General features: G+C 42.0%; 1 protein-coding gene across 3 annotated transcripts; it reads right to left on the bottom strand.

Moving 5' to 3' along the window:
• Window positions 1-11,963: 11,963 nt before the first annotated feature.
• Window positions 11,964-70,834, bottom strand: KANK1 (KN motif and ankyrin repeat domains 1). Of its 3 annotated transcripts, none has more exons than XM_063080536.1 (11): window positions 70,793-70,834; window positions 40,872-43,544; window positions 26,112-26,309; window positions 25,230-25,338; window positions 23,828-24,067; window positions 22,440-22,527; window positions 19,209-19,428; window positions 16,715-16,857; window positions 15,848-16,048; window positions 13,639-13,737; window positions 11,964-13,055 (listed from the first exon to the last, which is right to left on the bottom strand). In XM_063080536.1, the coding sequence occupies exons 1-11, from the start codon at window positions 70,827-70,829 to the stop codon at window positions 12,993-12,995; spliced, it is 4,071 nt and encodes a 1,356-aa protein (XP_062936606.1). In that variant the 5' UTR covers window positions 70,830-70,834; the 3' UTR covers window positions 11,964-12,992. The 3 variants fall into 3 exon arrangements, with proteins under 3 accessions (XP_062936606.1, XP_062936608.1, XP_062936607.1); XM_063080538.1 differs by lacking the exon at window positions 70,793-70,834 and adding an exon at window positions 45,564-45,648; XM_063080537.1 differs by lacking the exon at window positions 23,828-24,067 and having other exon boundaries at window positions 70,793-70,832.
• Between the last annotated feature and the right edge of the window lie 1,255 nt (window positions 70,835-72,089).

Below are 72,089 nucleotides of genomic sequence, written 5' to 3'. Positions count from 1 at the left end.
AGGGTCTTCAGATTACTATCAGGGTGCTATAGCCTACAGGTTTTACTGGTTTTCTGCTTGTATGGTTCTTTGTTGCACTAGCTCTGGATAGGGTCCCAAGCTTCATTAGAACTCAAGGGTGTCCATCTGCAAAAACTTCTGGGCAAGAGAAGTGTGACGGGTAATTTATGTGTCAACTTGACTGGGCTAAGTGATGCCCAGATAGCTGGTAAAACATTATTTCTGGGTACGTCTGTGAGGGTGTTTCTGGAAGAGATTAGCATTTGAATTGGCAGACTGAGAAACGAAGATCACCCTTACCACCATGGGTGGGCATCCTCCAATCAGCAGTGGGCCTAAATAGAACAAAAAGGCATAGGAAGGGCGAATTTGCTCTTGGCTTGAGCTGGGATCTCCATCTTCTCCTGCCCTCCAACATTGGCTCCCCTGGTTCTCAGGCCTTTGAGTTTGAACTGGCACTACCCCATCGGTTTTCCTGGGCTTCCAGCTTACAGACAGCAGATCACAGGACTTCTTGGCCTCAATAATCATGTAAGCCAATCCCTCATAATACATTGCTTTCTATATGTGTCTGTACATCTAATCGGTCCTGTTTCTCTGGGGAACCTTAATACAAGGGGGTATCACAGGAGTTATATACAGCGCTGAGGTTGGAAGATGTTTTATTGAGCACCAGAGAACGGTTCTGAACAGTAGTCTGCAGTCTGTGGCAGGGGAAAGAGTTCACTCTCCTTGACCACCCCCTCCCCCGCAACACACCCTGTGCCAGGTATCACCCTGGTTTCTGTGGTACCCTACTTCTGATGGAGGAGATGTTGGTTAATACTGCTGGGTAAGTTTGAAGAGAAACTTTTTAAATGGCTGGACTCACAAATCAGCAGTGCATTGGGCCCTGTCTTGCTATTTTAGCCATTTGAGGCTTCCCCAAAGGAAACAGCAGAAGCAAGCAAGCTGGTCGCCTTGGAAAGGCACCTTGAGGGAGTCTTATCAAAGCTGCAGCCTGATGTGCTGTGGTAGGTAAATAAGTTCTGTTCTTGTTGACCGATCAGCTGAAGTCCTTAGACTTGCTGGCTAAAACCACAACCCAGACAACTCAGATAGCCACACTGCAAAGACACAGAGTCCCTTGGAGCTCAGACTTTCTGATAATATATATTCTCCACACTGCCTGGAAATTAAGTGTCCCTGTTTGCTTTACTGGGGACAGCAGGCTTCCCTCCTATTTTATCCTCCTTAGAGTGGGAGTGATATCCTTCTCACTTGCTTTTCCAAGTATGGGGCTTGTGAGTCAGTCAGTCTCCTCTTACCATGATGATCTAGGAACTACAGGGCAAATGAAAGTCCTTTAGGCCCAGAATCAGTTCCCTGACACATTCTAGACACTGCTTAATTACAGACGCAGAAGTCTCATTCTGGGGATGCGCTCACTTCTGAAAGCACAATTACCCAGTGTTTTCCAAGTATAACAGGCTTGGAGAAAGCAGCTGCAGATTCTCTTTGGCTTTCATTCTAGAAGTTTGTCTTCCTAGTCAACGAGTCACATGACCTACATATACCTAGGGCAGGGTTCTTGGGTGCTTGTGTGATTCTTCTGGGATTTGCAGATTACTGGCCAAACCCTAACTTCTAGTAGCTGTGGTAGGTGGGCGTGTGGGACTCAGAGGCATGTGGAACACTGAGTGAAATAAACCAGACACGAAAGGACAACTATTGCACGATTCCGCTCATAGGAGGCATCTAGAATAGGCAAAAGCACAGAGACAGAAAGTTGGACCGAGGCTACCAAGGGCTGGGGGAGGGGGAAATGGACAGTTACTGCTTAATGGTTATGGAGTTTCTTTTTCGGGACATAAAAAGGTTTGGAAATGGACGGTGGTGATGGTTACACAACATTATGAATGTACTTAATGCCACTGAATTGCACATTTAAAATAGTTAAAATGCCAAACTTCATGTTATGCATATTTTTCCACAATAAACAAGTCAAACAATAAAAAGGAGTAGTGGAAAAAAGAGAGAAATAGCTGACTTTGAAAGAGAAAGACACTTGTTGTAAACCTGGAAACTTTTATAAACCTGGAAACTTTTACAGTCCATGAAGCTATAAATATGGGTTGCCAGAAAAAAAACGAGGCGTTGACCACATCAGCCCACCTCCTTTCCAGCTGCAGCCTGCCATGAGGTGAACACCGCTTTCCTCTCGAGCACTTTCATGCCCGTTTCCTTCCTGATATAGCTCGAGACACATCTTCCTAGACCCCCCTGTCCTGTCCCACAGCACTTGTACCCATCCTCGGCTCCACGTGCCTTGTCCTGTCACAGGTGCCTGCTATGCCAGAACTTGAGTTTCTTTACTTGTGTGTGGCTTGTCAACTATGTCGCTAGCCCCTTGATGGGCAGGGACTGTACTGTCTCCTGCTTTTGTGCCTCCTCCCACCGGCAAGTCCCTGATTCAAAATGAGTCAAAATGGGTGCTTGAAGATGATTCCTCCCGGTATTCCCTGCCAGGAGGAGGCGCTGTGGAGGGTCTGCTTGCATCATGTTCTAGACCTGCGTTTTGCAAACATTTTAAATTTCTACCCTACTCACTCTACATAACAAATACATCTTACTTCGTGACCCAGGCCACACACACACATACACCCAGGCACATGCTTATATAAAGTTTCATGAAATGATACTGACCATTATAGTCGTGCCTCAGTATCCCTGGGGGATTGGTTTCAGGACCTCCTACAGACACCAAAATCTGCCGATGCTCAAGTCCCTGATATAAAATGGCTTAGTATTTGCATATAACCTACACACATCCTCCTGTATACTTTAAATCAGCTCTAGACTACTTATAATACCTAATACAATCAATACAACGTGAATAGTTGTTATACTGTATTGTTTAGGGAATAGTGACAAGAAAAAAAGTCTGCACATGTTCAGTATAGTTTTTTTAAAAAGTATTTTTGATCTGTGGTTGGTTAAATCAGTGAATGCAGAACCTGCGGATACAGAGTGCCGACTGTACTGCTTATGATAATCTAAGATTTTAGATTTACTCAGTTTTAAAAAATGCTTGTAGCAAGATTGATTTTGTGATCATTAATCCTCGGAAAACACTGGTGTGAGACTGGCTCATGCTTGGGTGTGTCCACCACTGGCCACTAGGGGGAGCTGGTGAGCCAGGCGGCACTGAGGGGACGGACTTGTGGGCTTGGAGGTGGACGGACAGCTCAGTGCTGCCTGGGACCTCAGGATGCCCACCCAAACTTTCACGCCCCTTAACAAGGCCCCTTCCAGAGGGACCAGTGGTGACACTGTGGAGTTTATTTAGTTGAATGAGCTATTTGGTTGATACAGTTATATAAACTTTTCCTGGCCCATTCCCTCCAGGGGGAGCCCATTCAAATGTGCTGTTGTGTGTTGGATTTTTGAGTCAGTACTCGAACCCTTTCCCTCCTGGAGAAGCACAGACTTCGTCTCTTCCCTTTTTGCACAGCTGCCTTTCAGCTGTGCCACCAACCGCCTTGAGACTTGCCCTGAATATCCTGCAGAATCTACCTCACCAGGCAGGTTCTAAACTTACTCTGTGCCAGGCACCCTCCTCTCAACTTCAGCAAATGAAGCTAGTTCTGCTTGACATTTTGGTTGTGGAGAACGTGGCATCCCTACAAGGGAGTTGAAGACACAACAGAGCCTGGCCCTGGTGATCCTGGAACCCATGCACAGGGAAGAAAACCTCCATGGCACCCAAAGCCAGCTGCAGCACGGACTCCCCTGCCTGCCCTGGGCTCTCTCCCTGAAGCAGATGCAAGAAGTCGTCTGTCTTAGCCCTAGGATCGCTTTGGTGTCTGTCTGCTGTGAGAAGCCACAGGCCATCGGGCTTCAGCCTCCCTCTGTGCACACAGGGAGGGTCAGACCACAGGCTGATTGACCACGTCATCTCCAGTGCTTCCGAAGATGTTTGACAGCTTAAGTAATTCTCACCCTCGTTTCTTCCTGTTAGTTCCACCTGTTCTCCATAAGGCCGTTTCTCATGCTTGACCAAAGTGATGACTGCATCATGCTCCACCTTTCCAGTGGGATCAGGAAATACACGCCTCAGTGTTGTGATTAGATTCAGCATACAGCATTATCCAGAGCAGGCCAGAAGAGTTAAAAAGTCCTTAAGCAATGAGGAATTCCTTTCACTTCATTAGCAAGTAGTAAAACTCTCCTCTCTGCCAATCTCCCCACCCCAATTTCAACATCCACACCCCCCAGCGTGGCACAACCAATGCCGGGCCACCATGTGATGGGTTGGGCTGGGATTAGCTATCAAAGATTAAGACTGATGGCTTTTAGTAACTACCCAGAGAGTGAACCAGACTTACTTGCTAAGACTGTCTCAGAGAAATTTCATGGACAAGAGCTCAGAAATGATTGTGAAACCTTTTCCTGCTGCACAGGAAATAGCCATGGCTCATGGTAAAATAATGCTCACCAGCTACGAGCTTAAGGGACTCCAACATGACTCATGCCAGTCCCCTCTCTGATTCTGTCAGTAGGAAGCCAAAGGCCGTGGAAGCCACATTTCCCTCATGCTAATGATGCAGGCTTCTTAGTGGGAACAGTCTGCAGAGATCCTGTTCTTCCCTCAGTTGCACCTCACCTCCATCTTCCTCAAAATATCATTTGAAACTAGCTCCCAACACTTTATGATAACCCTATTCTCTTACAGCTGTTTTGGGGTTACCACCCTTATAATTTCAACAAGCTCCCATTTTCTGTCCCCCGCCTACGTTTGCAGTCACCAGATGCTCTGCGGCAGGTAACTCTAGCGAGGGGCTCTTGGTAGTGATTGTGGTATGACTGGGAACTTATATAAGGCCTCCACCATGGAAAAGCTCTGAAAATGGCAGTTAATCTTAGGGTGGACCAGATTTACTATCTTTGCCCTTTCCCACAGGTATTTAAGTAGGTCAATAGAAGTATATCTCTTGAGTAACCCCCAAGTCATGGCCAGAACTATTATTGGGGGACACTCCTACTCTGACAGATTTATTGCATTTTATGGCTCCAGATCCTTCACCTCTTTCTATAGTCAAGCACTCTGGCAAGTGGCTTTGCAGTTCCTCTCACTACAGGATTTGTTTCCCAGTCTCCTTGTATCTGGGCTGTCTTGTGACTTGCTGGTGCCAGTGGAGTGCCACGGAAATGACAGAGTGTCAGTTCTGAGCCTAAGCCTCAAGAATCCTTGTCCGCTTGTTTTCTTGCATCTTTATTATGGCCATGAGAACATGATCGGTCTATCCAGCTGGAAGATTAGAGTCATGTGGAACAGAGCTGAATCACCTCAGCTGCTGGGCCACAGTCAGCTTAGCTCAGCTGATAGCTGTGAGTGAGAATGGCTGAGGTCGGCAGAGCCACTTGGCTGACCACCCAGGCATGGGAACAATAAGTGCTGATTCCTGTATGCCACTGAGGCTCTGAGGGTGTTTGTTACACAGCGTTGCTGTGGTCATGGGTAGCTGACACGCCCACCAAGAAATCAGAGAATGATGCACTCCTTGAAGAGTTATTAGAAGCAACTTTCGCCTTCAAATAAAACAGGTCCCTGTAGATTGCTTCTTCGTGTGCATTGCCCCAGGATGAAGATCTTTCACCGGTCTTCTTCCACTCTATAGATTAATATCTTGGTAGAATCCAGAGAATGAGCACAAAGTTCATTTGATGCCTTCTTTCTTAGAAAAGGGGGTAGCAAAGTCAAGAAGAGTGCCGACCTACACTTCCCTAGACTTTGGACAATACCCTACCTACCCAGATGGGGTGGACTGTTTGTAACAGTTAGTAGTCACCATGTGGGCATCTGGAAAAAACTCCTCTACATGTAGAGGTAAGTGTGTGTACAGGTAATGTTGAAAGGTAATCTTGAGAAAACTTAGTGGTAGGTAATGGCAGTGTCTGGTCTTCCTAATTTTAAAATGGATTAGAAGCACAGACAAGAACCTGGCAAAACATTCATGAATTCAAGGTAACTGTGCTCCTCCTCAGCTGGAGTCCCTGACATATAAGGTAAGTAAAAGTACCCTGTTCTACCTTTTAAAATATTATGCAGACCAGAATCTATAGCAGGATGTACAAGATAGACGCCAGGCTTCTGGCTATTTGGTTGTATATGTGGCCATATATCCTGACAATGATTGAAGTATATGGAGTTCTTCATTAATGCTCTTTTGGCCATTCAAGGCCTTCTATCAATCAGTCTCAAGAAGGGTGCTTTCTGAAAGTAAGTCTTGTCTCTCTGAGATTAATTTATAGATAGGAAAAGACATAAACAAGTTGCCTCCAGTTTCCCAGCAAAACACTGATTTCTTCTCTCTCCTTACCCATCTCAACTCAGTCTCTGACTCCAGAGCTGCGGACACACACTATGTGTCTTTAGGCAAGGGGATCCCTGGAGTTGGGACCTGGTCCCATGGGCCCTTCGGGCTTTCCCTCACAGATGCCTCTGTCTCCCAGACCTTGGCGTGGGCATCCAGAATGACCGCTGTCCTGGCTCTGTACAGGAAGACCATTGTGTGCTCCTGCCCAATGGCGGAGTGAGAACATAGGACGTAACTGAGAGGCAGCGGCTGAGGGGACGGCAGTGCAGCCCTGCCTCTGTGCCTCACTGAGGCTTCCCCAGGAGATGAGGAGATGCTGGTTTTAAATGCGTATGCACAAGGGTGTGAACCAACACAAAGAGAGACTCAGCGGCATTAGCACAAAGAGATTTCTTTCTACATGAAATGTGTGGGTCATTTTTTTTCACAAGACGGCAGTGATTCAAGTTAAGTCTCTGGCCAAATTCTAAAACCCGATTCTGGATGAATACAGGATTTATAAACACTTGATATATTAAACAAGCTGTAAAAAGAGAGACTTAACACTAGTTAATGGCATCTTTGGAAAACTTGTTTTGTAAATTGGGGTGCAAAAGTTCCACAGGGAATAGGCTAACTCTAAATCTCAGTCACCTCAATCACTGGACATTGTGGGGGGAAAATGCAAAAAAGCAAACCCCAAAAAGATGAAAGAATACAGACACATAGGAATCCTATACAACTACAGGTACTTGTAGTTAAGGTGAAGGAAGGTCTGCTTTTTCCACCTCCTGCTAGAGCAATGTTTCTCAAAGTGGGGTCTCTGGACCAGCAGCATCAGCAACACCTGGGAACTTGTTAGACATGCTGGTTCTTGGGCATTTCTTCCCAGATCTACTGAAGTGGAAACTCTGGGGGTAGAGCCCAGCAATCTGTGTTGTCACAAGCCCTCCTGGGGATGCTGATGTATACTCAAGTGTGAGAGCCACAAGTTTTTATCTGCCTCCCAAGATACTTAGGAAATGGCATGTCGTTCCCAAAGAGATTCAGTCCTTAGTGCCCTAAGACATGTATTGTAGGTAATGGATTACCTTTTCTGGGTACTATTGGGATTATTAAAACAGTTTTCAGTGTTTTATGTTTGAGCACTCAATGACAGTTTCCTTGTGGTGCATAAATCAGCTACTGAGCTATTTGGTTACAGCAGCACCCAACTTCCAGGAACCAACTTCTACATCAATAAAAACCTCAGTTATGCTATGGTAACAAATCACTCTGAAACTTCCCCAAGTTAACATAATAAAGGTTTATTTCTTGCTCATAATATACCTGTACCACAGGTCAGCAAGTGAACTCTGCTCCACGCTGTCACTCAGAGACTGACGCTGATGGAATGTCCCTTCAACACTTGCTTCCATGATCGCCAGATATGGTGAACTGCACTCTGGCTTTTAAAGCTCCCATCTGGAACTGTCACTTCTGCAGATGTTTCACTGGCAAAGCAAGTCACATGGCCAAGCCTAACGTCAAAAGTGGGCAGGAAGTGCATCCTATTCCATTATGCCCAGAAAAAGACTGAAGTATCTGAGAACAGCCCTGATGACTACTACCCAAGTTTATGAGCCAGCCACAACACCCATCCTGTGCAAAGATGTACAGGACGTTAAAGAAATAGCAGAGCCAAGAGTTGCCAGTTTTTACATTCATAATCTTTTTGTGTCTATTGATCTTCAGATCTACAAAATCTACACCCTCCCCCCAAGATCTTATTTGGTCAAACTTTTCATTTATTTAAACCTTGAAAAATGAAGCTAATGTACATACAGAAAAGCATATAAATTATGAGTAAACAGCAGAATGAACGATCCCAAAGAGAACACAGTGCAACCAACATACAGGCTAAGAAAGGCAGCATTACCAGGCGCTCAGCAGCGCTCTAGAGCTCCCTCCCCCACCTAAGGGTAACTCTCTCCTGACTCTCAACACCATACTTCAATTATTTTTCTACACTTATCCATTCATCTAGTATTTATCAGCCAGGCACTGGAACCTCAGGCCTGGCAGATGGCATTACAAACTCAAGCATGAAAGCGGATACTAGTGAGCTTCCTGTTGGAAGACTGGCTTTTCTCGGGGGGTGAGAGGGTGACATATTTTAGGCAGGGGTGGGGGCATGAGCTCTCTGAACTCTCAGGGACTCTACCTAATTAATGAATATTGTCTTTATTACATGTTTAGTTAAGCACATGCAGTATTTCATAACAGAGCAGATGGGACCACAGCCAGAATCTCTGCTGCTTGACACATGAGAAGTAAGTGGCCCGCCCTGCTGGCACTTGGTCTCCTACAATCAACCTTTACATAGCATCGGGCTACCTGATACTGCTGGCTGCAAAGTAGCAGCTGCCTGTCTGCAGCTCAGGTATTTTCTCTTCCTCTCAATCATACAGCCTCACCCTTCCAGGTGGTTCTGGGCTGAGTGAACTGGTTCCTTCTGGGTTGGGGAATGGAGAACAACTGTAAAACTTATTTTGGCTAAAATACAAGACCGGTTTGGACTTTAGGAGTGTTTCTTATACAGGTTGCGTTATCTCGAAATTAGGGACATATTTCTCATCCTCTCGCTTATTAAATCATCAAAGGGCTTAATGGAGAGGAAGTAGGCAGCTGTTTTCCTAAAATGCCAGCTCCTCCCCAAATGTCCTTGAAATCAGACATTTCTGCATACGCATGTGCCCATAAAAAATATTTTGCTTTCCAGCTTCTCTGCAAAATTCTTGCAGAATTCAGGATAGGCATCTTAAGGATACCATTACCAGTTCTGGCTAACTCCACCTTTCTTACTTAAAGAGCTAATTGTGATGGTCTCATTCCACCCTAGGAACGAGCAGTCCGCGACGTCGCCACCTTTCTTACTTAAAGAGCTAATTGTGATGGTCTCATTCCACCCTAGGAACTAGCAGTCTGCGATGTCGGTGGGGATGGAGGTCCAGCATGTGCAGCTCTGGAGCACTGTGGCTAGCAGCTCAACCACATCCTTTTGCGGTAATAATCTTTAACAAAATGTACTTTAAATATATTTTTATAATCAGCTATCTTCTCAATTACAGCCATGCTGAATAGGAGCAGAGCAAACATATGATTAGTAATTTCCTTACGCAGAAAGTAGAATTAGATAGTTTCTAGCTAAAGCCGAGGGCTTAAAAAACATTCAGCTGTTAATAAGAAAGAAAATGGAAAACTGTCTTTATTCCAAAGCCAGAACAACAGTTCACAGCTTTCTTCCTGAGCAGTAACAGTACAGCTCCGTGTGCAGATGGAGAAGGAAGAGATTTACTTGGAGAGATGCTCCCAGAGCTGTCTGCCTGCTCAGCCCGTCACACACGTACTAAACCGACCCCTCCTCCTGTCCCCAAAAGGGAAGGGAACGCTTACACAAAAGCATCATAAAAATAAAAGTACTTCTACTTTTAGCAGACTCCCCCCCAAAAGAATCCATTAGAATCTAAAGAAAGATTATGGTTAGTTATTATTTCCTTTGAGGGAAAAATAGCACTTCTCTCACTTGATTCTGTCTGCCAGGACTGTCACATACCTGCAGTATTTCAGTATTACAAAAGTGAGGGATAAAATTGTTCTTAGAGTATTGACAGCACACAGGAAAGGGCTCGACATGGGCCGGCACCATGGCTGCTAGGGGTCCATGTTTCTCTGCTTATGGGGATGGGAGGAGGAGTTGGTTCAGCACATGTGTGACAGCAGCTGAGCAGGCAGACAGCTCTGGGAGCATTTTCCCAAGTGAATCTTTTCCTTCACCTCCTCACAGAGCTGGGCTGTTACTGCTTCATTTATTTGGAGGACTAATTCTAGATAGAGTGTTCCAGGTAAGTTTCTCCAGAATCAGCCCGACCCCCACCCCGCCTGCTTCCTGTAGTGAGAGGCTCAGTTGTCAGTTTAGTCATAACAGTGGCAGGACAAGTTGCAGTTTTACTTTCTTAACATTAAAGTCTCGAAGTTCCCGCTGCTCCATTCCTGTTGTCTTGGGGTGGATTCCAGCCTTCAGCTGCTCAATTTCCAGGGCAAGGGTTTCTGGGAAATTGGCTCTCCGTCACCTAAAGTTTTATCCTTCTCTTAAGCAGGAAAATAAAATCAGGAGTCCCCAACCCTATGCTAGCCTCACTTGGGGACTTTGCCCAAGCCTCCTGTCACACATCCCTTTATGGACTTGTGCCTCGATGAATCGCAGCTGTACCAATGAGGATAACCAGGCTTGTTTATACGGTGTGCTGAGATCTCAAGATAAAAAGCGTTCTAAGTGCCCAGTGTTACGAGAGCAAACAAGGCACAAGCCAGTGCACGTTGCCCAGAGGTTAGATACATATTGTATAAGACCTCACTCAAAGATAAAACAAGCACTCGTTTTATTTTTCAAAATTTAGCAGAAGAAATCTGAATGGCAGAACGCAGATGTAGGGATTCACTTTCTCGTGCATTTGCAATATTACACACACACACACACACACACACACACACACACACACACACACACACACACACACACACACACACACACACACACACACACACACACACACACACACACACACACACACACACACACACACACACACACACACAGCCATTTCGAATCTTTGGGAACTTGGGCGTGAATAACCACCGGAACTGAAATTTAGCCTGAATCCCAAGGCTAGCAGATCTGTTCTGGGAGGGAAAGAAAAGCTCCTGACTCCAGGTAGCTGTGACCTCACTTTCACAGTTCGTGGAAGACGACGTCCCTCGTGTCGCAGAGGCCCCTGGCGTGGTACCAGGAGAGCAGTCTGTTACTGTCCGGGTCTGCCTGGTCGCCAGCACTGCTTTCCCAGCTCCCTCACGTGTTTCTCTACAAGATGCAAACCTCCACCCTGTGAAACAGGCACTATGAAGAAACACCTCCAGAAAAAGTCTATCCTCTGGCCTCTTTCCTGAGCTCAGTAATGTTTAATTTTAAAAAGGGAGGGAGGAAGCAATGTTTAAAGAAAAGCCTGGGTGATATTTTTCCAGTGCACCTGGTTCTCACAAATGACCTTGGTTAAAATTCACCACCAGCAACTGTGCCAAAACATCTAGATTTAATTTTGGCTGTCACGCTTCTTCATTTTGATGAGAAAGTCCCAATTCCCTTTACTTTTTAAAAAGCACTTGAAGACAGATGTGTCTGGCCAACAGCACGCTTAAGTAAAAAGCCTGTCTGGCTTCATCTCTCCTTTCTTGTCACTACACATCTCAACCAGTCACCCAGCAGTTGCACCCAAAATCAGAGTCAAGGACTAGCACCTCTGCACCTGAGAATTGATTCAGAAGCTCCCCTTGGAGATTACCTGCCCAATGAGCTGTTTGCCTAATAAGGTCTTAAATTTCAGCCTCCTGAAGTGCAACCTCAGGCATGAGCCAGGCTGTGGAAATGGCAAAGTGCTCTTAGAAGACAGCTCCTCCCTAGTGGAGCCCGAGACCAGCCTAGCGCACACTCTCCCTCGCCGCTCCATCCATCCGTCAGTGTTTGCTGCTGCTGCTGTAAGTCAACAGGACAGGGCAGACAGCTGTCACAGATGAAGCAGGGATAAGGAAAAGAGCTTAATGAAATTTTATTTTGAAAATATGGCAAGAGTCTAAGGCACTTCAAACATTTAAATACATACGGGATGAAAGTAGATGTGACATGGTATAAAGGAATCCATAAATACAAAGAGAACTACACTGTTTTTCTAGAGGCAAATATATAGCCGATTCCTCTAACACAATTCAACCTTTATCATTACAGACAGGGCTGTGCAATTATTTATTAATAAAAATATGGTAACGTTACATGTAGTTCTTTGTGTCTTTAATTACTGTGGAATATAAAAATTGAAAATACTGTGTCAATTTCATATAGATACCTTTTATATAAAAAGTCATATAATACATCCACCTTGATAAAACCAACTGAAAATATTTCCTTTTGTAAGTTTTATACTTTTAGAGAGTTCCATCTTCTATTTTTAAACCAGAAACTTCCAGCCCAGGCCCAAGTTGCTGATGATCAAGGTCACCTCAACTTCCTTACTTTAAAATAATAAAGACAAAGAAAAATCGACACCACCATCCTGGAATGGAATTTTGGAAGAGCATTCCAATGGTTCCACATTTAATAAATATAAATACAGGGATACTTCAACAAGTTCATGGAAAAACAGAACTAAAAGATAATACAAATCTTTCCATGGACTTTCTGAAGTACCCTCATATTTGTGGAAAATTTAAAAAACCCGATGCCAGTTAGAACCTGACACTTCTTTGTGGTGGGAGTGGTGAAGAAAGGAAAAGGTCAGGTTACAGTTTCCTACAACTGTACATAACAGAGCAGAGATTTGGTGGCCACAGAGACGGGTTAAAGTGTGTCCTACACAGACAGAAGATGGCAGACACCTGCCCAGGTCAACAGTCTCCTGCTGGCTCCACTCCCACTGTGAAAGCTTCGGCCTTGAGCCCGTGGCATTATACTTCTGTTTGCTGGTGAGCCCAGACACAATACATATACATTCAGTATCTGTCACCCCATCAGGAACAATTAGCAGCTTAATGGTGGCATGTACATGGAGCGCTATTTGCACATAATCAATCAAATGAACCTCGGTGGGTGGGACCAGGTGACGTCTTCCTTCCAAGCCTAGGGGTGCCCTAGAGACCAGGAAAGGAAGAAAAATGGGGGTTAAAAGTGACCATAGGCAGATGTGTCCCTGTGACGTAGGATCTTGTCCACCACAGCTGACAACCACCCATGAGCCAGAGCCAGGAGATCTCTAGCCAAGAACATGGGACAGATGTCCACCAGCAGCAGGCACGTCTCTAAGGCCAGCTGGGCTCAGCAGAGCCATGCCTAGCTGTCCTGGGAAGTCAGGACAGTAAACTCTGGGACTATAGGTTGCCCACTGTCCACTTTAGGAGCAATGCCAGGAACGTAGTGCTATGTATCCATGGGCTCAGGATGCCATTTGGATAATTCTGAACAGAACAAAACCCTTCATATGCGGATGTGGGAGCATCTGTCTCCCAAGGACAAGCAGGGCCCGGCCTCTGCTCAAAATCAGCTCTCCTGGCCTTTGGGGTGGGACAGAAATGATGAACTCTTAAGCTCCAGACTAAAACTTCCACTTTCAGAATCAACATAAAACCTGCGTCGCCTGTCAATTCCCCGAGGAAGGGGGTCCGCCAGTGTGGTGGATTTCAGCCTATGTACAAATGCCAAATGCACAACACTGACCGGAGACTGGGCTTTTGCGAAGTTGACATGGGCGTACAGAAGAACGGCGATGTCCTTGTGTCCTGCCTCCAGGGCTATCGAGAGCGCGGTGCTGCCATCCTTAAGGGGAGATGGAAAGAATAAGCCAGGTTGGGTTTCTTAAACTTCCAGACAGCCAAAAGGCAAAAAAAACCCACCCCCCAGTGTTTTGCTAAGGTTCCCCAACTATAGTTCAGTCATTTAGGAAACTTTTGTGTCCTTCCAAGTGTTGAGGCCTGAGGATGTGAAGATCAGTGAGGCAAGCCTGCAGCCTCTAGGAATCACAGGCCAGGAAACTATCCCGCTCCCTGTCTCTGCCTCACAGTATGTGGTATGGTGGCCTGCACACTGCACCTCCTCAAAAAAATGCAGGCCCCCATGAAGACCTCTTATTCAACCATTCTGCCCACCAGACGGCGGCAGCAGGAGAAGGTGGGGACAGAAACATAGTTTGGTTCCTTTTTTCTCTTATAATTACTAGTGACAGGACAAGTGTCATGGTGTGTGTTTTGAGGCCCTGCAATTTGCCAAAACCTCTTAACTTTCCTCTTGGGGAGGAAACTGTGATCCCGAAGCCCAAACCACCTCTGTTTAATGCTACAGCTAACATCTACATGTAAGCATTGATCCTGGAGGCTTGCATATATGTATCTTAGGGAAATATAAGGGGAAATATTACCTATGGGACAAAAAAATTCAGTTAATTGCTTGATTGCTGTTAAATTGCAGGGATTTAGGCTGATACAAAGGACTATCAAGGCAAAGAGCAGCACAACTTATTTTCTGTCTAGTCTTAAAGTAAGGATTCCCCTCTGCTCCTTAGTAGCAGGAAACAATGTGAATTTATGTGGTTTGAATCTCATGGTCGTTCCCTCCCACGCTGAGAATTCTGGGAGCTGCTTTTCTTCCAGAAGCCAGGTGCATGTTCTCCTATTCCTTTAAAGGATAAGGAAGCAGGCGATTAGCTGAGGTGGCCAGGACTTTGGGAAGTCACTGTGGCCCTGTGGCCTCTTACTACTCTATCTACAAGGTATTCTAAGCTGAAAGAGAGTACAAGTAAAAGCAGACAAACAAAACCCCAAACACATCGAACATAAACCGTTCTTGAGGAAAGGTAAGTTGCATACTCTCCCTCCATCAAGGGTCAAGGGACATTAAGGGAGTTGAACAATGGGGCTTGCTTGCTGTCCTGTGGAGGTAGTTGACCACAGAAGCTAGTCGGCCCTTGAAGCGTGCAAAGACCTCCACTGGTTTGCTCCTCCTACTGGCCTGGGCCCAGATGGATCTGAAGTTTAATGCAAAGGAAGACGTTTTCCCTCTAACTTTTTGGTGTTTTGAGCTAAGCAAAGTGCTGGTCCAAACCTGTGCTCCCCAGAGGTAAACTTTCAAACACAGAACCAACCCAGTCCATCCTTTGTGACCCTTGAAGTGTTTCACTATCAAAATGCTAGGGCCTGTGCTTTCCCCTCTCAGTACTCCTCCCCTTTGGCTGGAGACCCCAGAAGGATCCCCTTTCTGTAGAAGGTTTCCCAGTCAAGGGGTTGTCTGGGAATGGGGACAGCTTGGGAACTGGGTGAGGAGATTAGAGTGATGGTGACGGGAACAGATGGAGCAGATGAGGAAAACTTGCTTAAAGAAGCCAAGATGCTCTGGATCCTCAGGCTGAGGAAATGTCACAGTCACTCACTGGGACAGGCCACAATGGATCACCTGCCTTCACTTCATCTGGGTGAGAAAGTGTTTCACTATAATGGGACTAATTTCAGCCACCTAATAACCTCAGCTTCTAATGACTCATAATCTGGATTTCCAGATAGACCGGTGACCCGGCTCTCTCTTGCTAGTGGATTTATTAGGAGTGGCCTACACTGAATTTGATTCTGTGGCATAAGCCTGTTTATTCCCCTGTAGTGCGGTGGTTCTCAAACATGCCCATTAAGTCACCCTCTTCCTTTTGTGAATTTTGGGGTGGGGTCTATTTATCTTTCTGCCTTTGGCTTTAGTTACATATTAGCTTGCACATAGTACATGCTGCCAAGCTGGGCTGTGAAGGGAGGCGGCCTAGATGGCAATGCAAATCCACGAGGAGAATAAAGGAGGATTTGCTCTCTCCCTCTTGCCCAACAGCACTCTGAGGCTCCCTCCCTGAGCCCCTAGGCCCCTGGCCCGGAGGTCAATGGAGACAGCTTACATTGTCCTCCAGATGGCCGTTGCAGCCTGGCTGGGCCAGCAGCAGCTTGACGATCTCCACATGGCCGTGCTCGCTGGCACACATCAGGGCCGTGGAGCCCTCGTCGTCCTGGATGTTGACGTCAGCCCCACAGGCCAGCAGGCCCTTCACCATGTCTATGCGTCCGTGGCTGACAGCCAGCATGAGGGCCGTCTGCCCCGCCTGGGGAAGAAATGACAGCAGACTTCAGGAGCGCATGCCCCGCCGGTGAGGGTGGCCCAGAGTGGGTCTGTGCTGGGGGAAAGGAAGGAGTGTGGTGCCAGAAGGGAAAAAGGGGACTTGGAATTACTTGGGGCAGATGGTGGCAGGCCTGAGAAGCTAGTTTCTTGTGAGCTATGAGTTGAGGAAGATCATAAGGTAAGGAGTCAAGTTTTCACTTTAGCTTGGAGGACCTGTCTCATCAACAGGGTGCTGGAAAGTTCAGAAGATGTTTAAAAGTCAAGCTGTGAACTTGGGACACTCTGTACCTGGCATGAAGACCCTACAACCCAGAGACAGTCAGGAAGCAGTAGTCACCCCCCAGGTGTATGATGGGACCCCAGTTGCTGATATGCAAGCAGCCTTACATGGTCTCCCTGCAAAGTCTGCAAGCAGAGGCAAGGCAAGGCAGAGGGAGCATTTCCAATGTAAAATTTAGGCCCACATTCCACTGGTGCGTTTGGTCAGCAAGGACCCAGGCAGCTCCTGGACGCAGGTGGGCCATCGAGCAAGCGCGCCATGGTGGGAGGCACAGTGTCAATGCCGGCTCCGTCCCAGAAGTCCCGGCAGGCCTGTCTGCTGCAGGCAGTCTGAGCCACTTTAGGGAGCATGGGAAGCAAGTGCGCTGACCTGGCTGGCTTTGGCGTTCACGTCCCCGCAGCCGAAGAGTTCTTCCACGACCCGCATGTCCTTCTCTGCCTCCACAGCAGCGAGAGCTGCCAGCATGATGGGGGTATAGCCTGCCTTGTTCTGGTGATCGACGTTACACACGTCTGCAAAGAAATGAGCCTCCTCAGAGAGAAGCCATCCCCTGACAGCAGCAGTTGTGCGTGGGAACAGAAGGAATGGTGTTCAGAAGAGCCCAGTGAAATGGCATCAGGGGGTCAGAGACCAAGAGTGACTCGGAAGGAAATGTGAGCGATTTGTTTATGTCAAACAAACAAACAAAAAACATTTCTATTTCATGAGGCCTGAAGCAAAAGAAATGATAGCAAGCTTCTGCAGCACGTCTTGTTTGCAACTGGTGGTTGAACTGTAAAAGCCTGGAGGTCTGTGAGGTTCTTCTCAGTAATGGTTGCTTTGGAGAATAAACAGCAACGTGGGATCTAGACATTCAGCTGTGTTTAGGAAATCACTGTTTTGGAGTGAAGCAGGCAGTGAGGGCCACAAATAAAAGAAGGGTTTGTAAAGGCGTGGGTATGGAACACGAAATATGGCGTTACCCACTTATCGAAACACTACTCATTCTGAGACCCTGAATTTACTACTGCTCTGACATGTTTGGGTTCTTAAAAGCAGAATCCCAATCACATAACATCTAACTCTAGGACTTGTGTTCCGAGAACAAAAGCAGTAGCCCTGTAAGAAACTGCCAGGGACTAACAGACTCAATGAACCAGACCTTTTCTATTCCTGTGATTCTGAAGGAGTCTTCAGGGGTTAAATTATCCTCCAGGCATTTATAAGTTCCTTCGGCACTTTCTAATAAAATGACAGGAATGGTGAGTGTTAGGGAGTAGCTTTTATATGTGACCAAATATTAAGTTAAAATGTTTAGGATGTGTCTATCATAAAGGAGAGAGAAGAGAAGGTACCATGAAAACTTCCCTTGAGGTCCCAAACAACTGCATACTAAGGACATCATGGCATTTACAAAAGTAAATCATTTTTACGTGGAAAAGGAAAAAATTATGTGGTGGAGAAGCAGGTGAATACATGTGCTCTCTGAGGCTCTCAGTATCTAGGACTTTGTCCTTCACAGATGCTGAAGCACTCTAGGTTCACACTTTATGCAGCCAGAATCTCAGCCCATAATGGTGAGCAGTAAAAAAAGAAAAGTAATTAATCAAAACCATCCAAAGATGGCATTAAAATCATTTAATTTTTAAGAAATCTTATCCACTCTAATTTTCCAAGGGTATATTAAATTTTTCCTTTCAGGAGTAATCCTGAAAACTTGTTTTCAGCTTTCCTGGATATTATCCACTTCTCTGTTTAAACAATAACTTGGGCTGATACTATCGCCAGCTCTGTTTATAGTCTGGAAAGTCTGAAGGGAAGGAGGCTTGAAATTCCTTTTTGTGAGATGGAAGAAGTTATATCCTAATGTGGCCCCTAAAATAGGGAACGAGCAAATTTAGAGGAGAAAAGAAGGATAAATCTGCTTGGATTTCTTCTCTGCATTAATCCAACATCCCCAAAACAGTAAAAGTAATTGAACAGTGGGTCAAGAGACAATTTAGCAAAACTAGACAGTTTTATTGCATATTCTAAATCAGGGGTTCACACTGTATCCTCATGAATTAGGCTGAGGTACTATGAATACTGTATCAGTTGTATAGTAGAGGCAAAAATATGTATTACAAAAATAAACATAAGTGATTTGGGGGCTATCTGTATCAGTGGGCTGCTCCATTTGAACAAAAAATTGAAAGCTCACAATTTCTCAAGGGGACCCTTCTACGTACCTCTCTCTCACTTAATGTTTAAGACATCCACTGGCTATATTCTGGGACAACAAATTTCTACTATTTCCATTATTATGATTTAGATGTAAGAATAACACTCCCTTTGCTCTATGCTGATTCCCCATAGCAGAGTGTATTTTAGCAGGAATGGTGATAATTCTACCATAATCTGTTACAGTGGCTTTGCTCAGTGTCCATCCTGGCTAACCACACACTTCTGCAAGACAGTTGGACGGTGCCTGTGAAACAAGGATACATAGAGAGATCCACAAGCACCAAAGCTATAACTGGGGGCCAATGAGCAGCACTTTGTGTCCTCAGAGCCAACCAGCCAAGCCCACGTGGTTCAGCTCGGGCGGCAGTGTGAGTCATGTTCATTACCAGGGATACACCTCACTTAAATGCAGCTGACCTGCAGCAAGAACATCCTCAAAACCTTTCAAAACAGATCTGGAATCTGCGTCACCCAGTTTTGTTTAAACTTCAAGCCTCCCATGAATGACTCAAGAACAATATTCTTGTCACATCATGCAGAAAAGCAAAGAAAAGGATTTTAGGATAGTCAGAGAATTCAGGAGTGGCTCAACCAGCTTCCTCAAGATGAGTCACAGTCCAAGTGCTGTTAGAGAAGAGATGGGGGCAGTCAACGAACGTACCGGCGTCCAGCAGCAGCTTCACAATCTCGAAGTTGGAATGAGACACGCTGTAGTGGAGGGCCGTGTTGCCGTTGCCATCAGCCATGTTGATGACATAGCTGAGGACGTCCGGGGAGATGGCCTCAAAAGCCGCTATGTAGTCCCCCACCATGGCGGGAACGGCTGACTTCTGACTGGACACACGGAACCACTCATGCTGGAGGGTGTTCAGACAGAACCTCTGCCAAGATACCAAGTGGCCTTTAGTTCTTCTATTTATAGACCTTTCTGAGACCCAGCTGAAAGCCCAAGTACCAGGCCTTTTATAGTCAAAGTACATGCACTTAGAGTCTGCTCCCAAAAACAACAAACAAAACCCAGAGCCCTAAGGGAAGCCTCAAACACCAAAATGGGACACCTCTCCTGATTTTAAACCATGTGTACATTCTAATTTCTATAAAAGAGGCCCTACAGCACTGGACAAGAGGAATGAGCCTGGAGCCAGACCCCTGAGGCTCAAAGTCAGGCTCTGCTACAAATGAGCTACACGACCCCAGGAAATTCACTTATTCTGTGTCTTAGTTTCCTCCCCTGCAAAATGGGGATAAGATCTTCTATTCACAGTATTTGTGATGAGGTTAAAACACTTAGGCCTGACTTGATTTACTATCAAGCTATTAATATTATACAAGTATAATTATGCTGGTCTTGCAAATGATTTTCCTAGAAATCAGGAAGAAATTAATTAGCTCACATTTATGCCGCTTACTTTCTATCCAGACCAACCTCAACTCCTTCAACTCCTCCACAGCACTAGGCTGGGAGACCATAAGTGGGTAGCCAACCCGATTCCCACCCCAATCCCAAATACAAATATTCAGCCATGGAAAAGGAATAAAAGGCAGGTCTGGAACAAACTACATTTCTCATTAGGATCATCTACCTCTGATCATCAGCCCACTCTGATTTCCTTGGGCTGTGGCCACATGAACGTGGAGCTTGTTTCGTGGATGAACAAGTCAAACATGAATCACATGAAGTTTCAGGTAATGTAGACAGGGCGTAGCCAGTGCTGGTGATGGGGATGACTACAATACTTTTTCCATGGGCCTTCTTTTATACAAGTTTACCATTGATTTGTGCTTTTCTCACTCTTTAAAAATTTTAAAATGTACCAAAGAAAGATGGAAAGCCTATGTCAAAAGCACCAAAACCCAAGGTTGCCTCTTTCTATAGAAAAGGTGGGGTTAGGATTATAGAGCTCTCATCTCTTTATCTTCCTGTTACTGACTACTCAGATTTAACCTATTCAATCCTGTTTTGGGTCACTCTAAAAGGGTCCTGGCTAGGAAAGAACTAATGCAACTTTTTCTTTTCTTCTGCTCAGTCTTTTACACATTCAGATTTCTATTTCTTTGGAGTCATTATACAGAAAGAATGGAAATTATGTCCTCTGGCTGTCCTAACTCTGTTACTGTTAAATAACCAGTGTCCTGATATGATTATCTGGCCCTGGCATTGTGATTATTTACATGCCCATGACTTTTCATAGCACAATAATTTAAACACTTTTACACTAAACGAAAATTCAGTCAGCAAAAAATGTCTTGATCACAGAATATGTGCATGAACCACGCTCAGCAATTCGGATAATACAGAAATGTAAAATCTTTCCTGAAGACCACATAACCTAGTATTTTGAGAACACTTAAAGAAAAAGTATAATACAGCTGTAAAATCTGGGGTCCTAAAGCACCAGTTTTAAATTCAGGTTAAACCTAGTGGTTTACTAATACTGCACTGACATTTCATGGTTTTATTATTTGTGACCAAGATATAGCCAGGCATTTAGTTTGTATTGATAAATTTCAACATGCAGTTCTGTTTCCCCTCAACCAGGAAATTTACTTAGTATTTCTTTCTACAAATGTCACTGCCATGTTCTTTTTTCAGCATACTGAATGTCAAGACTCAGCTGTCTCTGATGAATTTAAGTTTCTATAGCAATATCAAAAATATTAAAATATATCATAATTTTTTAAAAATGCCATATAAGGCAATATATTTTAGTTGGGATAAATAAAATCTGGACCAGTACTCAAGACAGGTATAATCTAGTCCTACCACTAACTAATAGCTGCAAGGCAGGTCATCTTTAAGGCCTCAGTTAAAGTGGGCTGGACTAGAACAGAGGGCACCACACTTGTGCACTTCTGCTTGGGCCTGTGATGGCCATCTCCAACTCTTCCAAACAGAGTGCACTGGAGCCATGACCTTCAGACTGGGCTTGTCATGCAAGAGGAAAACTATCTGCCTTTCCAGGGTTAGATAATTCCTGAAGTCCCTTCAAGTACTAACATTTTGATTTCATAACTTTATAATCTTATGAGCCTTGTAAATCAACTTTTTTACAGCTGCTGACAATTTCTTCAGCATAAGACATCATAGTAAATCTATTGCTGACATGCAAAGATTCAAATGCACATTACTATCTAAATTAACACAAGAAACTACGTTTTCTCCATGCACTGAAGACAGAGCTAGCAACCGAGGGTTGGTCTGCCTATGAAATAATCTGCACATAAAAACTTCAGTGCATGAGATAGTGACATGCTTGGCAACGGCATCAGATTAAAAACTGCTGTAGAAATATTTATGTGTCCTCTGTTGTGCCATTCACGATCACTAAGGCAACCACATCTCTTTGCTATTTACTTCTGAGTCTCAAACTGTGAGAAGATGACAAGTGTAGTTATTTTTATGTTTAAAAATAGTGGCCGCCTGCATTCCACATCGGAACATAATATGCAGTTTCATAATTGAAAGGAATGCTGACCTCAGCCCAGACAGGTTTCTTTTAAAAAACATATGCTAACTTAAAAAAAAATCTGGGATGCTACTCCCTGGATCATAAGGTTTTGTAAACAGAAGAAGAAGGTATAAAAAAAAGACAATTGATTGCAATTAGTCCTCCCTTCAGTCTGCAAGTATGTGCCTCACAGATGCCTCTGCCACAAGAAAAGTACAGGGTGCGTAAAGGACATCTGAAGCTGGGCCTCAGGGAAACACTTACAGTGTGATCAGGGGAGCTGGGTGGCATGATGCTCACTCTGCCTACTCATGCTAGAAATAGTTCAGGGGAGAATCATGCAAGCAACAACAGCTCAGGGACAGGCTACAGATGGCCTTGACAATGGTGCCCACTAGGGCACTTTGTACAGACTGGGAACAGTGTCTGTAAATCAGACTCACCATATCTTTGCTGGTCAACGCTTTGGGATCATTTATATTATTTTTCAGTAAGTTGCATGCAGACAACATCTTTTCACTTAACTCATACCTAATAGAGGAGAAAAAATAAAGAGAGCTCATAATTGATCAAAAAAAGAAAGTTGTTTATATTTCAAACCCTATAACCCTTTAAGCCAGCCTAAGCAGCTTGTGATGGTGCAAGGTGCCTGGCTGGAGGTAGCGTATTTGTTCCTAGGCCGTCCTAGGATTGATGCCACCATACAGAGCCAACACCTCCAGCCAGAGCTCAAGGTCTTTTCATGAGGATAGCTTCCGGCTTCCCTAGTTTGGCCTTTATGACATTATGGGATAACATTTAGAGATTGTTTTGCTCCTATTCTAAGTTCTTAAGGATATTTTTACCTTTAAGGAGCTGAAGAGGTCTGAATTATCACATATCCGTTATGCTGCCTAGTAAACTATACATCTGAAGTGTTTAACCCATATGAAAAATTAAACTTAAAAATCAGATAACATATAGTATATAAATTATATCTCAATAAAGCTGTTAATAAAACCAGATAATATATTGAGCCATTTGAAAACACTTAGAAATATAAACTAAAAACACTTACCTTGTGTTAAACTTTCATTTGCCAAATTAATAGAGGTAAGTTTTCTGAAATGCTCTATGTATATTTCACACAGTGAAAAACCATACTGAAATTTCCATCTTTTCTATTCTATTCTTTCCTGTTTTATGAACATCAAATCCATATTTGCTAACAATCTTTAAAACTTACTACATTTTCAGGCACCTGTTTCAGCCAACGAGAGTATTTGATATTTTATTTTAGCCGCTATTTATGATATTCTTGAATCCATCCTTGGTGTGTTCCTCTTCACTAAATGAGCAACAAAATACAGACATGTGACATCATCTTCACAATAAATGTGATCTTTGGTTGAGGCCAACCAGCTATTCCTAATGCACACAATGACCCTTTAATAATAGTATTGACACCTGCATCAAGATAAATGGCTAAAGATAAAACCTGAAATCCTAAAGTGTGCTGGTCACCAAAAAATTCATATATGTCTAAAAATAAGCTGAAGTGTTCAAACAATGGGAGTTTTAGTGGATGGTGGTTCCACAGGTAAAATTAAAGTTTCAGAAAACAAAGGTGACTAGATATCTAGCTATTCTCTCTCGTCACCAGAAGAGATCTAGGAGTTACCACACTCTGCACTTGTATTTATTAGTATCTTGACAAGATGTGCATACTTCTGACGGAAAGATAAGACCAAAGAAATGGATATAATTGCAAAATCTCCGAACTAGCCAACTCTACCACCAGAGTACATTAAACACAGGAGGGGTCTGGGGAGGGAAGGGGAATGTACCACACCTCTCTCTGATTTCCACCTTCTCAGGTTCACATTCTTGAACCTGCATTTCATCTTCCACCCTGGTGGACTTGAAACCTTCAATATTAACTGCATGGTGCCCTTCTGCCACTCCCCGAGTGTCTTCGTCCTCCTCTTCGTCCTCCTCTTCAAGAGGACACTCAATGACATCACACTCGTCATCTGACTCGGAAGAAGAGCTTTCATCTGAGCTGGAATCATCACTTGAAGTTGTTTCATACCTAGGTGGCAATCGGGATTTCAGGAGATGCAAGGTGTGCCCATAAAGACCCAGTGACAGAAATTTCTACGAAGGGAAAGCAGGTAAATGACTCCAGAAATTTTACCAGTGGTTTTAGATCCTGCACGAAGAAGTTCAAAGTAAGGTCTATTTAAGTGTCTGGTGGTTTTAAATGGGTTCTGAATTAAAAGGGACAATCTGGGTTGCCACTGGTCCCACAGGCCTCTAGTTAAAAAAAAAATCAGGGCACCTTTGACTTAGTTTAAATCAAGAGGAAACTTACTTTATGGAAACCTGATCTGTAGTTGCTCATTTTTTTTCTTTCTTTTTTTGCCCCATTCTTCTTGTTTTGTCCTATTAATTCCCCTAGTGTCAAGGTATATAGATTACATAAGTAGCCAATACTTCCTCTGGTGCATGTCCTCCAAAATCTCCTAGGCCACATCACATAATAAAACTAAGTTTTGGAAAATGGGCACCATCCTGTTAAGCCTTGGTGGTACACTTTGCTATAAATATCTCAACTAACTTTGCACTACTGCTTTCTTGTTGAGAGCATATATCGATTAATCAATTAATTGCTTTGATTCAATCATAGGAAGGTAAGCAGGCTTAACTATTTACCTGGGCCAACTGGAAGAGAAGGAACAAACAAGTAGCAAACATTCTATTCAGAAAGTAAAGAACTGACGGTGGGGCTAACTCACTCGTCAAGTGAAAGGCCCTACAATTTTGTTTGTGAACATGGACAGCTAGCGAGACAATCCATTCTGAAAGAGGATGACTATCACTGGCCCATGGAGTGATGCTTTCAGTCTCTTTCTGCTCATTTCAAGTTCTAACACAGGTAAAATATGAGTTGTCCAACACAGTGCAGCAACCCTGCTGCCTGCTGCTTTGGTTGAAGACTACTTCTTTGAGATCAGAGGTGAGGAGATGTCAATTGCTCAGCTTCATCAGGTATCCTTAAGAGAGTGACATATCCTTAAACACAGCAAGAGGAGGAGAGAAGAGAAGCCCAAATGCACCTTTCTGAGGAGGGAATCTTCCATCACCAAGATGTGGCAGCATCCCAGACCAGGCACCTTGAGATGTGACTTAAATAGACAGGACACAAAGGAGACAGACAGACAATGTTGAACCCTAGTAGCATCTTTCCTTACCCTCCATTAATGCCAACAAACTGAAGATTCTTTTTCATGCCATTTGAATCTTTGTTACCATCTTTCTTCTTCATAATGGATTTCAGCGTACTTTCATTATTTGTACATACTGTGAAAAAGTGAATCAAGGGAATCAAAATTAACATAACTCATACCCATATGAGTTAAATGAATAGGTAATCTTTCTTCCTGTACAATTTTTTTTCTCATGCATGTAAATGTAAATCTTGGCATGTACATATGAGAAACTTGCACAAAATCCACTGGAAAAGTATGCATATGCAAAGAAAATAAATCAAAGTTCCATTAATAACATTCTTTAAATGGGGGGAAAAATCCACTAGTACTTCCAGACATAACAAAACCAGTGACAACTGGCATTTGTATCAGGCTTTACAGTTTATAAAGTGATGTCCTGTCTCATTTGATCCTCAGAAACCATTTAAGCACTACGATAGGGGTTGTTGTTATTCTTTTTCCTCAGCTGAGATAATCTAGAAAAACTTTATGCCTGCCAGAATAAGAAAGAGTAAAATGCCGTTTAAAATATTTCTCAGATAAGTAAGTTTTCTTAATGGGATTATGCAGCTTTCTTTGTGATGTTAAAGATATCATGGGCTGGCCAATTAGCACACTTGGGAGAGGGTGGTGGTGCTGAACAGGAAGGCCAAGGGTTCGGATCTCCTTACTAACCAGCCACTAAAGGGAAGAAAAAAAAAAAAAAAACCCCAAAAACCCCACATTTCTAGGCCTAACTTCTAAACAACTACATAATCTTTCTTCCAGGTCAACTTATAAGGCACACTGACATCATTAAAGTGGAACGATGGCAATGCCAGTTCTGGAATCCTGATGTCACGGACTGTGAGGGAGGAAAGTTACCATAAAGGCCAGCGGCTATCTGGTCGTCTGTCAGGTTCACTGGAGACAGCGCGCTTTCCTGAGAGGGGAAGGTGTCCTGGCTGCTGATGGGCTCCCCTTCTGTGGTCCCCACCTGGTGCTCAGGCCAGGATGTCTGGGTGCTTAATGGCCCTCCAGACTGAAGGCCACCACACTTACAGGTACATTCCAAATTAGTTCCTGTCAGGAAGGAGAAGGATATAGTAGTGTGTGATGCTAACACCGAACAAAATGTAAAAAAAAAAAAGGTTTAAAAAATATTCTTGCAGCTCATCATTTTCTCAAGTGGATCCCCCTATGTTTTCCTTCTTTATAAATGGGACTACTATCCAAGCCACCTAAAATTCAAACCTGCTAGGCTTTCTTTGATTCTAGACATCCCCTCGTGACCACATCGGATGTGCGAAGCTTCCCATTCTAACTGCATAGCATCTCTTCTCTCTCTGCTCTGGCCGCTACCAGCCCAGCCTTCGTTCTGGGTCACGAGAGTAGCATCCTGACTGCCCCCCTTCCAATGTCACATGCTTCTGGCACACAGCTGCAGAGTAACCCTCCTGCCCACCTCTAATGCCATCCTTATTCCAGCTAAAAAAAAACTTGAGAAAACTTAAAAAGTGCCTAGCTATTCAGGAAATGTGGTCCACACTGCTTAGCCAGATACTCTAAACCATCTGTGACTGGGCACCAACTTACCTCTCCAATTTCATTTTCCACAGCTCTTGTGGTCCTTATTGGGGCAGGGACTGCCTCCTAGGAGGTGAAGCTACTCTTTGCATAGAGGACACACCTGGCTTACTCTCTTCTTCACCGGGAGTGCCCCACCTCCCCATCCCACATGGCCAAACCCTCCCATGGCTTCCTCTGCAGAGCCCCCCCAGTCTTCCCAACTACAAATGACTCTTCTTTCTCTGAACTCTCACAGCCCATTTTCTGTACCCTCTTCTGGGATCTATATAGCACAAAGTACAAGATGATTTATGTGACTGTTGTAGACTAGGAATATTTTGAGGGCATTTCTGATCAAGTTTCTTTCACCATAATTACTAGAGGGTTTTGCATATGTTAGGTACTTAATATTTGTTCACTGACTGAAGCAGAAAAACTGGACTAAATACTACTTTGTAATTAATGTATGTACATATATTATAGAATTTTCAATGTGGCTGACATGGAAAGATGTTTACAATATATGGTTAAATGAAAAAAATCAAATTATAGAAAAGTTATCTGGAAGATTCTACCAAAAGGAAACAACTATGGTGGTTTTAACTTTTCCCTGCATTTGCCATTTTTTCTAGCATGAATATGGATTGTGTTCAAATCACTTTAAAAAAAGATTATTTGACTCAGCAATTTGCTTCCTAGAAATTTTATCCAAAGGATGAACAAAATGATATAGAAGGCTGGTCATTTTTTCCATGTTTAAAACAGTAAAAATTGGCAGACATCACAGTCTGCCCATAAGAAACTGGTAAATAAGCTCTGATACATTTATACAAAGGAATTCTATGCAGCCATTAAAAATGCTGATGTAGGAGAACATTTATGAACATAGAAAGATAAGCATAATGTATTAGTATTCAAAATAGGCTATGAAATAGTTTGGAGAAAATAAACCTACTTTGGCAAATAATTATATTTATATATATAATATTAGAAAAATTCTGGAGGGATACACAATAAATCTGTTTAACACTGCTTTTCTCAGACTAAAGAATTATAAGTGGTCATAATTTTTTCTTCTCCTTTGTGTCTCTCTTACTTCCTAAATTATGTATTAAAATCATAAGGTACTTACAAAAATTAAAAATTAAAATTTACTCACAATAATGTCATGTGATAAGAATTTGATCACAATTTTATCCCTTTAAAAATAAAGCTCTGGAATCTCTTAGAGCCTTACAAGAAAAGCAATTTCAGTATTGACTGTATTTTGGAGCACTCTGAAGAAAAAGAACTAATGACAAACCCCAAAACTGTTTTCCTGAGTTTCTATTGTTCATAAGAATCACCTGGGATGTTTGTTAAAATGCAGATTCCCAGGCACTTGCTGTCAGAAAATCATTCTGTAGGCCAGGGCTGGGGCCCAGTGATGGGCACTTCTGATATCTCACTTCTGATATCTCCACCCACAAGCATTGTTGATGCACGTGACCTTGAAAACTACTCATTTAAAACAATGACACTATAATAAAGGACTAGGGCTTGGCAAAATACTCAAAGTAAAGGCATTGGAGATCATCTAAATTGCAACTCTCATATTTCCAGCTAAGAAATCTGAAGGCCAGTGAGGTTCAGTGACTTGTCTGAGGCCACAGAGCTGGACAAGAAATGACATTTCCTAATTCTGTGAACAGTCCTTTGTCCACTTATCAACAGCACAATGCTCCATCCTCTAGCTCTGGGTCATGGGGGGTGATTCCTTCACAAATCCAACTTCCTCCTCAACACACACACACACACACACACACACACACACACACACACACACACACACACACACACACTCTCTGATTCCCCTTCACAAATCCAACTTCCTCCTCAACACACACACACACACACACACACGCGCACACACACACACACACACACACACACACACACACACACACACACACACACACTCTCTGATTCCCCTTCACAAATCCAACTTCCTCCTCAACACACACACACACACACACACACACACACACACTCTCTGATTCCCCTTCACAAATCCAACTTCCTCCTCAACACACACACACACACACACACACACACACACACGCACACACACACACACACACACTCTGAATGCAGCCCTCTGAACAATGTTTAATGCCCTCATGACCTGATGAGTCCCCCTAACTGCAAACATGAAATGTCTAATGTGCCTTTACTTTAAGCAAAGTAAACAAAACAGGGCATTTATCTTCATTCCTCCTTTTCTAAATCCATTCACCATTACTCTGAAATTACAGCAGTAACCTCCAGAAAGTCTCATTAGTTAATCCCTGAGTGCCAGGACACTCTTCCTAGAGAAATACTTTCACTAAGCATTTTTCTATTCAAAAACCAACAATGATTCTTAAAATTCAAACACATTAATAATTTTTATTATTGAAACTATAAACATGTACAAAGGTAGTCAATAGTATAAACTCCCATGTTCCCATCACTAGTTTCAACAATGATCAGAGATACCTCGTTTCATTGATACGTCCTCCACCCACGCACACTGGATTATTTTGAACCGAAAGCTAGAGATCCTATTGTTTTCATCTAGAAATATTTCAGAATATATACATCCCTAAAAGAAACAGCTCTTTGAAAAAAACATACAAACGATTAAGGCTAAAACTACTGAACCTAAAAAAAGATAAATTCTTATGATCATCACCTATCAGGTCAGTATTTGAATTTCTCCAATGATCTCTTCTCCCAGTCACATATTTCCACTGGTTGCTATAGTTTTTAAATCTTATAATACATATGTTCTCTTTCTTTTTAAACATGGCTTTTGAAAATAGTTAAATTGAGCTATAAATTATATAACAAAATACACAGATTTTAAGTGCTTTGCTACATGTATATGCCTGAGGAACACCTCTCTAGAACATTTCTAACAACCTGGTGAGTTGGTCACCACCCCACTCCCCCACTTCTTTTTTTTCCAGATAATCTCTTTACTCAAGCTACCGGTGGTGCTCTAATTTCTCTCACCATGGCTTAGTGTTATAAACGAGGGCTTTTTAAAGCTTCTCCAATCAAGGTCCACCCCCTTGTGTGGGCACCCAGGGATCCTTCGTAATGAATGTGGATAGCTTCGTCTTGCCTGTGGGAATTTTACCGTTCAGCTGTTCCTCTACTCTGTTCAGAGTGTTCTTCTGACTTACATACTCCCACCTCTGTGCCATTCTTTGGTAGGGTGTTCTACAGGCCTGGAATTTCACCATCCTTCACCAGTTCAATTCTGCCCACACTCTTCTCAAGGCTTGGCCCAAATTCTATTTCATCTTTGAATACAGCATTTTTTTCTATACCATTCCACAGAGATCTCTTTTCTCTATCATTGTCCTCTAGCACTTACTGTCCAGGCTAAAATATGCCCTGCCTTCTGTTTTCTCGGTTTCATGTGTGTCTCCTCAATGACCATGTTAGCTCCTTAAGTTCCTTAATGCCATGTTCTTATTTGGCATCCTCTCCAGTGCTTAGAACAGTGCTGGACAAGAGAACACCTTTAGTAATTGTCCATGTAATTAAGCTGACAGTCATGAGGATTTTGTGGAGGCTAACTGGGAAGGCAAAGAACGTCATTAAACGTTGAGCTAGTTCTCATTTGTCAAATCAGAGGGGATTTGTCACTTACACTGCCGGAAACTGTTTTTTGGATGGTGTTGAAACTCTGGCTGGTCTTGAATGGCCCATAAACAATTCTCTGAATCTGATAAGGACCCATCTGTAGTTGTAGGCATCACACAGGATGACACATGCACAAGCATAAGACTGATAAATGACTGCTGTTTGAGCCAAATGAAGAAAAGGTATAGCCAAAAAAGCCAAAAACATAATAACCAAAAAACCAAAATTCAATGATCTCAACCCTGACTGCCCTTTAGAATCACCTGAATTGGGGGTAAGGCTTTTTATAAAATACAGATACAATGAACTATCTGCAGCAGGTGGGCCAGGGCATCATTACTTTTTAAGCTCTCCCCAGGTGACTCTATTATGCTGCCAGGTCTGGGAACCATTAAATTAAATTAACCAATATAAAACTTGACTGCTGAAAACAAGAGTTTAGATTCCCCTCTGGTTTCAACCCATCGACTTGGATTCATGTGAATTCTTAGGTTTAATTAACAGCCCTGGACCACTAATAGTAGAAGTCCATGATGAATAGTAAATGCTACCCAAACAATAGGGATAAAACAACAGGAGTAATTACAAAAGTCCTTCAGAATTCTGGCACTCTGGCCTACTTGCTCAAAATTCCCACCAGGTGGCAATGGTTTCCACAGGCACAACTGGGAAGTTAGTGAACAGGGGAGTGGGCAACTGTGTAAAGTCTTCTGTCATTAACTCAAACTTACAATGACCATAAATGCCAATAAAGCATGAACCTCATTTTATGACTTAGCCAGATTAGTGATAACTAAAAACCAGCAAGTGACAGAAATCGCAGTGTTCTGGAAAATAAGAGCACCTTCTTCGATGCATTAATTCTGATTCTAAAGTGCACTTGGCATTTAACATATGGATAATCACAATAGCTAAGGCAAACTACAGTGAAAAATAAGTAACTTGAAATGAAAACTTTTTTTATGTCCGTGACTTTAGGAATGTTAAAAGCAAACTACTTCACAAATAAATAAATAAATGAAAAATTCAATGAAAATTAGAGCTGGAAGAATTTTAAAGAGATCACCTTCTCAAGTTCCCTGTGTGACATTTATCCATTTAGAATGGGTATTGATTGTTGGTGTATAGCAATGGTTTCTAAATTTGTTAGAAAACTGATTTTTAAAAATATATTAAAATGGACTTTAAAAGCTGCTCTGTTGACCTATTTCAACTGTTCTGGCATGTTAATCCATATTTTTATTAATAATGGCAAGTGATTTTTGAAATCACAGCTATGAACAGCGTACCCAGCTAATTAACCATGTTGCTGTGCCAAATTTTCAGGTAGGCATTCTGATTTGATTTTAATTTTATTATTTAATTTTATTTTTTGGTGGCTTCCTGGTATCTGATGTTTAAAGAACATCCAGCTTACCTGTCAAGAATAGGTAGGACTGATGAAACTATAAAACTCCTAAAAGAAAATGTAGAGGAAATACTTCAGAAAGTAGGACTGGGCAAAGACTTTATGAATATGACCCCAAAAGCACAGGCAACAAAAGGAAAAACAAACAAATGGGATTATATCAAAATAAAAAGCTTCTGCACAGCAAAAGAAACAATTGACAGAGTGAAAAGACAACCTATAGAGTGGGAGAAAATATTTACAAACTATGCATCTGACAAAGGATTAACATCTAGAATACACAAGGAACTCAAACAACTTAAGAGTAAAAAGAAAAAAAAAAATAACCCAATTAAAAAATGGGCAAAGGAGCTGAATAGGCTCTTCTCATAGGAAGATATACAAACAGCTGACAGACACATGAAAAAATGTTCAACATCATTCAGCATCGAGGAAATGCAAATCAAAAACCACACCGAGATATCATCTCACCCTATTAAGATTGGCTATTATAGAAAAGACAGAGAATAACAAATGCTAGTGAAGATGTAGAGAAAGGGGACCCCTCCTGCACTATTGGAAGGACTGTAAATTGGTGCAGCCATTATGGAAAACAGTATGGAGGTTCCTCAAACAGCTACAGATAGAACTGCCATACGACCCAGCAATTCCACTGCTGGATATATACCCAAAAGAATGGAAATCATCATGTGGAAGGGATACTTGCATTCCCATGTTTACTCTGCAGCTATATTTACAATAGCCAAGAGTTGCAACTAATATAAATGTCTGTCATGGGACAACTGGATAAGGAAAATGTGATATATTTATTTACACAATGGAATACTACTCTGCCATAAGAAAGAACGAAACACTGCCAATCACAGCAACATGGATGAACTTAGAGAAAATTATGTTAAGTGAAATAAGCCAGGCACAGAAAGAGAAATACTGCATGTCCTCACTTAGAAGTGGGAGCTAAAAAATAATTAAATAAAAAAAATTAAAAAAGAAAGATACAAAAATCATAATAATACATTGAACTCTCAAAAGAAGAGAAGGGTGGGGAGGTGGAATGGTGGAAAGGGTAAGAGAAGAATTGGTAAAAGGTCATGAAAATTGATTATACTATATAATGTTGAATATACTAATTATTCTGATTTGAACATCACATATTACAAATGGGTATTGATATTCAAAGCTGTACCGCACAGATATTTAAGATCAACTATGCTTCAATTAAAAAAACCCCAAAATCCAAAAAAGCAAAACAAAACAAAAATATAGCATTAGAGGAACTGCCAAGAAACATCAGGAAAAAAGAGAAAATAAGTCATATTATTTAGTTTCTAGCTATGTGCCAAGAAGTTCTCTTTAAGAACTTTACATACTTTTAAAAAAAACTAAACTCTCACATTAACCACTCAAAACATGTTTATAATCCACATATTTTTCATATATAAAAACTGAATGCTAGTTCCACCCAGAAGCAAGCAAGAAACTGAGCATGTCCGGGGTCCTAAGCAGGAGCCCAGGGCAGCCCCCTCCTCCTGGAATCAGGCAAGAAGCATGCCGAAAACTCCACTTTCATGCAGGTGGCCCACCACAACTACTACCACAGCAACAGCTGCTGCAAAAGCTCAACGCCACAGCAGCAGCCACAGCCACTATGCAGGTGGCCCACCAGACACTCAACTGCATTGACACAAGGAAAGTCACCGGCAGACACTGGAAAAAGAAGAGGAAGTCTCTCTACTCAAAGCCTACTCCAGAGTAACAGAAGATGCAACTCCTCTACCAGATGACCAGACATCAACAGAGAGATACCAGAAATATGAAAATCCAAGAAAATATGTCACCACCAAAAGAATGCAGTAATTCTCAAATACCAGACCCTACAGAGCAGGAAACACTTGAAATCACTGAAAAGGAATTCTGAGGAACAATCTTAAGGAAACTCACTGAGATATGAGAAGACTCAGTTAGACAACATAATAAAATGAGAGAGAAAAAAAAAAAATCCTGGATATGAAGGAGGAAATTTACGGAGAGATTAATACCTTAAAAAAGAATGTAGCAGAACTCATGAAACTAAAAGATTCACTGAACAAAAAACAACCAAGAGTTTAAGCAGCAGGCTGGAACAAACAGATGAAAGAAATTCTGATCTTGATGATAGTCTTTTCAAAATAACCCAGGAGGATAATAAAAAGGAAAAAAGAATTTTAAAAAAATGAAGAAAATGTTAGACAGCTAGCAGAGAATCTTAAGCACACAAACATTCAAATCATGGTGTTCCAGAGGGGAGCAGAAAGGAAAAGTCATGGAAAATCTATTCAACGAAGTAATGATGGAAAACTTCCCAATAAGAGAGAGACAGGGACATTCAGATGCAGGAGGCTCAAAGATCCCCAATCAGATTCAGCCCAGAAAGATCTTCTCCAAGACACATTATAGTCAAACTGGCAAAGCTCAAAGACAAAAAGAGAATCTTAAAAGAGGCAAGAGAAAAGCATCAAGTCACCTATAAGGGAGGTCCTATCAGACTAACAGCAGACTTCTCAACAGAAATTCTACAGGCCAGAAGAAACTGGGATGATATATTCAAAATACTAAAAAAGAACTGCTAGCCAAGAATACTATACCCAACAAGTCTATCTTTCAGAAATGAGGGAGAAATAGTGTATTTTCCAGACAGATAAAAACTGTGGGAGTTCACCACCACACGACCAGCCCTGCAAGAAATCCGCAAGGGAATCCCGCATCTGGAATCTGAAAAATGACAATTACTCATCTTACCAGCTATAGTTGTTCAAACTCTGTTTTTTCATAATTCAGTCTTGGTAGGTAGCATGTTTCTAGGAATTTATTCATTTCATCTAGATGATTTAATTTTTTGATCAAAAATTATTTATAGTATTCTCTTAATACCCTTTTAATTTCTATAAATTTGGCTGTAATAACCCTTCTTTCATTTCTGATTTTAGTTCAGTCTTCTTTTTTCTTAGTCCATCTAGGTAAAGGTTTGTCAATTCTGTGGACCTCATCAAAGTATCAACTTTTGGTTTCATTGATTTTTTTTCTCTTTTCTATTTCTTTTATCTATGCTCTAATTTTTATTATTTACTATGTGTGGGCTTAGTTTGCTGTTCATTTTCTAGTTTCTTGAGGTGCAAAGGTGATTGCTGATTTGAGATCTTTTTTTTATTAGTGTACACATTTGCATTAAATAAACTTCCCTTTTAGCAAAAAAACAAAACAAAACAAAAAATCTGAATGCTAGGATGAGTAATATTCCCCAAATCATATTAAGTCAGAGGAACTATAACTATAACTCACTCTGAATTAAAGTTTTTCCTCTTATATTTTGTTGATTCTATCTGAAACATTAGTACATGAACAAAATCAAGCTGAAGGTAAAAACTAAAACTAAAAAAAAAAAAAGAATAGTTAGGACTGAAATTTCCAACCCACCACAGAAAATCATTTAGGTATTTTCCCAAAGTACAAGTGAAAATTTGAAGAGATTTGAAATAACGCTTCTGGTTTTTCATTATGAAAAAGGGCTTGAGCATGACTTTACTGTTTAAGCCCAAATGTTGGTCTGAGGAACAACAGACTGTGGAGATTATTCACGAAGGGTCACTTTCTTTTTTGGTACATAATACACTTCGTGAGAAAGTATGTAGTTTTTGATAGGGAGAAAGGACAATCCCATTTTGTTTCTAGGCTTTCTGCCTGAATGCTGAGACATTTGGTCACCAACTTAACAGTCAACTCAAACTGGAGACAGAAAACTTAAATGATCAGAGCTGCAGTTTAATGATTTCTAGGGCCATTTTGATATATTCCTGGGATCATTTTAGACAGCTGTTATGAATTTATCTAAAAGTGGGTACTCACTCAGAAATTAAAATGGATTAAGAATCAGATTTTCCCTCACCACAACCCCACCCACATTTAATTACACATCATCCCACGACCTGACCCAGAAAACCCAAGCTGACAGGCTGCATTAACTAAAGCTGGGTTAAGAAGACGTGCTGTGTGTTCTTCCTGTTACAGCTACGATCTTTCTCTCCTCTCAAGACCTCAGGGAGCTCGACTGCGGCTGAACTCAGGACACTTTCTGTTTGCACATTACTTGGTGCCTAACATATACTGCCATAGGTTATCATTCACGTTTCTGGGGTACATGCCTTGGCTTCCCAACTGGATGGATATAGACTCGTCCAGGGTATAGGCCAGTTTACATCTCTGTTCATTGCAGTACCACATTTTGCATATATTTGACATGTAATGCATAGTTATCAACTGACATGAAAATAGAAGACTTTAAACATCTTTACTGAGATGAATGACTTGCTGCTCAGAAGAATAAACAGCTGTGGCCATTTTCCAATAACAATTATTTCATTTGTCATTTACGACTGGACATCCATACACTCAAAGCCATTTCGGTTCTCAAAAATTAACCAAACTTCAGGCTCTAGCCTAACATGAACTGCATACTATAGAATTCAGAGTAAAAGAGTCAAAGTAAACTTGCATCTTTTTACAGTGTACATTAGCATTTCATTAATACTCATTTAAGATGATAAAGCATCAGTTTAAAAGAGCAAGATTTTCAAACAAGTGTCAACTGAAGGGCTTAACAAAGGTGCTAGACAGATTTTAAATCTTTTGAAGATTTCACTCAGGGCTGCTGAGCCTTTTCCTAAGGTCTGTAACAGATGATCTAGGTCTGTCATTTCAATCTTCTGACGGTCAGCTATCCCTTTTCAGAATCTGATGAAAATCATGCACTTTCTTCACAAAAACAACAAACGTGAAACTGTTCACAAAGCTATGGACCCCAGATTAAGAAGTTCTGCTCTAAGGCCTCATATTCCAACATTTCCTTGAAATAGGACCTGGGCATGCCTACATGAATGTTGGGAAAAAGTTCCCAGTTGAATCTGATGGGGAACTTTGAGAAGAGCTACTTTTATAACCTAATTCTGCAAAAAGGGACCCAAGGAGGAAAATCTAACCTAACACTATGATTTGACACAGAGGCCATGGAAGCCCAGACTCTCCCTTTCTTAAACGATGTTGCAAGCTACCTGTGCAGCCAGTACTAGAAGTCAGCTCTTCTGACTTCCAGGCCACGTCTACTACATCATGACATTGTGTTCTGCAGGGTTCCAGAAACACTTGGCTTGCATTATTTTGATTCTCTTGTAACATTTACTTATTTTTTTAATATGATATAAACAAAAATAACAGGTACTAGGACAAATAAATAGTATATTATTTAAATTAGGAGAAAACTAACTAGAAATGGTATTTTGCGATGACTTTATTTCCCTGCTTTTGTTTTGGCTCAGATCTCTGTTTACAAACTTACTTTCACAATTATAGGAATGACTTAAAATTCATAAACTTTTTAACAAACCCAAGATAACTAAGAGTGCAAATATGGAAGCTGATTTTAAAAAGCAGTTCTCCTGTTTGTGTATAAGAGGTGAATTTTCTATAAATCATGTGGCAGGTATCTAAAATACACCATAACAGATAGTTTTGTTTGTACTTGCTCAGAGACAGCTATATATTTTTAGAGTATTTTTAACTGGAAGTTGTTGTCTAGAATTTTCTTTCTCTGCCTCCCTTTCTCTAAAAGGGGAAGAAAGAAAGAAAGAGGGAGGAAGGGAGGAAGGAAGGAAGGAAGGAAGGAAGGAAGAAACATAAGCCCACTCCTCAAACCAAAACAATCCAACTGATTTTCAGGAAGAAGAAACATCTCTTCCTAAGGTTTTTGTGACAACAGAAACTCATTTCCTCTTAACTTTTTAATTCCATGAAAAAAAGTATTAAATAAATTAACCTCACACTACCAGGAATTAATAAGTACTTTACAGAACACTTTTGGGTCACCAAATTCCACCTGCATCAGAGGCATGACATTGTCTCTCAAATCCTAGAAAAATGTCTGTGACCTTTTAGGTGAAATAATACACAGACAGACTATGTATAATTCAAATTTTGGTTTTATAAAACGTATGTTTCTAGAATACAGGCCTGCGCACACGCACATGTATACATACCAAACACATGTAGGGAAGCTTTTAATCTTTATTTTATGCTCCTCTGAACTGTTAATTTGTTATCAGTGCATACTTTGTTGTAATTTTAAGAAATTGAATAGGAGTGTTAGGCATTACGATGCTGCTAAAAATAATGCTTTTTTGCATACTAAAAAGTGATACTATCATCAAATCTTCAACTATCAGAAAAACAAAATTCTATAAATTGGGCACTAATACATTTCATTTTGAGCTTTAACACTCATTCTGAATGACTCTGAACTGAAAGTTTATTGTATTTACTTTCTGTTTTCCCATCTTTATCTATATATTTCTTTATCTTGATAAAATTGTTAGTTGGGGAGGGGTAATAATTGGAGAAAAGGCTGTTAGCCAGAATTATGAAGATAAAAATTTGGATTAAAAACAAAAGATTGTACAATTTTTGTTTGGCAATTTGTTCTATACCTACATTTCCATTCTAGAAGTACTCAAACAATAACCATGACAGCTAGCTTTTATTGTGCATGTATACTGTGCTGTAGACTACTCCAAAGGCTTCCCTCCTAACGACTCACTGAATCTTCATTACAACCCTGTGAGGGAACAAAGGCAACTTGTCCCAGTGGCAGAGAAAGAATGTGAACCCAGACTGTCTGGCTTCAGAGCTCAAACTTAACTTCTTTAAATTAAAGTACGAGGTTCATGTAAGTGATTATTTATATGCCCTTTTTGGTAGGTATCAAACCCAAACTCCTTATTGTTTTATTTGGGGAGGAAACTTTGAAATGAATTCCTTTTGATACTCCAGGATATCTTTCAGTACAGAAGTGCATTCTAGACTGTGTGTAATACTCCATATTATAAGGTGTGCGTGGTCATCTGTAATGCATTGTGACACACTTTCACTCTTCACAGCTTGCAGGTGTTGAGAATTTCTACCTCACTATATCAGGCTGCCCTTTTTTTTTTTTTTTTTTTTTAGCTCATAGGACAAACAGCAGGTAGCAAAAATGGAATACTCTGGTTTGAGTTCCTAACCTAATTCCTTCCTCATTAGAACTTTAAAGCCAAATGGTTAAAACACAAATATGATGTGAATTACATCAATACTTTAAAGTCATTCTTGTGTGCTCTAGGAGAGGGCTGCGACCACAACTAAATTGCTCTAAAAATATTTATTCTGTTGTTCATGAATGCTATAGGTCTCCTCTGTTTTAGCTGATTAATTAGGTGTTCATCTGCCGGGTCAGATCTACGCTGTGAAATGTCAGTATGACTGGAAATAGACCAGAAAACACTGTAACACAGCCAGACAAAACTTTCTCCCTGGTCTCCATGCTCAGGGCGTCATATGAATTACTCCAGTGTTACAGCTGAATATTTTTGGCAAGAATGTGAAATAAGAACCCCAGTTTGGGGAGGAGGGAGGAAGGCTGGGAAGAAAATACTTCTATATCGGATGATCTACTGTGCCATCCGTGTCTGGAGGTATTTAAGAATTTTATTTTGACTTCAACATCTGACATCACAATTTTTAAAAGGAAGAGGAAACAGACATATTATTAGTTAAGACTTTGCTTCAGTCTACATATCATTTTAATCCTGTTTATTCTAAAATGACTCCTCTGTTCATTTATTAGACTCTTTGGATTCAAAAAGGCAAAAGCCCACACACCAGCTGTCATGTTCACTTTTTTCTTCCACAATAACTATCTGTCCCATACCACAGATGCTAAACACTGACAGTAATTCAGGTTTGAAGGTGGACACCTAGGAAGATATAAAAACAATCTCTGTCAGTCCATTTTAATCACTGCTCTTTCAGGCTAAAAAGGGAAACAGAAAGACTGAAATTTTTGTGGAAGGTTTACTTAGGTCAATATTGCACATTTTCACATAAAATTAATTTAATGTAAACCATTCCCCAGTTCACACTGGCTCTTGAGAATTGGAGAGCCAGGAATGGAAGCCAGGGAGTACAGCCCTAGGCCTAAAGTGACATTATGTGACTGTTAGAGACACAGTGCGACCACTAACAAGGGAAGTCGTTCTGGTGAGGCTCAAAGGGCAATGTATGCATGTCATAAAATCTTCCAGGGTCATTTCTCAATTATTAGCTTCAATTTACAGAAAAGAGTGAGCAGGAATCCCAATCAATCAGGAAAAAAATGAGAAAGACAAAAATGTAAGCACCTATCAAAATGAACACTGGAAAAAGACTCCTGTCTCTCAGAGTTCGTGTTCATGGGGTCCTATCAGAGAGGGCTTCCTTGACCACCTCATCACAAATAGCACCCACCACTGCTACTGGTTATTCCCATAACTGGAGTGCTTTTCTTCACAGCACTCATATCTCTTCACATATTATTATAAGTTTACTGTCTATGGCCTGTGCCCCAACCAGAATGTAAACGCCATGAGGACAGGGATTCTGTTTTGTTCACTGTACTATCCTCAGAGCCTATACCTACGCTTGAAACAGAGTAGGAATTCAATAATTATTTATTGAATTAATAAATGAATTAGCACAGTATCTCTCCCCACATAAAAATTTTAACTAAAAACATTTTATACCAATATTTTTAATAGATAATATACTGGTAACTGTGGGCACAAACAGTGTAGAACTTTTCCCAGGCAGTTCCATATAAAATGAGCAAGTAAATAACAGGTAGACAAAGAATAAAGCATCATATCAAACTAGCAGCCCCAGAAGACAACCTCTAGGCCAACCAACACTCTACTTTTCTCCCAGCCTTAAGTCTTCAGACAGAGAGGCCAATGGTGCTACCAGATAATGACAATCAGCAGAGTTGCTTGTGGATTCTAAAGCTTTCTCCAAGGTCCCCCAAAATAGTTTTAGCAGTTAAAATAAAATCCTTACCTCCTGGAAAGCCATTCTCCCCCAACCTTCCTCATTCCCAAGTTCCTCAGGGTGCCACCTACCTGTGATTTTACCCAGATTGGTTTTCTGGAAGTCAGGGTTCCGCGGCTCTTCGGGGCTTGCAGACTTCATGACAGAATTGATAGATGACAGGGTGCTGATGAGCTGTGAGTTGAGGGAGCCAATCTGCGAGTGAGGCTCCCCAAAAGCCTCTGCCAGTTCACTGTAGTTCTCAGCCAGCAGCGTCTGCTGTTCTGCCAGCAGCTTCTGGATGCGCTCAATGTAGTGAACCAAGCCGGTCTTCATTCCAGTGGGAGCCAGGGGCTGGGGGTTCTCCAGGAGCTCCCCTACAGGCTCATCCCCAACGCCCACGCTCCTCCTGCTGGCTGTCAGCCCCACCGTCAACTGTGGAGGCCCACAAGCGATGGTCCTCATTTTGAGACCAACCAGGTAGTTGTCATTAATATTTATCTGTCCCACGCCTGACTCTTTGGTCTTCACAGCCGATGGCCTGTCAAACCCAGAACTGCCAGAAAGCAACGTCCCCACACCGATGGACCGGATCTTGGTGGAGGAGTTGATGTCCTTGACACGGCCCTCTCCTACGGCCACCGTCCGCGTCTCCACAGCCTGGGTGCTGGTCTGCTTGTCCAGAGTGCTGAGGGAAGTGTTGGTGCAGGACTCCACGAGGGAGGCTGTCTCGGTGTTGGTGAACTGGGTCACCTGTTGCAGAGCCGTGCAGGTGTGCTGGTGGGTGGTCGGAGGCATGGCCATGACGGCAGCGTCTGCCTGGCAGGTGGCCTCCGTGTTCACACCACGCGAGGCGCACTCCTTGGGAGAGCAGACGGTCACATGGACCGAACAGTCTCCGCAGCCGATGGACCGCACCTCTGTGACATTCACGTGTGTTTTGAAGAGTGTCAGGTCACCGGCGGACTCTTCCGTGTTGCTGCCTGTCTCGCAGACGCTGACCTCCACACCCACACTCTCGTCGCGCATCTGCACCGACCTCCCAGCGCAGCGGTCGTGCACTTCCACCCGCTCCTTAACCACCCAGCAGGTCATGGGCAGCTCGGGCCCCACGGCTCGGTCCTTACCTTCGGGCTGGCAGGAGATGCCTACGCTGTCTGTTTGCACCGAGGTCCCGACACACGCGTCCACCACGTCCACATGACTGCCAACCATCTGGTCTCTGGTCTGCGCCACCGCCTCCACCATCCTGCTGGAAACAAGGGGCTGGGCCATCAGGGCTTTGTCAACTTTTTTCCTCGATCCAGCAGCCTGCAGTTCTTGCTTGAGTTTCGTCATCTCCCGGTCATGGGTGGTTTCTTTAAGCTGTACTTCCAGGCGGTAGATCTTGTCCTTTAAGGCTTCTATGGTCTGCTGTTGCAGCTCAATTTCTTTGTCAGCTTCAGTAGTCACTCCCAGCATGGCCTCTGTCACACTGACCCCACAGTTCCTCGTCTCAGTGACCATCCCCACAGCTGCATCCTTGCAGTGCCTGGAGCCTCGGTGGTACACAACGATATCGTTCATATTCTCATCGGCGCCCACAGCCACAGACCGGCACTCCGGAGGCCGGGTCTGCCCGTTGGCCCCGAGCTCCGAGGAGCCCTCATAGCTGCTGTCCTGGACCTTCTGCTCCAGCGCCTGCATGTCTGCTGTGAGCTGCCGGAACTCCTTCATTCTCTGCGCGCTCTGCTCCACGCTCTCCATCTCTTCCTCCTCATAGTCAATGTACAACTCCCCACCACTTCTCCGGGCCCGGGAGAGCTGCTCCAGCTGGGAGGCATTCCCTGCGCTGTAGGACCGCTTCCTCACACCACAGACATCATTCTGGGATGCAGCCCTCTGGTTTTTCAGCTGTGAGGCCAACTGCCTTTTCTCCTCTTGCAAGACAGAGATCTTTACCTGCAGCACAGGGATGGTCCGCACCTGCTCCTCAAGCTCTTTCAGGCGTTTCAGGGCAATGGCCATCTGCTCGCGGATGTGCTGCAGGTGCATGGGGCTCACATTGGTCACTGGAGTGGAGATCCCTGAGCTTAGGGGGCTGTGGCGGATGGAGCTCCCCATAGAGGATGTGGTAGCAGCAGCCAGGGCATAGCCACCATAATCCCCGTTGCCTTGATATCCATTCTGAAGCTGGTATGTGCCAGGATTGTGGTTTCCAGAACCCATAAAGGAGGTGAGGGAGCTTGTGGAGCCCATGCCTCCAAAACTGGCCAGCCTGGGCCTTCTGAACTCACCTGATGTCACCTGCATGGTGACTCTTTCCTGTTCGAGTCTTCTCCGGGTCTCCATCAGTGTCTTGGTGACATGAAGGTTGTGCTTTGGGAGTTGCGGTGAGGGAGGTGGCAGCTGTCGATTTTCAGGGATAATAAGAAAAGCGGGTAAGGTCTCCAGAGGGGCAGGTAGCCTTGGGACTGGAGTTGACGTAACTTGGCTTCTGGCTAGGAAGAAGTTGGGGCACTGTTTCTCATCACTGTTGGATGATGAGAGGGATTCCGTTGAAGTCCACAGACCTTGCTGTCCAGGTGTGGCCCTGGTCTCTGGGCATGGCACAGATGGTTTCCGTCTCTTCTGGATGTTCAGTTTCTTGATGGTGTTTCCCTTCTGTATGTCATCCACATATTTCAGGAAATCTAAGTCTAGTTGATAACCATAGGGGGTCTCCACAAAATAAGGGTCTTTCTGTTCTTTGTCATGGTCTTCACTCAGAGCATCATCTGCTTTTTCTGAGAGAGAGAGAGAGAGAGAGAGGAAAATATTACGATGCCATGCCATGTAATAACATAATGGTAAAAATTAGTATATGTGTATGTTGCAGTGCAGCAAGCTGGTATGATTTTAAGAGGTGACAGACCTATGTTCTAATCCTGGATCTACAACTTATCAGCTCGGTGAGCAAGTTAATAAACCTCTGTGAACTTTAGTTTCCCTCCAGGTAAAAATGGAGATACAAATACTTAACTCATAGAGTTAAAAGAATGTAATGAGATAATGATTTTAAAGAGCCAAGCACACAGTAAGTTCTTACTAAATACTTTATTTTTAAAAGAATGTATTAAAAAAAGACTTGAAAGCATTTTCAAATACATCATTTCTTTTGTCCTCTACAGTCCCTTAAAGTATAGGGAGCAGACATTAAGATTCCTATTTTACAAAATGTTATCTGAAGCACAAAAAAGCTGAAAGTCAGCAGCAGGTCCAGGAAGCCAGGGTGTGAGCTCTCCCCTGTGCCGCTCTGTGCAGCCTTTCCACACAGTGGCCAAATGCCCCCAGTACCTGCCCAACTCCACGAGATCACAATTTGTCTTGACACATTCCTTGTTGAGAAAGCTGGGGCAGAGGACACCAAGGGATTAACTCCTGCAGCATGGGTGCAGGAACACAGTCAGAGGACAGACTTCAACTCTAGTTTATGACTTCCACTTCTCAATTTCTCTCCTCATTTGAAAACAAAACCAAAACCTCTCCCAACTAGAGAAAAAGTTTTCTCCAGTTTGACCTCTTTTGGACAGAACATTCACTATCCCAGGAATACATTGTTTTGTATTTGTGATGAATGCAAACAGATGCAAAGAAGAATGAAAATAATGGCAAACCTATACTCTAACCACTGGATCATGTGGCTTCGTAAATGCTACTTCTGGCTAAACCAAACATTTAAAAAAGGAAACACAAGAATCTTTCAAAGCGCAGACCTTGTTGCTGACCAGAGCTATGCTTTTCAAATTTAAAAGCAAGGTCGTTTCTGTTTGTTTAAATTGTAGGATCAAGTAAAGTGTTTTCCTAGATCCATACTACAAAAGCCTGCATTTTTAGAGCCATGGAAAGGATCCAAAAGCAATGAATGAAAAAGTAAGCTCTCTGTACCTCTGCTCCTATCCTGGGTGTACAAACCCATCTGATTGCTGCCAAGGTCCAGGTACTTCTAGCAAACTTGGGTGGCCTGTCTGCCTTCCCAGTCCCTAACACTGCCATACATTTATGCTTGATAGTGCGAATGCATTGAATAACCCCTTTTGCCTTCATTTGCCCCTTCTGAAATATCAGAAAGAAAAGTACAAAAGGAAGTTTGCCGAGCAGAGGTATAAAAGGGGTATGTATTGTTTGCATCTCGGTTTAAAACAATATTAAACTGTCGTAGCTGCTAGAAGTAAGCACTAGATTTCAATTCTAAAACACATGGGAAATGAATTCTATTTGAAAGAAGTGCTCAGAGCCAATTATTTTCTAGCCTAAGAATGGGAGAACTGACCACGAGGCTTCTGTGGGGAAACTTGTGCTCATGCTTACAGAACCTGGCTTTCCTTCTCTTTCCAACTCCACATGGAGAATGCACTCACTTAAAATATGCAGCCAGACCTGTTTCCAGCGCTGCCTGAAATTCCATAAGCTAAGAGAAACTGCAGGCTCGGGTGTCAGCCCGGTAGACAGGCAGACCTCACCGACCCTGGCCGTGCGTGAGCTGGCAATCCTCAGTTCCTAGGATTTTTTTGTTTTTGTCTGTCTTTGGTGGCTGCCTGGTTAAGGGGATCTGAACACTTGACTCTGGCGTTATCAACACGGCACTCTATCCAGCTGAGCCAACAGGCCAGCCCTGGAGCAGGCGATGCTAAGCCCGACCCTGCCACTGGAGTGGAGTCCGGAGGCTACGCGGCTCCCGGACCTCCCCGCCCCCCCTCGCCCAGGCCACCGGGGCCCTCAGCGGCGGGGACGGGCCCTAGGCCACTCGCCCGCCCCTCACCTACCCGGCCGCCCGGGGCGCTCCACCGCGCACCAGCTCCCTGCTCGCAACGCGCCCGCAGCGGCCCTGCCTCTGACGCCCTGGGTCCTCGCCCCATAAGGCAAAGACTTTCAACTTTGGGGTAAGCTCAGTCGGCCCCGCACAAATACCATAGGCCGGGTTTTCACCAATGAAGTCTCCCGCCGGCGTCGGTGACACCACCCCCGGCACACTCAGCTGTTCGGCATTCCCTGCTGCTTTCATGAAAACAGGAAACCGGGATCTTTTGAAAATGTGTGTTCTTCATTCCAGTTTTGCCAGGAGTGAAAAAAAAAAAAAAAAAAAAAGCCAGAAATTGAAGCATCTCCACAGAGAGGCTCTGTCTCTCCTGTACCAGTCGCTTCTTATAAAATAGTTTGTGTTCTCTGTGGAAATAAGCAGCTTCAGCCCTCAGTCACCTGAGCAAGTGGCGAGGCACAATGGGCCACTGTTCTCTGCAGGCCTCAGAGCACCCAGCAGGGCTCCCCGGTTCCAGACCCCGCAGGAACGCTTCCCTACAAAGTGACACGTAGTTATTTACCCTTTCGGCTTAATCACAACTGAGATTTTTGCCACTGATTAGAGTTTCTTAAAAAAATAAAAATAAAAAACAAAACCTTTTTCCAGTTATAAAAGTAGTACCTGCTTGCAAAAGAAAAGAGAGAAAATTTAAATGCAGATCATTTAAAGAAAAAAATCACTCATATCTCATCATCTAGTAGGAAAGTGTTAATATTTTGTCATAACTCCTAGGTTTTTCTGTGTATTTCTTAACATAGTTACTTCTCCTGCTTAAGCATTTTCAATACAAAAAGGTGAACTGAGTCAAGGTCAGGATTTAACACAACAAAACACATCACACTTTTCGTTATTTCGGAAGTTCAACTTATAGAAATCACAAAAGGCTGAATCATCCCCAAATGAACTTTGGACTTCTAACTCAGAGAACCAGGAGGGGTTAGAATTTAACCGTATTAGGCTTGATTATTTCCTAATACCGTGTAAACCAGGCTACCCGAAGGACTTGTAATCCAAGTTTCATTTTCCAGCAACCAAAAAAGTGAGATGCATTTTCAAGGTGTCATTTTTACAAACAATTGTCCATGGTACAAATTATTCTACAACTAAATAAAAATATCCACTGTCATTATTTCATATTGCCTGCTTTCTAGTCTATGGCATTTATGGGGCCCCGATTTATTTCCCAACTTTTTCGTATATGTATGTCTTGTCTCTGTGCTAGACTGCAAGCATCCCATGAGAAACAAACAATTTTCAAAATTTCATTCATTGCTCCCCCTCCCAAGCACACACCAATTTACAAGATGCTGGGAACAAAGCACATGTTTAAAAATGTTTACTGAAGGAATAAATAATTGGATATACAGTATAACATAATAAACTTTGAAAAACATCTTACTGCTCTAAAGACAAATTTTTTGTTAAATATTAGTGGTAAGGACATTTTTTACATGATGTTGTTTCAGCGGTTATCTTTAGCTTGTGGAATTATGGTTGATTTTTATTTTGTTCTTTATATTTTGTAAATTTTTATAACGCACGGGTATTTGTCTTTTTCAAACTATTATAAGAAGTCACTGTTTGGAAAGCAAAAGGAATGTATTGAAATAAATTCTGAGAAAGTTCATTTGAGAGGTGCATGAATGGGAGTAGCCATGGCAAAGACAGACAGATGTTCGTCAGTATGTATTATCCCTTTCTTCCACACTAACAGAACCCCCTATTTTTAGATGGGCAAATAAAAAGTCTATGTTTCCTGAGCATCCTTTTCTGTTGGTATGGCCATATGCTGAAATGTCACGTAGTGACCCCTAGGAACTTCCCTTAAGAGACACAGGAATAGTTCTCTGATCTCCATTCTTCTTTGTTCCTTCCTCTATCCTGATGCCTGGAATGTAAAACACTATGCTACCTTGGACCATGATATTCACACCTAGGGATGGAGAAACAGTGTACTAGAAGGAACCTGAGTCAAAGGGTTTTGTGGGTCAGAGCAACTATAATACTCCTAGAGAACCTACCACTGTACTTTTTACTGAAAGAGAGATACACTTCTATTTTGTTTTAGCTATTGTTTGCTTGGGGTCTCAGTTACTTGGAGCTAAACTGAATTCTCATAGATACAGCAGTTTCTGCGCCGTGTCCTCCCCCAACAACAACAAAAATAAGACTCAATCTTAAAAAGAAGAATAAAAAAAGCTCAATGATAAACTGGGGAGGTATTATAATAAAACCTTTTTATTACAAAAAAATGGGAACTTCAAGAATAACCAAAGAAGTGTAAAAAAAAAAAAAATCTCTAAGTGTGTTATAAGTAGACATTTAACTGCCTAAAAAAGCCTTTCTGGACTGACAGAACTATGCCTGTGTTCACACAGCCAAAAATCCACTGGCTATATCTTCAACTGCAATCCTAAAAGTCACAGCCTCCAACTAAATATTTTGGAATCAGAGGGCTGTCCCTGGTGTTTACAAGAATTTTCCAAATGTCTGGAAATCCAGTGGTGTAGACCGCTCCTGGCACCACCTCTACCTTCATTATGTAACATTTATTGAAAGCTTAATTAGGAGCTGAAAATGGTCCTATTCAGTAGAAAGAGTAGAAGGAAGAATTTATAAGAAATAAAATGAGATGTAGTCAAGCTAGGAGATAAATGCCAGACACTCTAAACATAAGACTAATTGAGATCACTGACAAAGACATATTATCAACAAGTCAGTATGACAGTATGTGAACAAGTGATCAAAACAGAATAGCGTTAACCAGGAGATGAGTTCTAAAGATAAGGTAAATGATTACAGTGAGGAAAGGAAAAAGAGAGGTAGTTGGCGGAGAAGAGCCAGGGCAGAGCCTGGTGGTTCAGGGGCAAGCAAGGGGAAGGCAGGTGAGAGGGGATGAGGAGTACAGAAGAGGCCACCAGCCTGGGGCCTGGAGCAGGGCACTCTTGTCCACTTCATCCCTGTTAGACTGTGCACCAGGCACTGTGCTAGGGCTAAAAGGTGTCAAGAGAGAGTGTCTTGACAACTGTGTGTGGATTAGACTGAAGTAGGCAAAGAGATTAAATTCAAGTGGACCAGTTCAAATACTATAATACCCAAGTGAAGTGTGAACCAAATAAATTTATTCCTATGTTCAACGTATTGATAATAAGGGCAAATTAATATCTGTTGCTCTATCTTCTCTCTCTCCCCATTTACTTTTTACTAAGCACTGTTCTAGAAGCTGGGAACACAGTGTGAACAAAGGAGAGAAGGTCTCTCAGCTCTCACAAGGCTCACAGGCTATGGGGATGGAGGTGCATGGGAAAATAGATAAAATGCGAGGCAGAAGGGAAGCAAAGAGCCACCTAAGAGGTGGCATCACCAGAATTCACACTAGTATATCAAAGTAAGTGGAAGGCCCGTCAAGAGTGGGCTGGCCACCTGGCTTCTTAGGTTGGCATCCTCCCTGAGCTGACCTATCTCCTAGATACCAAGGGTCATAGAGTCCTATTTTCTCTTCTTCTCTGCCAACCCAGTTTCTACAGTCTGTAGTATGGAGTAACCAAAGACCAATGTGACAACTTTAGAGACAACTTTCTAAGTCCAGACCAAACTCCCATGTATCGGAGGGAAGTTGAAATCAACAAACTGACGGTAATTCTACTCTTTATTTATATATTTGTCTCCTGTAAAACTTTGTGCTCTGTGAGAGGGGCCCAGTGTATGGCCTCAAGAACAATGTGAAATTTCCTTGCAATTTCTTCTGCATTAGCAAAGTGAAATATGGAGATAAGGATATTTCGAAAATCATTTCATCTAGATTCATAAAGTATTGTGTGATTTTAACTTTTCAAGGAAACTAAACTTGCTGTCCAAGTAACATTTGGTTTGGGAAGACATAAAAATTAATATTCTCACTAGGAGGTAGATTAGACTAGATGGTAGGAAACTAGCTTGAGAGTGCTAACCTGCTAGCAGGGGTTCTCAAATAGGGGTGATTTTGACCGCTGGGGGACATTTGTCAATATCTGCAGACATTTTTGGTTGTCACTACTGGAGGTTGAGGGGTGCTACTGGCATCTAGTGAGTAGATTGCTGCTAAACATTTTACAATGGACAATCCTTCCCTCCCCCAACAAAGAATTATCCAGCCCAAAATGTCAACAGTGCCGAGGGTGCAAAAGCCTATGCTGGAGACAGTGAACAGAATAAAAAATTCACATATAGCAATTGAAATTTTGGCCATGTAATCTGTGATTTTCAGCTTTCCATTGCTTAGTGAGACTTTAACACCATGCTCAAGTGACAGGGTGATAAAAATGCCACTTTTGAGTAAGAAAGTACTCAATACTTTTCTACATACTCTACCACAATGAGCCATTCTTAAATATGAGCAAAAAGCACTGGAGGTTTCTGAAATAATGTGTCCTGGTGGACTTTAAAATGGACAAGACTTTAATATTATTACTTTTTCTATTAATTAGGACACAATGACTTCTTTGTTCTGGTCTCACTGCTGCATTCTCTAGGCCCAATTACTGACTAATGGTGCCGTGGAAAATAATTGGTGTGCACGACTTTCACACACTGTTTATGTGTTTTTCTTCACCAGATATTTTACCTGGCTGTTGAAACTGCAGGACTTTGCTAATTCCCATTAACATATTGTTCCCTCTCACATGAGGCATGAAGATTTTGCCTACAGAGCTGAGTCAGTCCCAGAGAAGCACATAATTATCCCAGATTCCCACGTCTGCAGGTGGCAGAGTGCAAGCATCCTGCTGTCTGAAGATTCCACGTCAGCAGGAAAGAAAACCAGTAGGATGATCTCAGGGAGAAAGGCAAGTTCTCATGAGGCTAATTACTCAGAGTATGAAAGTAACTGAGTTAGCAAATCAACGTTTCTAGGAATGGAACAGTGGCATTAAGAAGACAGCGAAGTGGAACAGCGTCCTTCTGAGCGGGTTTAGCAGGAAACGTCTCCTGTGACAATGTTAGCATTAGTCTCTTCTAGACCTAAGGAGCTTCCCTTCCTATATCAAATCTCTGTGGGGAACACTATTTGTTAAAGAACATGCAATAAAAGGATAGCAGTATAAATTTTCCTTACTTTGTTTTAGAAGAATGTACAGCCGATGAGATTTCCTCTTGCTGTTGCATTTCCCAAAGAGTTATTTTTAAACCTGCTCTTTTCCCTCCCAGCTAAAACCTATTCATTCATTCATTCATATAATAGGCACTTACTAAGTGTTAAAGGTTGACCAATTGGCTCAGTTGATTAGAGCATGGTGTTATTAACACCAAGGTCAAGCATTTGGATCCCTGTACTCCCAGCTGCTAAAAAAAAAAAAAAAACGTTCTAAGTGCTAAGAAGACTAAATCCCTCTTCCCATGGAGTAAATAATGCCTACCTCAATTTCACCAATACCTCCTCCTCAGGTTACAGCTCTTTTAAAAAGAGCTACCCAAACACTTCATGCAAATAAAATAACATTAAAGAAAGTAAAAGTGAATGTCTGAAGCTCAGAAGAAATACCGGGCCAACTGACACCTCATATTTAGCATAACAACATTTTTACAGGCTTGGTTCATTTTTACGGCTAACTCTTCATAACTCCTTTTGGCTTCTCTACCTAACTCTTTAGATTTCCTCTCACTGCTGATCTTGTGTCTACATTTTTAACCTGTCCCCACAGATGCTAATCTGCATTCTACACTTAATCTCCCACTGTCTCCCGTCACCACCTCTCCCTGCCTGCTAGCTCCACATTCCAGGTTCACCTGTTGGCACACTCCATACAGGACATGCTGAGCTAAGGAAGATGCAATTGTCAGACTGAAAGATGGGTTTTTTCTTTCATCCAGTAAATATTTATTAAGTACCTACATACCATGTGCCAAACACTGCTAGGTGCTAAACAAAACAGACATTAAGAGGAGACAGATGAGTGGCTGCATAAAAGAATGTGTAGGAAGTGTTGTGAAAGCAAAATACAGGCACTATGCTAGGATAGAGCAGGAACCCTACCTGGGCTGGGATTAGGGAGCATTCTTCATGGGAGCTATATTTGGGGAGTCCACTGGGCAATGTGGGAGGGATGCGAGGAATTCTAGGCAAAAGAAACAGCATATGCAAATCTGCCACTTATAAGAACCAAAAAGGGAACTGTGCAAAGCCTAAAGTGAGGGAGAGAGGGGACAGAGCCCTAATCCTGCAGGGTCTTGGGAGTCATGTTTTTGGTTTGTTTATGTATATTGGGAAGCTACTGAGGGTTTTAAAGAAGGGAAATGAAGTAATCAGATTTGCATTTTAATAAGATTGCTCTGGCTAGATGCTGGGGTATGAATTAAAATTCAGCATCCTCCATTAGGTTTTCCGTGGATTATTCAAGTCAAGTCCCCTTGAATTTTTCCTCTCAGTATCTCAAATTCCTTAGCATCATGTGAGTTTTATCTACTCAACTAAATAATAAGTATTGGCTGTGGTATTAAACCATTAGAACAGACAATGCCTGCATTTGGGCTGGCTGGCCTTTGGCCTACACCCCAATATTTCAGAGGAAACTGAGAAGGCCTGATGAATTCCAGCTACTCTGGGCTGAACTGCAGACCAGGATCAGAGACCAAGATGGGGTCTCTGGACTTGTCATCCAGGGCTCTATTTGTTACCTCATTCTGCTACTAAAAAAGAAAGTATTTTTCTTTAAACCAATGGATGATTCACTGCAGAGAAAAATGATGGGATTTTCTTTTCTGAAGGTCATTAAAGTATGATCTGGGAGGGACACATCTGGCATGAGTGATGGCAGGAAGAAAGGAGAGAGGACATCTTAGGGAACCCAGGCCCTGATTTAACACATTGAGATGTAGACCTGCTTCATAGTCGAGACTCTGGGTTGGGAACAGCAAGGACTGAGAATGTCTGTGAAGCAAAGACTACGCTGACCCTGGCAGCCAGCAAGTGTCTCTGGGGAGGAAGGGGAGAAAGACGGACAGCATGCCACTGTGCTTCTCTGCCCACACCTGCCCGCGGGCCTGACTTGGCTACCATGGAAAGCTCAAGGTAGAGGACAGGGTCTGGAGGATCTTAAGCAATACACTCAGAAAATTCAAAACTTCTTACCACTAGATAGTCTCCAACAGGCCGAATTTCAGGTTGGCTTGCCTCTGGAGTCACTTGAGTGCTACTGTATGCCTGCCTGACAAGGACCTTGCTGCAGGTGACCCATATTGCCTGAGGTGCATACCACATCTAGGACTCAGATAATACCCTGCTATCAGTTATTATTCTCAATTGCCAGCACACATCAAAGTAGCTATTTAGAGCCAGTGTTAGGGGTCTATTTGGCTCAGGAACTCTTTTGGACTCCCACTGGCCAAACCTGGGATAATTTGAGCATCAAAATAATATAATTAATGATGGTAACAGATTAAAATCCAGTGAATATACTAGTATCTATAATAAATAAGTACAGTAGAGTGCCAACTCATAAATACAGAAGGAATTATGGAAACAGAAAATCACCACGTGGCAATCATCATAACAGTGACTGATTCAGGCAGGAATCATAAATGGGCACTAAGGATAGTGGATAGAGATTTCCTACCAAACAATAGGATATTGATTTGGTCTCAAAATACCTCACCACAAAAATAACTTATCAATCACAAAGGAAAAATTGAGACTCTATGGTAAAAAAACCAACAGTCACCTCAACTAGGTGACCAAAGCTGATATCCTGTGCCCCTGTGAGATGTGCTGAGAAGAGCACAGCACCACTTCTGCAGGGTCCTGCCAGGATGGCATGGCCCGGGTCTGGAAACATCAATGGATCCTGCCTGCAAGACATCCTATGGAATCAAACATCTCTCTTTTTAAAACTGTCAAAGTCACGAAAGAAAGGAAAGACTGAGGACTGTTGCAGATTGAAGGAGACTGAAGAGATATGACAAACGCATGTCTCCACACACACACGCACACGCACACGTAACTCCACACCCCTGCCCCACACATGCACATGCATGTGCACAGAAAGAGATGGAGAAAATGGGGTAAAATGTTGACCACTGGAGAATCTAAATCTGGGTGAGAAAGCTATGAGAATACCCTCACAAGTTTTCTGTAAGCTTGAAATTATTTGAAAATAAATGTTATTATTTCCTTTCCTTCCTTCCTTCCCTTCCTCCCTTCCTTCCCCTGTGCTTCAGTGTCTCTGGGCAGCCAGTCACAAGGGAGCACAGCAAGATAGTGCAGTTGCTCATATTGCGAACCCAGCAGCCTGTGTTCAGGGGCAGATGTCTTTGCTCTTTTGTATTACATATTATCTGAGGAATTTTACATTTGTTTGAGGTGTCCATGGAAACTTGGATAGGTTCTCAATTATTAATCTTGCAGATTAATGTGCTAGGAGTCCCACTATAAAGAATAAAACCTAAAAGCTCCTTTCTGTAGCATTAGAAGCCTTCAACAACTTAGGTTCATCCCAGTACCTCCCAGACTCCCCTCAACCCTGAATCTCAACATACCAAGCAACTTTCAAGCCTATCTACCTTTGCTCATTCTGTTCCCTCTACCCAGCATGGCCTTCTCACACTCTTCCATCTTTCAAAATTACCATCTGCCAAAATCAGCTGCATTGTCCTTAAGGGCCCAACCCAAATATCGCATCCTTTTTAAACCCTTACTTACCCCCAACTGCTCTGTCCTGGGAAGAACTAGTCACCTTCTTCCCTCTATCCTCCTAAAACACTTTGCCCGTATATACTAACCTGTGTTGTGGTAAGCAAGCATGTACCTGTTTCCCCCCACCAGACTGCAAGTGTGTTGGGAGGCAGGAGTCAAGCAGTATTAATTTCTGTAACCCTCGGTGCCTAGCATGATGCTTGGTACACAGCACGCTTAATATCTGTTGAAATGAAAAACCCCACATCTAGGCACCTACTGATGAATAAGTATAGTGAAGGAAGGGATAATGGATTTAAAGCAGGCATGCTGGGGCCAGACTGCCTGGGTTTGAATGCTGGCTCTGCCACTTCCCAGCTGTTGGCAAGTTAGATTATATTCAAACTGTATAATCAGGAAATAATAGTACTGCATCACTGTGTTGTTGTGGGGCACTTAGAATGATGCCCGGGGTCTATTTTATTATTAATATTATTGGATCATCTTCTGTTTGGTGAGGCACACAGTCCTCGTACCCCAGAGATGACCCAGAACTCCTCCCCTATACCCTGCGCCCTTCCTCCCTGCATGAAGTCAGGGTTTGAGGTGTTTGTGATACTTGTTCAGAATCAAGTAAGTGAGCTAAAATTTTGAGGTCTACATCAGTTTCTGTTTCCTAGAGTGGACAAGGGAGATGCTAGCAGGTCCCTGCAGAGTATAAGTGAGTATATGTGTGCCCTGGGGCATGTGGGTGCTGGTTAGGTGTAAGGGAGCCCTAGTCCAGCATCAATTATGCACAGGAAAAATAAAACAAAAGCAAAAGTAGACAGGTATCTCCCAACTTTTAAAAATATATTATGGCCAAGTTAAAATATTTCCTTCTTGCGATAAGAGGACAAAGGTATGTGACAATTGTTCTGAGTGCTCTCATCCGTCTCTCCTGAAGTTCATGAAGAGAGTGTCTTTAACACACTGTGCAGAGATGATGGTTTTCATCCAGAATAGCTTGCCTGAGATGGGGGAAGGTACAATTTTCTTTTCATAAAAAAAGAACATGAGCTATCATTTTTTCCCAGGTCATGAACAAGCAGCCAGCAGCAGGGGCCTGAAATCACACAATGCAGCACCATGATTCCTAGGCATAAAATGAGGCGGCTGGTGGGACTCTGTGATTTCCAGAGTTGCCTCCAGACTATGACTAACTGTTGATCACACTTTACACAAAATTTCATAACATGGCATGCTATGTGACCAAGTGAAGAAAGAAATGAATCGCAGCAGCTGTCAGACCAGATGAGCTCAGGCAGAGAGTCTGTGGCCTTGCTCTCTCTCTGCAGTCCCCTTCGGCAGCACCTTTCCACCTGTATCCTAACTGGCTCAACCTAAATGTGGTATCCCTTTGGCTGCATCATCAGTTCTACTCTGGGCATGACTTAAGAGGCCGGAAACCAGGCTGCAGGAAAGAGAGGGTGAGGGGGAAGAAAGCAAAAAGGATTACTGCTCCTGGGAATAAAATGGCCTATGTGTTATAAAGGGCATGTTGTATTAGGAAGCCACATGATGGCAGCAGGGGCCTTGAGGTTTACACAGTGGCCCTCTTCTCCAGTGTTCAGTGCCAAGTACAAGATGCAGCAACTCTTCACCCAAAATCTGTCTCAAAATAGCCAAGATGCCCCAGGCACCTCAGTACTTGCTTTTCACCAACCCAGGCCATACCGCTGTCTAAGGCCCACTGTCTAATTTAAAGAACTGCTGCTGAAATGCAGCCCAAATTCGTCATGCATGCACAGAAGAGAACTATCTTGGGGACTAACTGCTGTTTTACAACTTTCTTTAAAAATAGTACATTGTTCTAAGTGTAAATAGGAAATCTGGTGAAAAACAGAAAATTAGCACAAGCTAAGATGGGGATAAAAAGGGCTTTTCTAATAAAACAGTACAGATTTTTTGGGGGGGTAGTAGTGGAAACTGTAGTATTTGTATGAATCCCAGTCCTTATTTATTTTATAGTGTTTATATAAGAGAAAAAAAAAACACACCAATTTAATATATGCTAAGAAATTCCCTATTAGAAAAACAGAGCTGAAAACAAATAACCAAAGATGGATTTAGCAATAAAAAAGGAAATTCTAGAATTTAAGTAAACCATAAAGTCAAAATCTCAAACCTTAGCATATACATACAGCCCTTCTTATACTCCTACAACAATGACATCTTTATGTTAGAGCCATAGCTAAAGCTGAAATTTTCACTGAACCAAAAATCAAGTACTGTTATCCTTTCCAGCTTATAATAAAAGTAAATATTTTTCATAACATACCGAGCTTGACTTTACAAGTATATCTCACCAACCCCCACCCAAATGTCACGCTTTCCTTTCTTTTTTGGGCATTCTTACTTACCCACCCAGAAACAAAATAACGGTGATTTTCAGCAAGCAGGAAACCAAGTTTCAAGTATACTTCCCCCAGCATTAAAGGAACTACACACATTAGCAGGCAAACGGCCCAGGAGCTGTTGCAGAGAATTTATTTATACCCATTTGGAATTTCCTGACCAACTAACAGCCTGCTGGCCACGGGGTTTAATTCCAGGACGCTCAGTGTCAGTGAGACAGCAAAAATGACTAAAACAAAAGTGCTAACAAGGATCTTAACAACACCAAAAAGGAGAGAAGACACACCTCTCCCATCCTCTTTCTAGTTTTTCAAACAAATTGTCCTTATATTCTTCAGACACATGAAATGCTGACCTAGAAATGCAGCTGTAATTGTGTTAATTCTAGGAAGAGCTTAGATAAAAAGGCAGCAAATGTTTTCTCATTCCTCCCACTGACGTAGTTATTCCCTCTCCCCCCAACCCTGCCATGCTGAGAAAGGCTCCATTTGATGATCTGAGCTAAGTGCAGCACAGGGCTTATGAAGGAAATGATTCAGTCTTAGACTGGACCCAGGCTGGGCTGGAGGCGAGTAGTTCCTTTGCTTGGTTTATTCTTATTTAATGCAACATGTAATTTGAAGGCTAAAAACACTCACCATTTTGTAAACCACAGACCCATGCCCTTAAATATTTTATCCAAATTAGATCATGTGACTTTCAAAGATGCAGAATTAGTCCTCCAAATAAGTGCATTCTGTTTTGGGGTGATAACGTCTTTGAGCATCCTTTTGTTTCTCTTTTAAAAAGTTAGTAAGAACTTGTCCTTCTAATGGTCTAAATTCATCAACTCAAAAAAAAAAAAAAAAAAAACAGGGGGAAGGGGGTTCTAAAGGCCTTCTTCACCTGTGCCTACATTCATTGGGTAAATGCGGCTCTAGTGGAACAGATTTATCAAATTCTATGGCAGGGCAAACAAGCAAAGCTAGTTCTAAATAATAAAACAGATCAACAAGGATTAGGGATGACTCTAAATAGTCTGGTTTGTAAAATTCAAAACGGGATGGATGGATGGAGAGAGGCAGCTTTACACAATCCCACTGGATTTGCCTAGTATGGCCCACTCGTCCCAGGGCCTGCCACACCCCACCTCTCTCCATTTCCTTCTCTGTCCTCCATCTTACTGATGACCATGTCTGTGGCCAGATGCCTTAAAAGCGATGACCTTTGGGACAGACATTTTTCTGTGTGAAACTACAAAGATTAAACTTCTTAGAACAAAGCTTCAAGTGCCAGATACTTTGAAATATCAGGTTCACATAATTACAAATTACTTCATCAAACAACACCTCCATTAGACGAGAGGTTTTTTTCCCTTTTGGGGGCTTAAAAAAGAAACTTTATTGAGCTATAATTCACAGACTATAAAATTCAGCCATTTTTAGTGTATAGTTTGATGAGTATGTGTATACACTTGTGCATCCACCAATACAATCCAGTTTTAGAACACATCCATCACCCTAAAAATTACCTTGGTCTTGTTTTATCATTTGTTTTTGATAGAGAAACTTTCTTCTATTTTTGAAAAAGAATTCTGGTATTATTTAGTCACATTTTTATATTCCAAACTAAGTATTAATATCAAGAGACTTAGTCTTAAGAATTAAACTGAAGAAAGCATCAGAATGTAGTGTTTTCTGATCCTGTAAAAAAAAAAAAAAAACCCTCAATTTTTATTCATAAATATCATGTTCTGGTAAGAATACAGCTTACTATGAAGCAGTTGAAGGTAACTGTTTTGCAGAAGCAGCCTATATCTGAACCTGTGGGTGTCTGCCTATTATGCTCCTGTGAAGGAGAGGTTCAGCAGAAAGAGTCATTGCATGCAAATAAATGTCTAGTTCTTTTTCAGAAGATGACAAAGGTTGGGAGGGAAATGAATTTAAAAAATGATCTCCTTCTGCCTGGAAACCACCAGTCACAGACGTTCCCACTATAGACAGAAAAACATATCTATCTGCCTTTACTCTCTTATTATATGTACAAAGGAAGAAGTCAAACCAGATGTGGGAAAATGAAGATGTATGTAAGTCTTTTCCTCTGGTAGGCGGGGAGCAGCCTGAAAAGGTGACTCCCAATGAGAAGGGAAACCAGCTGTAGACAAAAGACTTCTGTGATCCCAGGCTGGCTGAGAACGCACTAGCACAGTCTTTATCCTGGGATGGTGGCTTCAGAACTTTGGGACTGCAATCAAGCACATCTGAACCCACAGTTCTCATGCTTAACATAACTGCAGCAAGACTTTTCCCCCAGAGAGCCTGCCCTTTGGTCTAGAGATAAAACCAAAGTTAAATTAAGTAGTGATAACACAGATTACTCTTGGACATTTCAAGGTGCATGTTTCCTGAGATACTCTGAATTTACCCTCCTGCTCCAACGTGTTCCTCTTCTTGTCTATTGATTTCACAACACCCTTCCAGTCTCATAGCTACAGCACAAATGTACCTGGGTTATCAGTCTTGCAAAGGCCCCCCTGTCCTGCCCCCCCATCTTTCCCCACCACCCACCATGCAAAATTCTTCTGGATTGCACTGTTCCAGGTGCTTTACACTCATCTAATTTGCATAACAAACCTACAACAAAGTAGGTATGATTATTTTGGCATGTTACAGATGAAGCTTATGTTATTTATCAGCTTACTGCTATTCTGCTGTTACTACTTACTCTACTGCTAAATTAATACTACATTGTGCTGAAAAGCCATAAACTAGGTACGTTCTCTCCCGTAGCCCTTATTTTAAAAAATAACGACAAGGACAACAACCAAAACAGCACCCTAACATCCCCATCACCATTTCTCTTTCAGGTAAACTTACCGTGCAAAAGCTCTACCTATGAGTATTCATCTTAAAAAGAGAGAGACTGAAAGCAGGATGCTCTGCTCTCTCTCTGAGGGCCTGGGTTACTTTTGCCATACTGGAGAATCCCCCCAATGCCTAAAGAATTCAAATACCGTATCATGCTGCTTCTACCCATCCCTTCCTCGCAGACTTGGGGTGGGCTATGAGACCAAAGCCTGGGTGTCCCAGGAACTGCAATGAGGGAGGGGGTAGGTTGAGTTCCTCTCTGCAGCTCCAAATCCCCTCCTCCACCCTTAACACAGCCTAACGGGGTGCCAGGACTTCAAGGGGTGAAAAGGACAAGGACAGCCAGCAAAAGGCACCCTCTGTCCCACTCTTCCTCCTGTTAGGCATGTACCACATTGGGTATTGGAAGAGCACTCCTCCTCCACATGCCTGGATTAGCAGGATCTGCTCATGAGACTTAATGTGAAGTGAGATTTCCCAAGGAGAGGCCACCCTGCATTCAATACGGGAAGGGTGTGCCCTGGAGGAGGTGTGTGATTCTTGTCAGGAGAGTGACATTAGGAAGAGGACGCTATGTGATGGTCCTACCTTAAAAGACAAGAAAAAAATCCTCTGTCTTTGTGATTCCTTAATCGACAAAGGGCATTTCCCCAAACATATGTAAAGGCTAAAAACTGGAGTCGCGTTGAGTTTCTACACATCAGCTTTCTTTGCAGCCTGCCTGCTGCATGGTTACTGCTTTCAGTACATTTAAAGATGAGGCTGTCTTTATATATAAAGTAAACCTTGGATGAAAATATATTGAATATATTTTCATGCAAGATTTTAAATCAACATTTTAAAAAGCCACATGATTAAATAAATTGAGGACACAGAATGAAATAAGGGAATTAGGACCTTGACTTAGATTACCACAAAGACCCCATAAAGGCTGTAAAGAAGAGATAATAAGGACTGTTTATATCTTCACATTTAAAAGAAATTATAGATCCATAGGGACCTTCCCAAGAAAACAGCAGGAAAGGAGGAAGATAGGCCAGCCAGCCATACTGTCAGAAGTCACCAGCTCGGGTTCTTATCCACAGTTTCAACCAGCCCACCAAACTGGACCAGATAACAAGCCTGAGGCAAAAGGAACTGACTGGAGCTCAACCTCTCACAGCAGCTAGAAAGAGCTTTACAAATGGCCCCTGACAATATTCCTCTCCTTGGGCAACCACATTATACCTGGTCACCTCTCCTACAACCCAAGGCATTAAACAGAGAATACCACTTCAAGCCTACTTCAGAGCAAGTGGTAGAGAGAAAGCAGCTACTACAACTTTCCCAAGAGGAGGCAGAACACAAGAGTGCGAGTGTGACATACTGAAAGCCACTCAGGGAAAATACCAGGTGAACAGTCAGAGCTAGAATTAACAGAGCCATCAACTGAGAATTAGGAGAACAGGCTGGAAGAAAACTGCAAAGAATGTAGCAATGACAGATCGACAACTGGCAGGGCTCAATTCAATCCCACAAATTCTTAAGCAGGCACTGGGCCTGCTCTCTGCTCTGTGTTAGACACTCAGTATTACGCCAGCACAAAGTAGGTGCTCTGCACATGTTTGCTGGTTCAACACTGAGTCTGTTGACTCTACAAAGAGCAATAAGCAAGCCACGATGGGCATACAAAGAGGATATGACATGATTTCCACCTCTTTAACCTTAACGTTTACAGATTAGTGAGGCACACCACCTTAACTCTTAATTAAAAGCAAGTAATGGCAACCATTTAACAGAAATACAAAGCACTCTAGGAATAAAGAAGAGGAAGAGATGAATTCCCATTGGGACCATCTGAGAACACTTGTTGGGAGAGGTAAGAGAGGTAGCAGGACTTGAGGGATAAGAAGAGATTATATTAGCAGATAGGGGAAAGACACCCAGGCCAAGAGAATAGTGCTTTGAGCAAAGCCACTAATTGGAGAACAGGGCAGGGTGGGCCTGGGGAACAGCAGCCGGGCTGGAGCAGACGCCCACACTTCTTACGCAACCCTTTGGACGCAGCTGGTCTCTTACTCCCTGTGGCCATGGAGGACGGGAAGGCACCCCATGATTTTTGCAGGCACCAGAACTGAAGAAACTGAAATAGACCATGCTTTTTATCAAAGGAAGGCACAAAACAAAGTCTCAGTGTTAAGAGAAGGGAATAGTTAGACATTAAAGTTAGAGAAAGTGAAAATATTTGGGGAGACTGAAAAATAACAGAAGAATACATATCTCAAGATCCTTAATCTTGCCAGCCATCCTTAACAAAACAAAATCATAAAACAGTGAGAATAAGGCAGAGAAAGACCAACTTTCACAGGGTCTTGGGGCTGGTCCATCACACAAAAGAGGGAAATGGCTGACCCCTGCCAAATAAATGTGTGGTCATTTTAAAGTGAGAGACTGAATGAATGAACTCATTAAATTAAAGCATTTCTACTATGTTTTATATCATTCTTTCCGGTAGTACCAAAACTACACCCCAATTTAAATTCACCATTATTTGGAAGGTGTACTCTCTCATTACCCAAGTATCCAGGAGACATCAAAGAATAATACTCCAGAGGAAAAGCCCCCAGCCCTGAAGCACCTTTACCTTTCTGGAAGACGTTCTGTCTCAGGGTTCTTCATTTAGAAGTATCAGTATCCTGAGGTGGTGTGCATCCTGGTGGTCATTTTCTAGTGCCTAATAACGTCCTAGCACAATTCCTCAGAGAGTGCACAGCTCCGGCATGTGTGTCGGATGCTCAGGCCTGCTGGGATCCCTTACTGGCCCGACTGACAGGTAACCAACCACGGAGCAATGTGATATGGCTCTTTCCCCTCACACTGCCAAACAGCTGTCCCTGGGGCAGATTTGGAAGCTGTGTAAAGTGTGGTGCTAATGGAAAAATCTGGTGGCACAGGGCATCGGTGTTTTGCAATTTTTTCCTGTAAGCTGCATTGTTGGAATGGTTTGACATGAAAACCATCCCTCCTCCCCCACTAGCCTACAGACTTCCAGGTCTCCACCCCAGCATGTTATAAAAAACAGTGTATCATCAGGCTGATTCACCACTTGAAGAGGTGGAGCACCGGTTAGGGTACATGCCACACAGACCCAGCAGGTACTTCTGCCTCCTCTGCCAGGTCATGGGAAGACAAATCAGTCTTTGTGCTTACAACTGGAGGGGGGACATGCCAAGCTGGCTGTCCCAAAAAGCATTTCCATGGTGTGTCCTTGATTTGAATAAAGCATCCCAGCTAATCAATCTAAAACGCTGAAGGAAAGAAAGAAATCAGCTGTACTTTGGTGGGTATATGGACTTAGATGAGGGGAATACTGACATCAAAGGAAGACAGAACTTTTTCCAGTTTTAGTTAGAAGAAAGTAAGAGTTGATGCACATGACTAGGGTTTTAACAGTATTAAGCACTGGGCTTATGCACTACTGGAAATATCTCATCTATTTCTGCTATATCTCTAGTAAGGAATGTCCTCCCCCTTTTCTTCCAGGAGACTCTTAAATGTACCTGCTGTACGAAAACAAAGTGCCTTGGCCTAATGGACAGTGGTGCAAGGGAAAAAGTCACTTAGAAAAGTGGGCAGGGATGGGAAAATATGACCGGATGAGTGGAATCAATGTTTTCACAAAATTACTTGCAAAGCTGACAGGATCTATCAACTAAACCAAATATTGTGAGACTAAATTCAAAAAACCACACAACTATCTTTTGATTCTACCTAACAGAGATCATGTCCAAAGTACAAAAGACCCCTCAGAGAGAAAACTTTTCCAATTAAATAAAATCACAAAAAAGGAAATAAAATAAACTAAGTACTTGTGACTATTAATAGCAAATTGCTTCCACAAATGGTTAGCCTAGTACTACCTCCTTGAAATGATGGTTTATATGGTGAAACTGTAACCAAGCCCACAACCCCTAAGGCAGCTGGGAGAAATGTCAGGGGGGTCACTCAGATCTGGCCTGCCACAAACAAGAGGGAGTTCTAAGATTTAACTTTCAGGATAAAAAATCCCCTGAATCCAATAATTTGTCCCTTGGCACAGCTCTCCCTCATGTTTACAGTTCTGCTTTTCTATCAGTTGATTAGAAAGGCATTCTGAATATTATAGAGTATTATATAATCTGAGTTTCAGCCAGGGCTTGCTCTAAGAACTGCTAAAATAAGAAATCTGGTTACTATATTAAAAAACAAAACAACAAAACACCAAAAAACCAAAAAAAACTCAAAATAGCAGTATACTTATTTTTAAGTGATGAGATCACTTATCCACCTGAGATCACTAATGCTATATGTACAAATAAGCTGCATATTTTAAAACTCCTGTTTTCAGGATTCACATGAATTGCAGCTCAAAAGCAGAACCAGGCTTAGCCTCTAAAACATGAGCTTACTTTTCCTAAAGCATATGGAAATGAGTAAATCAGCTACAGCTCACTCCAAAAATATCCAACAGAAAAGGTGAGAAAGGAAAAAAAAAAAGTTTTTTTAGACTTAGAATTTCTGCAACTGTTTGAATGAATCTTATAAAATCTGATCTCCTGGTTGGGTCTTCTTTTAGATTTTTATTAGAGAGGTCTACTCAATTCAAGTAAATGTTTTTTTTTGCCAGAAAAGAGCAAGAATTTATTGTTTCTGTGAACTTGAGAACTATGCTAGTATTCTTAATGCCAGATCAAACTGAACAAACTTTTATAGAAAAGGATCCAAAAGCAGAAACTGTGAGCTTTAGTCACTCATTTTCCTCTAAGCCCATACAAACCTTTCTCAGAAATTGCACAAAGGAGATGAACTGAAATTATCCAGGACACAGGAAGAAGGCAAACCCTGGAAATGGAAGCAAATGAGCCATACTTTTGATGAACTCAGCTAGCCCACCCAAGTCCGTCAAGAAAGAGAGGAAGTGCACAATCAGAAATAAATGCCAATACTCACGATGGGAAGTCGTGAAGCACAGAGCATTCAAATCCTCATGGGAAGGGCTGTTTTAATCCTTTCACTGACTACCCAGTCTCTTAGAATAACAACAGCTCAAGTTCTTAATATAGCGAATCTCCCTATTGGGTTTTTATTCTGCGTTTTTTCTTTCTTGTTGGCATCTACAGAGTATCTGGGCAGGATTCTCCAACCGAAGGGTTTCTTTGCCCAGCACCCGGGAATAGCAGGAGCCCGGATTCTTTCCTTCCTGCACTCCGGTAGGCTGGTACTCGCTGGAAGATAAGTCATCCTTCCTGAGCTTAGCTGGAGAGCTAATCGCCTGTCTGAAATCTGATGCTTAACCTATTCTGACTCGCTCAAAGTTTGGAGCAAGAAAGCTTATGAGGTGAAGCTGGCTACAGGTTAAAACTGAAGACTGGAGAGTTTATAAAACAGGCGAGACCCAATGACAGAGGGATTTTTCAAAACCTCTCCAGGGGCTGGATGAATTCTGGGGCTCTGATTAACCAGACAAGCAAGATTCTGAAACCCAGGGTCTCCTATTTTTAAGTGATGCTGGCAATTTAACAGTGATGAAATTCAAACGTAACTACTTCTTACTTTAAAAAACCCCACATACTATCTTCTCAAACACCATCACCATAAGAAAATTAATTATTTAATTTATAAACTTCGGTGTGAAATTATCCTTCAATAGACTAACAGTTTCATTCAAACTTGAAATGCATAATCTAATTAAATCCAATTATTAAACATATATAATACTAGGACGAAACTGCATGATGCAATAAATAAATGCAAGGAATTAGAATATTAATTTGACTTCATGAAATAATTCACACTAGGAAAAAAAAATGACATAACCCCTATGAGGAAAGAGATTTTATTTTTAACCATCTTAACTTTCAAGTTTGATGTAGTTTTCTGAAAGACATACTTTTCCCTTGATCTGTCGAATCTGAAATTCACAGATACCACACGTCTGATTTTAAATGTCAACATAATGCCCTGAACAAAGGGAAAAGACTTTCTACATCCAACTTTTGTGAGCTGGATATGTTGTGTTTTGTCATCTGAGAGGAGGGCAGGGAGACTGCACAACTGAAATCAAAAAGACCCCTGTGAGCTCTCTCTTAAGTCAGGCAACTTTGGTTACCCTCTCAGCTCTTCTGATGTCCTAAACACACTACTTATGGGAGAATACAAAGCACAAAGAACACACGTTTTAATCCTTCTGCAAACTGTATCAGGAGATCCTGGGGAGCCACATAGGGTTCCCACAAATTAAAACAGCTCACCATCTGCCTAAGGGGTAATGCTAACACAGACGATGGGTCTAAGACTCACCACCATGAACACACCACCTCTGCCGTGCTCTGTCTTCCCATACAGACGGTCTCAGAAAACACCAGCTTGGTTCCAGCCAGACCAGTCAGTGCAAACTAGTCTTATACTTGACAAACGGCACATAATTCCTGCTGTCACGTTCACCGCAGTGGGCTCAGAATTCTGTTTGAGAAATGCTTCTGCCCAGAAAAATATTTACACAGCCGAGAGTGGGCTGCACTGCACTCCAGTCTGCCTGCTCTGCCCTGAGTCCTTGGCCCTGTGTGATTGACCAGGCCTTATCAGTGGCCTTTGTACCTCATTTCAGATCAGCATAGAGACAAACCTGCAGCCAAATAACTGACCAGGATAACAAGATTCAAGCCCCACAACAGTTACCAAAGCCATGAAAACAGTTGTGCCCTTCAAAGCAATTGTTCCGTTTCTGTGAAATTACCCTCTGGAAATAATCAAAAAGGAGGAGAAAAATGACCAGGCAAGAGGATGTTCTCTGCATCATTATCAACAATGGGGAAAATCTGGAAGCAGTCCAAACATCCAAACACTTTAAGGAATATTACACAGTCAATGAATATATTAATTTGAAAACTATGTTTTCCATGACGACTTGGAAAAATGCAAAGAACGTTAAAATCAAGAGCTAAATACCAAAATATATAAAAATTTGTTGAAACTGCGTTTAAATCTGTTAGCCTAACAAGGATGAGAAAGGAAATACTAAAAATAAATTTTATGCATGCTATCACATTAATTTAAATAACAAACTTTAGTGCAGTGCAATAGATTTGTTATAAATAAATAAATATGTATATGTCTGAAAAAATATAATGTATATCTAGGCTGTGAAAAAGAAAGAGCAAGAAGGGAAGCTACAATAAACTGGCAAAGGCAATACTACAAGAATAAAGATGGTAATGGCAGGCATGAAAAGTCACTTCACAACCCTCATCCACTTATTTCATTCAGCTGTTCAAAGAGGACAATAATACAGTTCTTGCTCCAATGTCACAGCATCTGGCAGGGCCTGACACGAGGGCACCCGAGCAGGTGTTGACTAGATCAGGAGCTCGAGACACGGACAAGAGAACGAGAACAGTGCTAGCCCCTGATATCTGAGCAGCGCTCACACTTTAGGAAGTACTTTTACAGCTACTGTTTTATTTTTCCCTCACAACAACATTGTGAAGGAGGTTGGGCAGGTATTATTATCTTCATCTGACAAATAAGCCACTTATTACTTGGCTTCTAAAGCTCTAATTAAAACTTCACAACATTAATTAGTGTTTAGAAAGGTATCAATCAGTGCATCCAGTTTACAACATGATCCAGAAACTTGAAAAAAAGCAAACTGTCCCCATCTGTAAACCCTGAAGAAATACAGCTATTTTCCTAGGTAACGATCCTCTTTGCTTCCTAGGTGGCTATAGAGAGGAGAACGGTCAATGGAAATTTATGATGCTCCTATCTCATTACATTATCAGAAGACATTATGGTGCTGTTAGTAATACCATAATGAAATGTTTTAAATTAATGAAAACAAAAGCACACCAGTCAACAGAAGGAGGATGGTGGCTATGGTGAAAAGGAGATAACACCACGATGGGCGATGGGTATCGGCGGAGGTGGGTGGGGGTTGCAGTCTGGAATGGGTGCCCAAGTAGAGCTGCCAGGTACAGCAGATAAAGGTACACCACTCAGTTAAACAGAACTTCAGATAAATGACAAATACCTGTGTTTAGTGTATGTATGTCCTATATGTTACCTGGCAACCCTGTACACAGGAGACCTCAACTTCCAGTAGAATGTACAATCCTCAAGGACAGGCATTTTTGCCTGTTTTGTTCACTGCTATATCCCCAGTATCTCAAATAGCAGTGCCTGGCACACAGGAGGTGCTCATTTCTATTTGCCACGCACTAGTAAAGTTTACTTCTTAAGCTTGGTGATGTGTATACAGGTGCTTGTTATATAACCTTGCCATATTTTATATGCCCGAAATATATCATAATACATTTCATAAATTGCAGCAATAATTGCTCTTATTTTAAAATCAGTACCTTTTCCTTACTCTACCTGAAGGATACAATGGGGAAGTCAGAGCATAAAAGAACTTGTGATTCGTCCCTTACCCAGGTTAAGCCCCAGACAGTGATGTGAACATGAGATGACCAGTCATCAGATGGATTTTGCAGACAAAGTCACAGTTTGCCCTTGTGTGCATTTCTTGGCTACCCCTCTTTTGCTTCTGCTTTATTCCTAAGACCGTGAAAGCATTTCTTTTGCCACTGCCCTGACTCCACCTTCACATGGGATTTCTAAAGTTCTATGGAGGCCAAAGCAACTCCACCTTCACGTGGGATTTCTCACATTCTATGGAGCCCAAAGCACTGCTTTTCAGGGACAGAGACAGGAGAGACCCCTTTTGGGCACAGCACATCTAGAGAAAGTATAGTTTTAAAAAGCATATATAATATTATACTGTATCTTTGAAAAATGAAAAAAATATGTAATTTGCTCCACGTTTAAATATCCTACTAAACAACCCAAATAATTTATCTTTTTCTCATAGGAAAGACCAGTAACTGGCCCTCATTAACTGCCACAAAGCCCTCTTTATCTCATCTTTACCTGGGTTCCGTAAATGTTCCTATGTTATTTACATTTCAAAATAATATATTTATAACCAGCATACACTTTTGTATTAAGAATTTTTTAAAACAATGCGCAGGTATTTATTTTGTAATACAAAGTGGGAAAAGGTTAAAGAATGATTTTTATATGCATATTCTCAACCACGTAAAATGTATGGAAATAGTAAAACATTTATTTCTAGGTGGCAGTACTATCAGTAATTATTGCTTTATTTTTTCAGACAATATGACTCTTCTATATTTTTAAACTTTCTATAATGAGCATCATATATACATATGATGCACACATTTGTATACTGTATACATGAATGTATATATGTATATGTGTGTGTATAACTGTGTGTATATATAACTGTTTATGACTTAGCTTTTAATCAGATTTGCTTACAGGCTTACAGGAGTCTTGGTGGCTAGAATAAGCAAAAACCTTCCCCTGCCCAGTCCAAATACTTGTCTGCAGTAACAATTCACAACCTGATACCCAAGAAGTCACAAATCAGAGAGCTTTCTTTTGCTTTCAGTCACTGCCCTGATCTGTTAGGCAGGACACCTGGTGAGGAGGAAAAGCTATAGCTGGATCATTAGACCTCAGAAACACAGAAAAAAGGGAAGCAGAGGGCAAGCCAAATTGGAAAAGAAATTAGGGGTAAATGGGGTAGGTGCTAGACCACTGAAGACAGGATTTTGCCAGAGACACCAGAGGGATGGGCTCCTGAGGTACCAACACCGCAAGCCTCCCTGAGTGAATGAGTGTAAGCAAGCAGAGGGGAGGAAAGGAAAACCACAGCATCAGAGGGGATTGAAACCCACCCACTACACTCAAAATTTCACAATGTTTCAATCTCCTCTCTCATCAGATACTTTCTAGAGAAACAGTACAGATTTTTCTTACTTCCCTGGGGTAAGTCACTGAGCTTCTGTGCCGTCTTCACACAGGGATGATGATGATGATGATGATGATACCGTAATCTCCTAGGATTATTGCAAGGATTAAGTATGATAATGCAGGCAAAGCATTTTAGGTACCATGGTGCACAGTAAGTGTTCAATGAATGTTAGATATTGTCATTCAAATTTTTATTATTACTGACAGCAGTCCCTGAGCAGAATCTTAAAAAATCCTGAGAACTTAGGCAGTAGAAAGGACAAACAAGACAATGGACAGGGAAAGATCAATTGTACCAAAATAAACAACTGAGTTTATTTGGGTTTGGGTTTGGTGAAGCCATAGGGTTCTTTCCAAAGGCACTACTTGCAGCCAGGATTGCTGGAACAAAAAGTCATGTACATGGGCTGCAAATGCCCACTTCGGAGGTCTCCTCCTGCTGTTGTCTTTAAAAGTACTTTACAGTTTACACAGCACCTTTAAGTATGTTTCTGGTGCTCTCATTGGTTATAACCCTACAAGTAGATATATTTTCAGATGTTTTACTTGTGGAGAAACAGACCTGCCCAATATTTAACGGTGCTGGAACTGCAACTCTAATTCAGGTCTCTAGGCTCCAATTCCACACTCGCTCCAGTAAATAATGCTGCTTTCAAGGGTGCTCAGAGCCAGCACAGCTAGGACCCCAGACTTAGGTGCTTAGAAAAAATTCCCACATAGATGATGATTGCTTTCACTCATTTCGCTGTTTGGTGGATAACTCAAAAAAGGAATGACGCTTGGTATGCTGCTTTGGACCAGTTGTCACCTCTGGTCATGCACCGTCTCTTAGAAGAATTTTCTCTACATTTGTTCTACAAATTTCTCCCAAATCTTACATAAGCAATATTGGAAGAGATATTCGAACTATATAGGTCTCTAATATAACCAAAGCAAGAATTAGAATGCAGGTCTTTATGGATCATAATACAGCTGGTTGCATATTCCTCTCTGGGAGAGTCAATTTACAGAGTATACGCCTCATCTCTTTCCCTTTGTTTAGCAACATCAAACAAAAGCTACGTGGGAGTAGATACTAGGAATTGGTTTCAAGCATCCACACTCATTTCCTCTCTCCTCAGTCAATCCCTCAGAAGTTCGACAGAAGTATATGTTATACTTGCATCAGCATTCAGGATTTTACATTTGTCTTTCAATGCTTCAGTAGAATTGACTTAGGTAATAATTTACCTAACTGATTTCAGTACATACAGACTCCAAGATAAAAGCAAATTTTCTGAGATTAAAAAAAAAAAAAAAAAAAAATCTTCAATGGATAGAAAACTGCTTTGAAATCCTAGTTATCTAGGCGACTTGCTATTATCTACCCATGGTTAAAAGAGAAAGAAAAAATTAGTTTGAGCAAAGACATACATTTAACACACATTCACACACACTCCAGACCAGAGTTACCTGAGGCGCAGCCGTTAACCTTCGTGGTGTGAGCCATGCTGGCTTGAGTCCAATGATAGATCTAGAAAGCAGTGAGGAGTCATGCAAATTTTATGCATCAAGTTCCCAAACGCATTCAACCTGAAACAATAAAGAGAGCCCCATCAAAACAGATCATTTAAAAATAGGTACAATATTAAATCTTAGACTTCTGTTTACAAAGATGACTGCTAATGGAGAAAGCAAATCAGAATGAGGGGGAGACACACTGTGGATCAAGGTGGTGACTGTGCTGGACCAGGCCATTCGGTACTAAGAGAGATAACATGCCCACAGATGTACCTGGGAACCGGTACTGAAGGGAAGGTCTCTAAACATAACACTCTTATGGGAAACAAAATTGGTTCTCCAGAAACAGGACTGTCTTAGGAAGGTGGTCTTCAGATACAACTGACCTCCTAATGTGTATCGCTTTGTAGCACTCTATAAACTTCAGTTTTTAAGTTCATCCTCCCTTCCAAATGTTGATTCAACAGTGTCATTTATTCAACTGCAATTTCAAAGCAGTTCTTATACTAAATGCTCACATTTTAAAAAGATTAACTTCACAAAAATTCTTTGAGATATCTCAAGTGTTTCTGCCCATCCCACCTTTCTTCCATGCAATTACGTTTCCAAAACACAAATCTGATCTAATTAGTTTCCCTCTAAAAAAAAAATCTTCAATATCTCCCACTATCCTGCTGGGTAAACTTCAAATGACATAGTACAGCACACAGTTTTCAGACATTATGGCCCATGTCGGGCAACATATTTCTTATTTTATATTGATTTTCTGTTTAAAAGTTACCCGAGAATACTGCAATAAGACTTACATTACAATCACAAAAATTAAAAGAAACAAGAAAAAAACAGGAAAAGAACACTGTTCCAACCTTTGTTTTCTGAAAATGCCTTCTGAAAAAAAAAAAAAAAAACCCAGCAAAAAAGCAATGGTACATACAGAAATATTCCATTTCCACGATGCCCAAGTTCTAATCCAGACCCACAAAATTAGAAGAAATTGAGCAAAACAAATTCCAAGCAGAGAATTAAAGTGTCAATTCAGAAACCCACATGACCTCCCAACAACAGGAGAATGCTAAAATAATAATATTCATATATGAGAGTACTTCAAAAAGTTTTTGGAAAAGTAGAATTGAAAGAAGTACAAATCCTTCCATGAACTTTCTGAAGTCCCCTCACATACTGGATTCTAATGTAGCCATTAAAATCATACAAGTTTTTAATAATATGGTAAAATACTCAAAGTACATCA

This window comes from Cynocephalus volans, chromosome 16 (genome assembly GCF_027409185.1).
Source record: "Cynocephalus volans isolate mCynVol1 chromosome 16, mCynVol1.pri, whole genome shotgun sequence".
Lineage (NCBI taxonomy): Eukaryota > Metazoa > Chordata > Mammalia > Dermoptera > Cynocephalidae > Cynocephalus > Cynocephalus volans.
The sequence above is the reverse complement of the archived record's forward strand: the minus strand, read 5'-3'. Positions and strand labels throughout refer to the sequence as shown.

Excerpts from the sequence above, each read along its gene's own strand:
- KANK1 (XM_063080536.1), bottom strand. The coding sequence starts at position 70,829 with ATGGCTCACACCACGAAGGTTAACGGCTGCGCCTCAG. Across the intron at positions 43,545-70,792 it reads GGTTAACGGCTGCGCCTCAG|AAAAAGCAGATGATGCTCTG; the intron begins GTAACTCTGGTC and ends TCTCTCTCTCAG. Across the intron at positions 24,068-25,229 it reads TTTGTTGGCATTAATGGAGG|GTATGAAACAACTTCAAGTG; the intron begins GTAAGGAAAGAT and ends ATTGCCACCTAG.